General features: G+C 36.3%; 3 protein-coding genes and 1 pseudogene across 3 annotated transcripts; 3 read left to right on the top strand and 1 right to left on the bottom strand.

Moving 5' to 3' along the window:
• The first annotated feature begins 7,393 nt into the window (after nucleotides 1-7,393).
• Nucleotides 7,394-10,163, top strand: LOC115976537 (protein LOW PHOTOSYNTHETIC EFFICIENCY 1, chloroplastic-like). The gene has a single exon (XM_031097861.1). The coding sequence runs from the start codon at nucleotides 7,739-7,741 to the stop codon at nucleotides 9,896-9,898; it is 2,160 nt and encodes a 719-aa protein (XP_030953721.1). The 5' UTR covers nucleotides 7,394-7,738; the 3' UTR covers nucleotides 9,899-10,163.
• Nucleotides 10,164-29,829: 19,666 nt separating this feature from the next.
• Nucleotides 29,830-35,388, top strand: LOC115976536 (uncharacterized membrane protein At3g27390). The gene is made up of 11 exons (XM_031097860.1): nucleotides 29,830-30,167; nucleotides 30,305-30,478; nucleotides 31,192-31,300; nucleotides 31,408-31,603; nucleotides 31,699-31,835; nucleotides 32,814-33,102; nucleotides 33,665-33,771; nucleotides 33,858-33,990; nucleotides 34,167-34,353; nucleotides 34,480-34,723; nucleotides 34,848-35,388. The coding sequence occupies exons 2-11, from the start codon at nucleotides 30,385-30,387 to the stop codon at nucleotides 35,101-35,103; spliced, it is 1,752 nt and encodes a 583-aa protein (XP_030953720.1). The 5' UTR covers nucleotides 29,830-30,167; nucleotides 30,305-30,384; the 3' UTR covers nucleotides 35,104-35,388.
• Nucleotides 35,389-43,086: 7,698 nt separating this feature from the next.
• Nucleotides 43,087-44,340, bottom strand: LOC115978340 (mavicyanin). Its single transcript, XM_031100364.1, has 2 exons — nucleotides 44,038-44,340; nucleotides 43,087-43,554 (listed from the first exon to the last, which is right to left on the bottom strand). Exons 1-2 carry the CDS (start codon nucleotides 44,237-44,239, stop codon nucleotides 43,229-43,231), a joined length of 528 nt encoding a protein of 175 aa, XP_030956224.1. The 5' UTR covers nucleotides 44,240-44,340; the 3' UTR covers nucleotides 43,087-43,228.
• A 14,312-nt stretch (nucleotides 44,341-58,652) lies between these two features.
• On the top strand, nucleotides 58,653-64,730 carry LOC115976535 (annotated as a pseudogene).
• The last annotated feature ends 7,359 nt before the right edge of the window (nucleotides 64,731-72,089 follow it).

Raw genomic sequence — 72,089 nt, 5'->3', positions numbered from 1 at the left:
TTGGCTACAAGATATTATCCTTAGCTCGTGCCAATGGCGTAACTGCCTTGAAAAGAAAGTAAGATATGCATCTAACATGGTACTCAAGCACTCACAAAAAGGGAGATAGTGACCTCCTAAGGTCAGGTACTATAGAAACACCCCTCATTGGCTAAGTGCATGTTGGACCACTTCAGCACCTCTGATGTCCCTCTCATTGTTCAAGAGTTATTTCCCATACAGTGGCAAAGTCACCTACCCTCATGCCACAGTGCCGATACTGGCGCTCCATCTCCTCCAACCACCAAATAGTACCTTTGCTATAGTAAGGTTCAAAATAAGAAAATGATAACTTGACACCTATCTTTGTACTCAGTCATATTCCTCAGACTATAAGAGGAACATACAGCTGGACTATTAGGCCAAGAACCGAAGTAGATCTTTTGAGAAAAGAGTCGAAAGTTGATAAGGAAGTAAGGTCGAAAACAAGGTCTCTCTTTTGAGGAAGAACATCCTTATTGTACAAGAGATACCCCTTTTTCCATACAATATGAACGCTGAATAGAGAAGGTGTGATTTTCTCTTGCTCAAACCGTGGTTTTTCATCCTTTTCTTAGGGTTTTCCATGTATATCCTTTATCCACTTAACATTCTTGCAATCACTTTTTTTTTCTCTAGACATTATAATGTCAAAGCTAGCAGTTTTGTCACTCATGAGCTTTTTCATCGAGATGTACTGTTAGATAGTTTATCTACTCTCTCATATAAGTTCAAATCTAACTTACACGTACAAAGACCAATACAGATATTTTTGTTGTGTATAAGAAAATAACATAAATTAAATTATGTTGTAGGTTATTCTTTGGATTTTTAAATCTGTTTTTTCATATTTTTACTTCATCCCTATGGAAAAACTTCATGGCTCCAGCGATGATTAGAACAAACGATTTCTATGCTGTATGTAACTATGTAAGTGCCTAAGTCATTGAATGCACCAAGAAAATATATCAAAAATCTCAAATGCTGCTAATCTAAATGCCAAAGGAAAATTTTCACTCTTCCATCCTGGATTTTCAACCATGTAGAAGGAGATGGTCTAGGCCCTGCTTGCTTTGTGTAATTGTTTCTTCTTTTGTTTCAATATATTATCCGTAATTAATTATAAAATGAAATAAAATGCAATAGAAAAGAAATTAGAATTAGATTTTCTTATATCCATAAACCCATATTCTAATTCTTGACTTTCTTCTTCTGCTTAATCTTTTAATTCCCCAAGAGAGAAATGTTGGTTCAGAAAAATTACTTTGGATGTCCACCTCAAACTGATCATAGGGATGTTAGATGTTTCATCTAAAAAGAAGTTCTCATCTTGTAACTTGACTGGCATCTTTGATGTTTCCAATGAACACGTTCAAAGTTCAAATCTTTTCAGCCTCAATTATCGACACGATAGAGATGTCTCATATCATATCTTTCACCTTGGACTTAAAGAATACCCCCTGATCATAGGTAGCTAAAATATTATGCATATTTCACCTTTGAGTTAAAGAAACCCCTGATCATAGATAGCTAAAATATTATGCAGACTGGTCCTAAAACAACATTTTCTCCTGGATCCAGAAGGCCATAGCTCTTAAATGCCCCATGGAATATATGTTACATTAAACAAAGAACCAAAGCTATTTTGTCTTTTTTGTGTCTTGACTCTTAAACTTGTGATTTTGGTTTATAAATAATGTTAGGTAACTAGTTTGGCGGGACTTGAGATTTCTTTTTGGGTTTACCATTTGTAGGGTGGTTGGCTATTCTTTAGGGTATCAACCCATGTGAGAGAGACTTTTAGAAAATACACATACAGTCACTCTCAACCATGTCTTATCTCCCTCAACATTGAAAGGTTCTCCAATCAATTTTATACAATTTTTTTTTAAAGACAAATTATCATCCGAGATTTAGGGATAAGTAACCAATTTAACAATGAAAGATTCTCTAAACACACAACTAATTAACTAGCTCTCCTTGCCTAATTGCATGACAACTACTAATTAATTGACTACAAGAAATGTACAATACATACATATATAAGGTGAGTCAGGTGACCCATATAATAAAATTTGCAGGTTCCACCAATTAGAGACCTCATTAGCACTTGTAAAAGAAGAAAGATAAAGAGGAATTGAAGGAAAAGGCATGAAATTTATATAAGGTGTTAGGGCTGAGGACACCCCACATGTTCTGGTAATGGCTGCTAGTGCGAGAGATAATGCTCACAGTTTTTTCTGAAAACCAGCACCTTGGTAAGCAAAAAGTACGTGCCATGGGCCCTGTATGTTCAGGGGACACATTTCTCAGATTGTGGCATGTATCCTATTTTAGGCAAAGGCACTGTTATAATTGAAGAAGAATTATTAGCATATATATAACCTGCCTCAACTAATTTTTTTTTTTTTCTTAAATGATATTGAGCCGACATGGATGGCCACATGGAAATTCAATTCAAGTATTTCAGTTTGGACAAAGTTTGACTCCAAAGTCCAAACATGTTTGGAGTTAATGATTACAACATTCACTAATAAAATTAACATATGATTATATATTTTGAAAATCTAACCGTTGGATTGCATGTTCTTTATGTTCTTAATAGACATGTCAAATTTCATGTCAATCGGATATTATTTACTATTCGATTTATGCATAATCTTATATTACCAAAAAAAAAAAAAAACAAACTAGAAATTTAAACATTTGTTGATAATATATTTATCAATTTTTGATTTTCTAGAATTTTGTAAGTACGAAGGATATGAAAAATATATATATAATTTAATTGTGGATTTGTCAAAATTTACATCCAATAAAAAGATATTGAATGATGATGTACTTGTAGCCATTAGCTCTAAACATATTTGGAGCCAATTTTATTCTTTCGGTTTCTATTAGACAACCCACATTCTATGATCTCACATGATCATTGAGATTGAAACTTAAAACCATGTGTTTTGTATTTTACTTCGGGTGGCTAGTTAAAAAATATTTACAGTCCCAAAGAAAATGTATTTAATAAATTACCCTTTCTTGGAACACTTAGAGATATGATATCTAGGAAGGCATGCTCACACATATTACAAATTACAAAGGGAAAATGCAGTGGAAGATTGATTCCTTCACGCATCCCACAAGATTTGCTTCTTGTTGGCATGCTAATCAGTAGATATAGCCAGAGATTTTATGCGCATCAAGGCTATCTCAATTATAAAGTATCATGCATGGGTTCTACTAGAATATTGTGCAGAACCAGTATCACTACCTATACCTTATTATTCTTGTTCTTATGATAACAGTATAAGATGAGCCACAATTGGATTTTATGCCTGCTTATATTTATGATATCCGAAGCATATCAAAATCCAAATAATATCATATTCATAATCATCGTGCTCATTAATTTTTAATATTCTTCTTTTTCCATTGTGATTATTGGTGAATCTTCTAACCTTTAACTCCTTAGTCCTGTCATAATTACAAATAGCATCACATTCATAATTACAAAGCTTTGGACCTGTATACAATAAAAAGAAAGACACGAGGCTTGATTTCCTAGTCACAGAAAATTATAAAGGAAAAAGTTTGATCTATGTCCCATAGACTAGGATGAGGGGCTAACTTACTGAGTTGGAAGGTATTAAACTCCCATCCCGCACAACTTAAGTTGATCTCCTAGGATATACTGGCCAATCAATAAATAAATTCACATACTTTGAACCACACAAGGAAAAACAACCCATGAAAGCATCGAAAGGAAATATGAAAAAGACAAAATTTTGTTACAAAATTGGTTTTAGTTTTAAACTATAACCTTACTCAATATCTTTTTATTGGAAGTGAATTTTAACAAATTTACCATTAAATTACATCTTTTTCTTATATCCTCCATGCTTGCAAAATTTTGAGAAAATTAAAGATCAATAGCTATGTCATCAATAAATTGTTTAAATTGCAAATTTTTGTAGTTTAAAATTATGTATAAAATATTAGCTTATAAATCATATATTAAATAATATTTGATTGACACAAAATTTGACATTTATATTAAGAGAGTAAAGAACATGCAATTCAACGGTTAGATTTTCAAAATATATATTAATGTTTATTTTATTGAGTAAAGCTGTAGCCTAAAACTACAACTAATTTTATAGCTAAACTTTATCCATATAAAAAACTCCATAGTTTGCATAATACACAGTATAACAATTATGGAAAGTAGACAAGGTTAGCAATGGACATGTTATAGACACAAAAAATAATAATAATGCATGGAAAAAACCTAGATGCAATTCTATATGACATATGGAATATGCATGATTGTTGATGATCATCTTTGGAAGCTCAATAGAAAGAAGAAGCCCAGCAACATGGGCAAAAAAGAGTTAGTAAGTGGATAGAAAAACCATTAAACCCAAATGGCAAGAATAATGGATTGCAGGCCCATAAAATAAGCAAATAGGCCTTAAGGAAGTAGACAGGCCTAAAGGAGCCAGGAAAGAGAGAAGAAGCAAACTCATAGGCAATATATGATGTAGAAAAGTGAGAATAAGCCACAGTAGGCCCGAAGTAATGAAAGTAAAGAAAAGGATTGATGGAAAGTCCATGAACCCCAATGATGAAGGATAAGGCAATTGGGTCAGGGAAGCCCAAAGGAGTTAGTAAAGCCCATGGGAATGCAGAGCTAGGAAAAGGGCCAAAAGGGCCCAAGGAAAGTAAATGGGCCAAGGATGCCCAACGTAACCAAAAAGGCTCAAATGACTATACTGAGTCATTGAGGGAAGAATAAGCAACAAGCCCAAAGAGGCCTAGCAGGCTTGGGTCAAATAACACCACGGCAGGAATGTCAGAGTAGTATGGCAGGACACATAAAGACTGCAGAAAAGAACAAGGGAATGGACCGAAGGAGAAAAAACCCACGGCCAAGCAAAAGCCCAACCCCAAAAGGAGCAGGCTTTAAAGAATGAGAAGCCAGAAAATGGTTCATGCTATAAGAAGCCAAGGATGGGTGGCAGGATGTGCAGACAAGTCTCTAGACCACAGCGAACACATGAGCAGCACAAGGCCCAGATATCACCAACCTATACCCAGCCAATACAGGAGGTGGTGAGGTCATGGGTCAGAGGTAAGAGGGCATGGTCTGGTGGTGGGGAGAGGGGAAAACCTATTCTGGGGTTCCTGCTCTGGCTCTTTTGGGGGATACGTCCTGTTGGGATGACATATCACCTAAAGGAAGTAAGGATGAGCTGGGCCATTAGGTGCATGCCATGAGAGATAGGAAGAGAGAGAGAGAGCACTCACACTGTAGCACGGCAGGTAAACAAACAAAATAACCTTCTTTGTCTGGTGTCTCGGCCAGCGCAGGTAAGTGGTGGTGGCTGGCAAACCAGTAAGTGGTCAGTAAGGACACCCAGACCAAACAAAGGTTGTTCAAAGCTAAAATAGTAAAATCCGGTCACGGCAGGTACTATAAAAAGGGGTTTTGCCATGCACAATAAAAAGGGATCACAATCACAAAACATTGTAATAGCAACCTCTAGGAGAGTATCACAACAAAAATAAGAAAACACGAAGAGAAAAAAAACTAGAAAGGATAGAGAATAGAGAGCATAGAATGGCAGGTATGCACCAATAGGTTGATCTCCTCTCTCCCCCTAAAGCACTGCTCTCTATCAAAAAGACAGGGGATCCCCATTAAACAAAAACCATTCAGGCCCATTCTCTTAAAGCAATTAATTTCTTTCCCCTGGGAGATTAATCGTGTTGAGGAAGTGGTTTACCTTCTTGGTTTTAGCTCCGCAGCATTATTTGGCATGGTAGACCGAGTTTTCCCTCTTTAATTCAATAAATCCATTATTATTATTCCTCGTTTATTTCTCTACTTTCAGCCTACGGGTTGCCACTTGTTGCTCCCTTTTATTCATTTTGTCTATTATTTCTTGTATTGTCCTTATCATGTCTAACTGTCGTAACTTACCCGCAACAACTCTGCCTGCCATGAGCCTGTGATCAAAGCCTGACAAACGGGGTATAATTTGTGCACAAGCTGGACCAAAGTAAGTTGCAGTTAGACCAGTCTCGACTCCCTTACTCAGAACATTTGGGCCTAATACCGCAGGAGGCAGCCCAACCCAACATTGTAAAAAAGGCCCACTACAATGATGAACAAATCCAATTTAGATCTACATGGCAAGTGTATGATATATATATATTTTTTTTTTGAGAAACCAAGTGTATGTTTTAATTACTCGCATCATGTTTTGGCAATTAATGACATGGATTGTTCAGGGTAGTGGCTTTCTCTATCATAGTAGCTTGGCTTCAAATTTTTATTACATCATGTTTTGGCTATTATCTTGTAATGTTTGGGATAGGATCCTGAGATCTTTGCGAGGCTGTGTTTCTATATGGGAAATTTACAGACTACATTTCTCCCCTTAGTTGAGATATTGCATCACCATCCCAAGTTGCTATGTATGCAATCTCAACTGAACTCATTCTTGTCCGGATGATATGTCATAATTTCATCCATCAGGTTTTTGTCTAGAATTAAAGCTTGAAATTTATTCATATACAATTAAATTTATAACTCGCAATTTGGGTTGGCTTCGCGGTATTAGTACCAGGATGAAAGCTCTGTGGTTTCAATCTCTTTGATCACACATATAAACAGTAATAAAGTAACTTAGATTTCTCATGAAAACACTAGAATGGAGGCTAAATTTTCTTCACTGAATGGCTCCAACTATGTGCCTCTTTTACTCTAAAAAATGTGCTTAATTAAGAAGTGTTTAAATTGGTGTTTGATTAGGGCTGAAAACATAGTTCAAATCTAAACAAATAATCTGTTTCCCGCAATCTCACTTGAGCGGGAACTTGCTTGAATTGGGTTATTGAGTCTCTTGAGCAAGGCTGTTTATCCTTGCTTGAGTGAACACTTTTAGCAACAATTCTTCAGACTTTCTTTTTACACACTTTAACCCATTTTACATCAATATAAAATACATCAAGAATTCAGTTTGATTATAAGAAAATGTCATGAAAGAAGCCAACACTAAAAAAAAAAAACTAACACAAATAAGTGAAAATATCAACCAAATACTTCATTTTATCATCACACCTTTATCACCTTACCCAACACGTTCAAGGGCCCAATGATTAAAAAAGAAAAGCCCCCCCCCCTTCCTAATTTCTAGTTAAGTCTTTGGAGCCCATGATAGACTATGGGAATGCCAATTCGCAGTTTAGGCCCGATAAAAGTCAAAAGAGTTAACCTTAAGTCCAATTTGGAGCCCACTACGACGTCGTCTCATCTTTTGGCTTTACAACCTTAAAAAATGATCTCCTTGGCAGAATCAGTTTGACTGATTTTTTAGCTGACCGCTCATTCTTGTTGCAAATGAATGAATGGCTGTGAGAAAACCACAGCGCCAATAGAGAATACTCACTACCCACTTCAGAGATCCACTCAATTTTGACAAAGAAAATCCCAATTTTGCAACTGTCTTTCGTGCTCTTCAACCTTTAAGGTAAGAACCCATCAACCCCATCTCCATTAAAGTTTGTTATCTCTGAACCAAGCATGTTTCTACTTTTTGTAAGCTAGAAAGTTTACAAGAAACAAAGTTTTGTCATGAGAGGAAATGCTATGCCTTGTTAATTTTTAGTAGGATTTTCAGTTCTGGGTTTTAGTCTTGACTGATAACTTGTATAGAAAATGCAATTTTTAACTACTTTGCCATTGAAGGGTGACTTTTGGGTGGTATCTCAATTGGGTTTTGAACTTGGTTCTTGTAGAACTGAAACTAGAAGGAGAAGGAAAAAGTTAAGGGGTCTTGGTGTTCATGTTTGTCATAGTAGAAGTGCTGGTCTCTTATTACTTTCAAATAATTCAAGAGTTGTTCAGCGTGGAGGTCGCTGTGGGAGCTCCAAATTTGATTTGGGATTTGGGTACTCTAAGCTTAAAGTTGCTCTCTTTTGTATGCCAATGGCAAGTTCTTTTGGTGCCTTGGTTGCATTGGCATGTGCATTGGAGCAACAAGCAATAGGAAATGAATTTTTAATAGAAGGATTGGATTTAGCTAATGGGGTGTCGGGGGAAATTGAGAGAAAGGATGCTGATCATAATAAATTGGGTGAAGTAAATGATGGGGATAATAAAAGAGAAGATGATGATGCTGAAAGTGGGAAAGGAGATGGGGAAGAGAAGAGTACAAAAGTTGATGTTCGTTTACTAGCACAGAGCTTATGGTTTGCAAGAACTGTAGATGATGTGGAGGAGGTTCTTAAGGACATGGGTGACTTGCCCTCTCAAGTATACTCATCCATGATTAGAGGTTTTGGTAGAGACAAGAGAATGAGTTCTGCGATTGCTGTTGTTGAGTGGCTCAAGAAAAAGAAGCATGAAACTAATGGTTTGATTGGTCCAAATCTTTTCATATATAATAGTCTGTTGGGTGCAGTAAAACAATCTGAAGAATATGGAGAAATGGAGAAAGTCTTGGATGATATGACTCAGGAAGGGGTCTTACCCAATGTTGTAACCTACAACACTTTGATGGCAATTTACTTGGACCAAGGTCGAACTACTGAGGCTCTTAATATTCTTGAAGAGATACAGAAGAAGGGCTGGAGGCCTTCTCCAGTTTCCTATTCTACAGCATTGTTGACTTATCGAAGAATGGAAGATGGGAATGGAGCTTTAAGGTTCTTTATTGAGTTCAGGGAAAACTATCATCAAGGTGACATAAGGAAAGATGCTAATGAAGATTGGGAAAATGAATTTGTTAAGCTTGAGAATTTAACACTACGTGTTTGCTACCAAGTGATGCGGCGGTGGCTTGTGAATGGTAATAATTTGAGCACAAATGTGTTGAAACTTCTCAATGACATGGATAATGCTGGCCTTCCACTTGGTCGAGCAGAACAAGAGCGGCTTTTGTGGGCTTGTACCCGTGAAGAGCATTACATTGTGGCAAAGGAAATTTATACTAAAATTAGAGAAAGGCACTCTCAAATTAGCTTATCAGTCTGTAACCATGTGATTTGGCTGATGGGGAAGGCTAAGAAGTGGTGGGCAGCTTTGGAGATATATGAGGATTTATTGGACAAGGGGCCAAGACCAAATAACATGTCACAGGAGCTGATAATTTCTCATTTTAATGTTCTTCTCACTGCAGCTAAGAAAAGGGGAATTTGGAGATGGGGTGTTAGGTTGCTTAACAAGATGGAAGTAAAAGGCCTTAAACCTGGAAGTAGGGAATGGAATGCAGTTCTTATTGCCTGTTCCAAGGCTTCAGAAACTTCTGCTGCGGTGGAAATATTTAAGAGGATGGTTGAACAAGGTGAAAAACCTACAATAATCTCCTATGGAGCCTTGCTTAGTGCACTGGAGAAGAATAAATTATATGATGAGGCTCGCCGGGTTTGGGACCATATGATCAGGGTAGGTCTTGAACCAAACTTGTATGCCTACACAATTATGGCTTCAGTTCTCACTGGACAAGGAAAGTTAAACTCGGTTGATGCCATCATTAAGGAAATGGTTTCAACAGGTAATGAGCCAACAGTTGTGACATACAATGCAATAATTAGTGCTTGTGCACGCAACGGAATGAGTGGTGCAGCATATGAATGGTTTCATCGCATGAAATTTCAGAGCATCACCCCAAATGAGATTACTTATGAAATGCTGATTGAGGCTCTTGCAAAGGATGGTAAACCAAGGCTTGCGTACGAGTTATATCTGAGGGCTCAGAATGAAGGCCTTAACCTCTCTTCAAAGGCTTATGATGCAGTTCTGCAATCCTCTCAGGTTTATGAAGCAAATGTTGATACAAGAGTTTTAGGGCCTCGGCCTCCGGATAAAACCAAATGACCACAAATTACAAAAACTTTGACAGAAACTTGTAACTTGGCAGATGTTCCCAGCAGAAGTAAACCATTTGACACAAAGGAAATTTACATTTCACAAACAGAAGGAAACCCATAAGTGATTTGTTAATAAAAACTCCATATGATAAGCTTTCTTTTTTTATATTCCATATTGTTGTGCATATGGCCATGTAACCAACCTCTTTCAGGTGCAGCTCCTATATGTAACAAACGTAATCTTCTATCTTATGCAAAATTCGTTAACACGAGTACTTAGTACTAATTAAGCATACTCAGATATGGAAAGTAATAGCGTGTCAGACTATCAATAAATTATTCAATCTTTTTGTCTATGAGAGAACATTGGAATAAGATCCAATACCATGTTCAATTTCAAAACCAATGTCACAAACGACTGAACAAGAGGTCAACTAAGATTGGGGAAAAAAAAAACTCAATCAATGTTTGGGACACAATCTTTTTCCTAAGTGATTTGTCATTTGTTGAGGTGTCAAAATATGAGTGGTGCCACATCATTTTTATAAGACCCCATCATTAACATTAGTTATATTGTGTACCAAACATAACAACCATCTCAATCCTTATAAAAATAAATAAATAAATCTCAACGCTAGGCGTATGCATGTCTAATGTACTGATTAAATAAGTTATATAATTTTTTTAAAATATTCACTAATATTATTGAATTAAGTATTAAAATACACAATAGAAAATTTTACTTTAAGTTGCATGACAGAAGCATATTGTGTAAAACCAAGTTCTTATTATAAAAAAATGGTAAATGATTTTTTTTTTTTTTTTTGCTAAACTGGTAAATGATTAAAATAATCTTAAATAAATAATGAAATTTATAATTATCTTGATGTAAGTGTAGTACTTTATGTAAGGATACGATTCGTGGCGGACCATAACAGTGTTAGATTCGCACGTAAAAGGGCCCAAACAATATCATTTGTAGAGCGTGGGTTTGAAAGGCTAGGCCTTGGTCACCAGGTGGTGGGTTTTTCGTGATATGCATACATGGTTAGGTCGTCTTCGCCTTAGGAGTCTTTCTCCTGGAGGCGGGCTGAGAGACTCTGGTTTTTTGCCATTTTTCCCAGCCACGCTCTAGATTACTCCTTTTTCCTTTTATACTCGTCTGCGTTCACTGTCCTTCGTCCACGTATAGGGTCAAACTTTCCAAGATTGATACTTGTCCCATCAGCCCATACCCAAAGTCGTTGGGAGTGGTTGTAAAAGCTGAAGAATACGGCTCTGTCAGGTGCAGAGTATTGAATGGCAGTAAGGGCAGCTTTCCCTGGATATTTTAGATTTTCTCTCAAGTTTAGTTCTATACCGTTTTTGCCCCTCTCTCCGGTGGGACTTTGGGTCCGCCGAGGACTGAACTGTCCTCGACTGTAACCCGAGGCCATTTTGTGCGTTATATTATCAAACTTGGGCCATAGCCCTCCTCAGCTTGGGCTTTCGGACTCCCTACGCGTAAATGGGCCTGGCCCTTAAATTATTTGGGCCCCACAATAGCCCCTCAAAACCCTGCTGTCCAACCTCTTGGTTGGAAAGGGGGGTTTTGGTAATACCGAGCCCTTATTATGACCCATCTAATTCGACATTTCACTAATGCTGGCGGTTCTCCATCTACCCAGGAGATGTACCGGTCTACGAGACATTCTTTTGATCTTACTCCTGACGCGTTTTCGCCGTTTGGTTATCCAAGACGCGCTTTTAATGACTTCTTTTTACAAGACTATTTAAATTCGATGGTTTGTTTGATGAGGTGGGGAAGTGGAATGGATACATCTTTGTTTACAGGTTCTTCTGGAAACCTGGACGAATTTAATACCTTTCGTTTTTCCCTTCCTATAAGAAGGCAGGTAGGAGGCTATCGCTCTCGTACAGAGACCCTTTTTACCTTTCTGAGATCCGAAATCCTTAGCCTCCCTTAGCATTTACTTTACCCACTAGTTATACACTAAACCATAATACGTTCACCGTAACAACGAGTAATGAAGGAACCATACCCCCCCCCCCCCCGTGAACACCACATTCCAATAAAGCTCGTAATGGCTTGGTCAGGGCAGGGATGGCGAAGACTCAAAATCTATCTCACCATCCTTTCAGCCAAAATCCGAAGCAGGGACTCGTCGAGTCCAACTTTCGGCGTGTCTGAGTCGAGAACACTCATCATCAGTATCAACCGCTCTCTCACGAGCATACCTAACATAGCACCAGTGTGTTAGGAGTCAAGACTGAGGCAGGGGACAAGTGCCCCTGCTTCTTCCTCTCTTCGTTCACCGGTGCCTCCTTTTACCTCTCTTTCTTCTTCTTTCCACCACCAGGTCCATCCTGGTACTTTTTCTTCTCCCTCTTTTGCTCCTTTTTCTTTCTTTTCATCTCTTCTCTCTTCTTCTCCTCCTTCTTTTCATTCATCTCCTTCATCTTCTTCATTCATCTCCTCTATCTTCTTCCGAAGAAGGTCCTTTTCTCAATATGGGCGCTACCGAGAAGAAGGTCTTTCTCTCGATATGGGCGCTACCGGGGCAGAGTTCGGAAGGACTTCAGAGACGAGTTTAAAAAGAGATCTGACTGTTCACTTAATGTATTGCTCTTTTTTTTTTTATTATTGTTTTGGCAATCTACTTTTTGTATAGGCTTGTTTAAGCCCCTCTTTGTACGTTGTAATACATCTTTATATTAATAAAAATTGTTATCACTTTACTTCACATGTTCTTTCTCTATATTTTCAAGATGATAGCGCAATGCATAGACATACAACCTTGTGAATTCTTTTTATTCTTAAACCGTGGCCGGCGTCTAGGACCAAAGTCCTAGTTAATAAAAAGATCTTGCTCTGTGTTTATAAAAACAATCCGGCTTAATAATAATACTGAATCGAACAAACGATACTTAGGGCTGAAACTTCCTTTAGACAGGAAAACAAAGGACATTATGATGAGCTTATTGGGTCGGCCTAGCACAATACTGTCGGCCTTAGAGTACAATACTTGGGGGCCCTAATCCTTTATCAAAGAGAAGGGCACTATTATGAATTTGCAAGCATTGTTCGACACAATAATATAGCATTTGAATCAATGACACTTAGGGCCAAAATGCTTGCTAAAAAAGATATCACCATAACCTTAATAGAGTTGTTTGGCACAATAATGCCGACCTGTGAAAAACGATACTTACCCCAAAACTAGCCGAGATGATAGCTCAATGCCTGGTGCAGTGTAGGAAGTAACCATCCGAGGACATATCACCCGCAAAATGAACTGCCCCCCTATGCTACTGAATAGTGGGGTGTTTCTCCATCTTCTTAACACTCCTATTGGCATTAACCTTTTACAGTATTTGAGCCGAGGATTGAGTAACTTAGAATTGTTATTAAGTAGCCAACCTTACAAAGCTCAATCTTTTTCTCATCCAAGTAATTGGTTTCCCCATAGGCTTGAGTCCGAGGACCATGCAATGCCTTGGTTCTGTCCAAAACTCAGTTTTCTCATCTAAGTAGTTGGTCTCCCCATAGGCTTGAGTCCGAGGACCATGCAATGCCTTGGTTCTGTCCAAAACTCAGTTTTCTCATCCAAGTAGTTGGTTTCCCATAGGCTTGAGTCCAAGGACCATGCAATGCCTTGGTTCTGTCCAAAACTCAGTTTTCTCATCTAAGTAGTTGGTTTCCCCATAGGCTTGAGTCCGAGGACCATGCAATGCCTTGGTTCTATCCAAAACTCAGTTTTCTCATCTAAGTAGTTGGTTTCCCCATAGGCTTGAGTCCGAGGACCATGCAATGCCTTGGTTCTATCCAAAACTCAGTTTTCTCATCCAAGTAGTTGGTTTCCCCATAGGCTTGAGTCCGAGGACCATGCAATGCCTTGGTTCTATCCAAAACCTAGTTTTCTCATCCAAGTAGTTGGTTTCCCCATAGGCTTGAGTCCGAGGACCATGCAATGCCTTGGTTCTGTCCAAAACCCAGTTTTCTCTTTGCGTGGGACCTTGGCTTTATGGGAGTTAGCTCCTCGGCCAAGTCCCTAGAGTTATCCACGCGATTAACGCCACCTAGCGTAGCCCCTAGTCAAGAAGCGTAGCCCCTAGCGGAACTTTACACTAAAACTCTATAACCAGTCGTTAGAAATGACAAAGGAACTCTCTCGACCTACCGCCTATACCAACACACAAGCCTTCCCACAGACGGCGCCAATTGTAAGGACACGATTCGTGGCGGACCGTAACAGTGTTGGGTTCGCACGTAAAAGGGCCCAAACAATATCATTTGTAGAGCGTGGGTTTGAAAGGCTAGGCCTTGGTCACCAGGTGGTGGGTTTTTCGTGATATGCATACATGGTTAGGTCGTCTTCGCCTTAGGAGTCTTTCTCCTGGAGGCGGGCTGGGAGGCTCTGGTTTTTGGCCATTTTTCCCAGCCACGCTCTAGATTACTCCTTTTTCCTTTTATACTCGCCTGCGTTCACTGTCCTTCGTCCACGTATAGGGTCAAACTTTCCAAGATTGATACTTGTCCCATCAGCCCATACCCAAAGTCGTTGGGGGTGGTTGTAAAAGCTGAAGAATACGGCTCTGTCAGGTGCAGAGTATTAAATGGCAGTAAGGGCAGCTTTCCCTGGATATTTTAGATTTTCTCTCAAGTTTAATTCTATACCGTTTTTATCCCTCTCTCAGTTGAGACTTTGGGTCCACCGAGGACTGAACTGTTCTCGGCTGTAACCCGAGGCCATTTTGTGCGTTATATTATCAAATTTGGGCCATAGCCCTCCTCAGCTTGGGCTTTCGGACTCCCTACTGGTAAATGGGCCTGGCCCATAAATTATTTGGGCCCCACACTTTAGAATTAAACTTTTTTAAGAGTTTTACCTAAAGCAAATTATCTTGATAATTAGTGAATCAAACCATGTGACTCATTGTTCCATATGTAGCACTTACATTGAGTCACATGGTGTAAACACGACATGACTCAATGCCTAAGAAGCATCCTATATTGTCTAAATCCTTCGGGCATTGATTTCTCAGTAGGTAGGTGCTGCTAAGGTCACAACTATTGGTGATCTCCCCATTATTTTACTTTTTCTTTCTTCTTTTTTTCCTGAAAATCCCTACCATTTATTACTTAAAAGATATTTTTAAATAAATAATAAAACTATTTTTATTTTTTTTAAATTTTGATAACACAATTTGTAAGGGGAGTATTATTTTAAACTTTTTAGAATTTTAGAAATAGACTTTCATTCAAGAGTAAACCATCTTAATAATTTCAATTAATCTATGTATATCAAAAAGTTAAAGCGTAGTTGTAAGGACACGATTCGTGGCGGACCGTAACAGTGTTGGGTTCGCACGTAAAAGAGCCCAAACAATATCATTTGTAGAGCGTGGGTTTGAAAGGCTAGGCCTTGGTCGCCATACGGTGGGTCTTTCGTGGTGTTCACACATGGTTAAGTTTCCTTCACCCCTGGAGTCCTTCTCCTGGAGGTGGGCTGGGAGGCTCTGGTTTTTGGCCATTTTTCCCAGCCCCTCTTTCTAGATCACTTCTTTTTCCTTTTATACTCGCCCGCGTTCACTGTCCTTCGTCCACGTATAGGGCCAAAATTTCCAAGATTGATACTTGTCCCATCAGCCCATACCCAAAGTCGTTGGGGGTGGTTGTAAAAGCTGAAGAATACGACTCTGTCAGGTGCAGAGTTTTAAATGGCAATAAGGGCAGCTTTCCCTGGATATTTTAGATTTTCTTTCAAGTTTAGTTCTATACCGTTTTTGCCCCTCTCTCCGGTGGGACTTTAGGTCCGCCGAGGACTGAACTGTCCTCGGCTGTAACCCGAGGCCATTTTGTGCTTTATATTGTCAAACTTGGGCCATAGCCCTCCTCGGCTTGGGCCTTTGGACTCCCTACGGGTAGATGGGCCTGGCCCATAAATTATTTGGGCCCCACAATAGCCCCTCAAGACCCTGCTGTCCAACCTCTTGGTTGGAAAGGGGGGTTTTGGTAATACCGAGCCCCTATTATGGCCCATCTAATTCGACCTTTCACTAATGCTGGCGATTCTCCATCTACCCAGGAGATGTACCGGTCTACGAGACATTCTTTTGATCTTACTCCTGACGCGTTTTCGCCGTTTGGTTATCCAAAATGTGCTTTTAATGACTTCTATTTACGAGACTATTTAAATTCGATGGTTTGTTTGATGAGGTGGGGAAGTGGAATGGATACATCTTTGTTTACAGGTTCTTCTGGAAACCTGGACGAATTTAATACCTTCCGTTTTGCCCTTCCTATAAGAAGGCAAGTAGAAGGCTATCGCTCTCGTACAGAGACCCTTTTTACCTTTCTGAGATCTGAAGTCCTTAGCCTCCCTTAGCGTTTACTTTACCCACAAGTTATACGCTAAACCATAATACGTTCATCGTAACAACGAGTAATGAAGGAACCATACCCCCCCCCCCTTAAACACCACATTCCAATAAAGCTCGTAATGGCTCGGTCAGGGCAGGGATAGCGAAGACTCAAAATCTATCTCACCATCCTTTCAGCCAAAATCCGAAGCAGGGACTCGTCACGTCCAACTTTCGGCGTGACTGAGTCGAGAACACTCATCATCAGTACCAACCGCTCTCTCCCGAGCATAACTAACATGGCACCAGTGTGTTAGGAGTCAGGACCGAGGCAGGGGCCAAGTGCCCCTGCTTCTTCCTCTCTTTGTTCACTGGTGCCTCCTTTTGCCTCTCTTTCTTCTTCTTTCCACCACCGGGTCCATCCTGGTGCTTTTCCTTCTCCCTCTTTTGCTCATTTTTTTTCTTTTCATCTCTTCTCTCTTCTTCTCCTCCTTCTTTTCATTCATCTCCTCCATCTTCTTCCGAAAAAGGTCCTTCTCTCAATATGGGCGCTACCGAGAAGAAGGTCCTTCTCTCGATATGGGCGCTACCGAGGCAGAGTTTGGAAGGACTTCAGAGACGAGTTTAAAAAGAGATCTGACTGTTCACTTAATGTATTGCTCTTTTTTCTTTTTCTTTTTATTGTTTTGGCAATCTACTTTTTGTATAGGCTTGTTTAAACCCCTCTTTGTACGTTGTAATATATCTTTATATTAATAAAAATTGTTATCACTTTACTTCACATGTTCTTTCTCTATATTTTCGAGATAATAGCGCAATGCATAGACATACAACCTTGCGAATTCTTTTTATTCGTAAACCGTGGCCGACGTCTAGGACCAAAGTCCCAGTTAATAAAAAGATCTTGCTCTGTGTTTATAAAAACACTCCGGCTTAATAATAATACTGAATCGAACAAATGATACTTAGGGCTGAAACTCCCATTAGACAAGAAAGGAAAGGACATTATGATGAGCTTATTGGGTCGGCCTAGCACAATACCGCCGACCTTAGAGTACAATACTTGGGGGCCCTAACCCTTTATCAAAGAGAAGGGCACTATTATGAATTTGCAAGTGTTGTTTGGCACAATAATATAGCATTTGAATCAATGACACATAAGGCCAAAATGCTTGCTAAAAAAGATATCACCATAACCTTAATAGAGTTGTTTGGCACAACAATGCTGACCTGTGAAAAACGATACTTACCCCAAAACTAGCCGAGATGATAGCTCAATGCCCGGTGCAGTGTAGGAAGTAACCATCCGAGGACATATCACCCGCAAAATGAACTGTCCCCCTATGCTACTGAATAGTGGGGTGTTTCTCCATCTTCTTAACACTCCTATTGGCATTAACCTTTTACAGTATTTGAGCCGAGGATTGAGTAACTTAGAATTGTTATTAAGCAGCCAACCTTACAAAGCTCAATCATTTTCTCATCCAAGTAGTTGGTTTCCCCATAGGCTTGAGTCCGAGGACCATGCAATGCCTTGGTTCTGTCCAAAACCCAGTTTTCTCATCCAGGTAGTTGGTTTCCCCATAGGCTTGAGTCCGAGGACCATGCAATGCCTTGGTTCTGTCCAAAACCCAGTTTTCTTATCCAGGTAGTTGGTTTCCCCATAGGCTTGAGTCCGAGGACCATGCAATGCCTTGGTTCTGTCCAAAACCTAGTTTTCTCATCTTGGTAGTTGGTTTCCCCATAGGCTTGAGTCCGACGACCATGCAATGCCTTGATTCTGTCCAAAACCCAGTTTTCTCATCCAGGTAGTTGGTTTCCCCATAGGCTTGAGTCCGAGGACCATGCAATGCCTTGGTTCTGTCCAAAACCCAGTTTTCTCATCCAGGTAGTTGGTTTCCCCTGAGTCCAAAATGCAATAAGTTAGAGTTTTCTCATCCAGGTAGTTGGTTTCCCCTTGAGTCCGAGGACCATGCAATGCCTTGGTTCTGTCCAAAACCTAGTTTTCTCATCCAGGTAGTTGGTTTCCCCATAGGCTTGAGTCCGAGGACCATGCAATGCCTTGGTTCTGTCCAAAACCTAGTTTTCTCATCCAGGTAGTTGTTTCCCCATAGGCTTGAGTCCGAGGACCATGCAATGCCTTGGTTCTGTCCAAAACCCAGTTTTCTCATCCAGGTAGTTGTTTCCCCATAGGCTTGAGTCCGAGGACCATGCAATGCCTTGGTTCTGCCAAAACCCAGTTTTCTCATCCAGGTAGTTGGTTTCCCCATAGGCTTGAGTCCGAGGACCATGCAATGCCTTGGTTCTGTCCAAAAAGTTTTCTTATCCAGGTAGTTGGTTTCCCCATAGGCTTGAGTCCGAGGACCATGCAATGCCTTGGTTCTGTCCAAAACCTAGTTTTCTCATCCAGGTAGTTGGTTTCCCCATAGGCTTGAGTCCGAGGACATGCAATGCCTTGGTTCTGTCCAAAACCTAGTTTTCTCATCCAGGTAGTTGGTTTCCCCATAGGCTTGAGTCCGAGGACCATGCAATGCCTTGGTTCTGTCCAAAACCTAGTTTTCTCATCCAGGTAGTTGTTTCCCCATAGGCTTGAGTCCGAGGACCATGCAATGCCTTGGTTCTGTCCAAAACCCAGTTTTCTCATCCAGGTAGTTAGTTTCCCCATAGGCTTGAGTCCGAGGACCATGCAATGCCTTGGTTCTGTCCAAAACCTAGTTTTCTCATCCAGGTAGTTGTTTCCCCATAGGCTTGAGTCCGAGGACCATGCAATGCCTTGGTTCTGTCCAAAACCCAGTTTTCTCATCCAGGTAGTTGGTTTCCCCATAGGCTTGAGTCCGAGGACCATGCAATGCCTTGGTTCTGCCTAAAACCCAGTTTTCTCATCCAGGTAGTTGGTTTCCCCATAGGCTTAAGTCCGAGGACCATGCAATGCCTTGGTTCTGTCCAAAACTCAGTTTTCTTATCCAGGTAGTTGGTTTCCCCATAGGCTTGAGTCTGAGGACCATGCAATGCCTTGGTTCTGTCCAAAACCCAGTTTTCTCATCCAGGTAGTTGGTTTCCCCATAGGCTTGAGTCCGAGGACCATGCAATGCCTTGGTTCTGTCCAAAACCCAGTTTCCTCATCCAGGTAGTTAGTTTCCCCATAGGCTTGAGTCCGAGGACCATGCAATGCCTTGGTTCTGTCCAAAACCTAGTTTTCTCATCCAGGTAGTTGGTTTCCCCGTAGGCTTGAGTCTGAGGACCATGCAATGCCTTGGTTCTGTCCAAAACCCAGTTTTCTTATCTAGGTAGTTGGTTTCCCCATAGGCTTGAGTCCGAGGACCATGCAATGCCTTGGTTCTGTCCAAAACCTAGTTTTCTCTTTGCGTGGGACCTTGGCCTTAGGGGAGTTAGCTCCTCGGCCAAGCCCCTAGAGTTATCCACGCGATTAACGCCATCTAGCGTAGCCCCTAGTCAAAAAGCGTAGCCCCTAGCGGAACTTTACACTAAAACTCTATAACCAGTGGTTAAAAACGACAAAGGAACTCTCTCGACCTACCGCCTATACCAACACACAAGCCTCCCCACAAACGGCGCCAATTGTAAGGACACGATTCGTGGCGGACCGTAACAGTGTTGGGTTCGCACGTAAAAGGGCCCAAACAATATCATTTGTAGAGCGTGGGTTTGAAATGCTAGGCCTTGGTCGCCAGACGGTGGGTCTTTCGTGGTGTTCACACATGGTTAAGTTTCCTTTACCCCTGGAGTCCTTCTCCTGGAGGTGGGCTGGGAGGCTCTGGTTTTTGGCCATTTTTCCCAGCCCCATTTTCTAGATCACTTCTTTTTCCTTTTATACTCGCCCGCATTCACTTTCCTTCATCCACGTATAGGGCCAAACTTTCCAATATTGATACTTGTCCCATCAGCCCATACCCAAAGTCGTTGGGGGTGGTTGTAAAAGCTGAAGAATACGGCTCTGTCAGGTGCAGAGTATTGAATGGCAGTAAGGGCAGCTTTCCCTGGATATTTTAGATTTTCTTTCAAGTTTAGTTCTATACCGTTTTTGCCCCTCTCTCCGGTGGGACTTTGGGTCCGCCGAGGACTGAATTGTCCTCGGCTGTAACCCGAGGCCATTTTGTGCTTTATATTGTCAAACTTGGGTCATAACCCTCCTCGGCTTGGGCCTTTGGACTCCCTACGGGTAAATGGGCCTGGCCCATAAATTATTTGGGCCCCACAGTAGTATTTAAGGTTATTGCGTTCTAATTGAGCCACATCATCAACCTATTTTTAATATTTTCTCTCTCGTTTTTAATTATTTTTCTCCTTATTAATTTGCCACTTTACAATTACACCTTCTCCAATATTTACTTACTTTCACTTTTTTATCTCTCCATTACTCTACCTTAACCTTACAATTTCTCCATCCCTTCATCTTCCTTTTATTTTGACTTTTATTCTCCCCTTTTTTTTCTATAAAAAGTTGTTATTTTCTCTTCAATTCAATTCATATTTTGCTCACACAAAAAGGTGAATAATCCCTCTCTCTCTCTCTCTCTCTCTCTCTCTCTCTCTCTCTCTCTCTCTATATATATATATATATTCTTTTGTTTGGTGGATGTTTAATTATTTAGATTGATGAATTTTTATGTTTAAATCCACTTTTGGTTGATATGATTTGGTTATATTTTAATTTTTTATCTTTTTAATTTTATCTTCTTTGTTTGTTACATGTTATCCTATGAAATTATAGAATGATTTAATGTTATTCTATTACATAACATGACTTGGATAATTTGGTATTTACAACTATACATTTACTTTTGAATATTCTTCTACTCATTTTCTTTTGTATAATTTTGTTATTTGTCTCACATTCTGCTCCAAAAAGGTGATTGTTCTCTCTCTCTCTCTCTCTCATTAATTCTTTCTTGCAACACTATTTTAGATTAATGATTTTTTTTTCTCTACTTTTGGATTATATATTTTGGTGGTGTGTTTTTTGAGTTATTTATCATATGTACTCTCTATCCCTCTTATAGTTTTGGTTTGAGTTGATTTTAGATATTTTAGAAGTGAGATGATTATGTATTTAAATGTCTCTATAAATTATTTGAGTAATATCAATTGTAAATTTGTGATGAGGTTTGGTTATCATGATAATCTTCTTAAGAGAATGAGAAATTCAAATAATTAATTTTAGAACCTAAAAGTTTTAGTTGTAAGAAAAAAAAACCATAACACATTATACAAAAGTTTGAATAATATAGATCACTTGAAAAAAGAATAGTTTTTCTATCTTTTTTCTCCAAAAAAAAATAATAATGGAATAATATCAATCAAATGTACCTAAGTTTTTCAACAAAAAAAAAAACTCAAAATAATAGAATGAATTATTTTTAGAGATGGAAAGATGAAAAATAATTTTAGAAATGGTATCTTCAGTACGTTTTAGAGAATAAACCATACATTATACCACGTTACAAAATAGGTGTATATTTCCACGCATGGCATGAGTTTGCGACTAGTTTATTGTAATTCACATGACAAAAACATGCTATACAACAGTTTTAAATGGGTAAAAAGAAAAAACAATATTATCTTTAAGAGTAATGCTAAGGACAACTTCTTTTATAACATTTTCACAATTTGTTAAGTTAGTTAGTTATAATTAGAACAATATCTATTTTATATAAGTCAATCATTGATACTGCTTTACCATGCATCAATCACAACAAGTCACAATTGTTGTTTTAAAAGAAGTTAAAAATTTTGTGTCCCTATATTTTATTTTTGAGAATCATATCCCTATCTTTATTATATCTATAATGATTACACAATTTTATTTTATAATATATGATTTTTCTTTGTATACAAAAAGTAGTTGAAGGAAACATTAGTATTTTATCTGGTGGGTGTCTAACAAAAAGAATCTGGATTTATCAAACTATAATCATAAAACCAAAGTAAACCAACGCCTGAATATAGTAGTATGTTTGACTATTAACATAATTGAACATTTTGTACAAGATGCTTATTGTCCACAAGCCTATGATTTGCATTAAAATAAATGGCCTGACAGGGTTGTCAACATTATGTCTCCGGTTCTCAAAATGGAAGCTGATTCAAGAATCTGACAGCATGAACAAAATGACCTTTATCATTTATCAATAATGATTACAATGGGACAATGCCTCCTAATTATGCCGCCTTCTGGCTGCTTCCGACCATTGGAGCATGACTAAGAAATCATTATACAAAGACGGATAAATATAGTGGGAGAAGAGAGAGGTGAAGTGAGGTATATGATCCATTTGTTATAATGTAAAAATATTTTTAGGTGTCTGGTATGATAAGTAAATTATTTTAAGTAAATTATCAGAATTGGTGGCTCAGTCACTGGAGTTGCTAGTATCGGAGATCCAGTGACTGAACTACCAGAACTGGAAACCAAAATGGTGGCTCTAGTGACCGCCAAAAAAAAAAAAAAAAAAAATTGTCTCTAGAGACTGAACTGCCAACACTGGTGGCCAAAACAATGTTTTTCACCACAGAATTGCCAATATTGGTGGCTAGAATGACAAGTCAGTTATCAGACCTCCGGCATCAGTTGCCAAAACGATATCTCCAATGATTGGACATTTGGAACCAGTCACTGAAACAATGGCTCTAATGACTAAACCACCAGCATTGGCTGCCAAGCCCATCAAGCTAGTAACCTCGCCACCTGTTAGGGTGAGGGAAAACCACCGTGTGTTTTTGTAAAATATTTTACCAAAATATTAAAGGTAAAATGCTTTACAAGTTTTTATAAAGGATTTTATAGTTAATGAAAAATATTTTACAAGTTTGATCACATTTTACATGCAAACAAACACCAGAAAATAGAAAAAACATTTTTTTAAAAATATTTAATTTCAAAACAAACCCAACATTAAAGTTTAAACCACAAACATCAGCCACTACAAGATTTGTCAGAATCAGTGTATCACTAAGTTATTACTTGAGTTCCACCCAGTAACATTACTAAGAGCATTTGCAGCAGTGGAGGTAAAAAGCTATAATGCTATTTTAGCTCCACCAATATACCAAAAAAGCCTTGCAGCAGTGGAGGCAAAGTTATAATTTTTAGCTGATTTGCTACAGTGCACATCTATCTATAGATGTGCACTGTAGCAGACATCTAAAAAAAAAATTATTCAACCTCCGATTAAAATAATGCAACTTACTTTATTTTTTTTCATTTTTTTTATTCTATCTCACCGTGCTCTCTCTCATCATCACTCTCAAGCTCAATTCTCTCATCAAGCTCTCATCTCTCTCATCTGTCAAGCTCTCATCTCTCTCATCAAGCTCTCATCTCTCTCATCTCCCAACCCACGTCGTCGCCGTCGCCAAGCTCTCATCTCTCTCATCTCTCAAGCTCTCAGCGCCAACAGCCCAAGCCCTGCCCAGCGCCGACGACCCAAGCCCCTACCCAGTGCCAACCAAAGCCCTTGCCCAGCGCCGATTGATCTCTTCGTTCTCTGCCCCTATCTCTCTGCTATCTCTTTGATTGGGCTTTATGTTGATGGGTTCTATTTTTACTTTGATGAATGGGTTTTGATTTTGTTGATGGTTGATGAATGGGGTTTGTTGATGGTGGCTAGGTTTCTCTGGTTTCGTGGTGGCTTTTGGCTAATTTGATTGTTAATGATGGGTTCTATTTCTATTTTGATGAATGGGTTTTGATTTTGTTGATGGTTGATGAATGGTGGCTAGGTTTCTATGGTTGATGAATGGTGGCAGCGGTGGTGGTGGTGGAGTTGTGGTGGTGGTTGTGGGTGTGGTCGTGGCTGTGACTAATGGTAGAGGTGGTTGTGGTTGGTACTATGAATGTTTTTTGGGTAGTGGGTTATATTATTTTATTGTATGGGATATATTATTTTATTGTGATATTTATATTATTTTATTGTGTTAAAAACTAAAATAAATCCACTACTGCAGTATATGTGTATATAAAATAGATAAAGTAACTTTTGGTGGAGCTAAAAAACTAAATTTTTAGCTCCACTGCTGTGAATGCTCTAAGGTCACTTTTATTGTAATGCCAATGTAAATCCATATGAAAAATGACTTTATTCCAATAATAAAATAATTGTGTGTTCCTAGAATTGTTTTTCCTTATTCATATCTTTGGAGCAGTGCAATTTTTTTTAATTTATTTGTGAACAATCCTGTGATGTTTGCAGATTCTTCCAACCGCATTCTCCAAGCCAAAACAGAGAATCATTATTCTCAACTTAACTGGTAAAGTCTCTGATAATTAAATAAGAGATTTAAAGTTCAATCTTCGTCTACGTTAAAAACTGATTGATATCTTTTTTTTTTTTTTTGCTAGGTAATTATGGGGGATAGAACCCCCGAGCTCATAGATACACATGGTATTGGGTACCACCAGGCTATAAGGCCCGGTGGTAATCGATTGATATCTTAATTTGATGATAAAGAACTATAGTAAATGTTGAAACTCTCTTAAAAAAAAAAATTATTGAAAGCCTAGAGTTATTTAACCGACTTCTCCTGTTCATCCCTAAAGCACCATGGACTCGCTGTATCCATACGCACATTTGAATAAATATTCATCGCCATAATTAAGGTCTCAGTTGACAGAGAGTTATGTATGTGGTCCCGTCCATGACCGCTGGCTGAACCAATTTTTGGGGCTTTAAAAATACAAGTTAAAAGTTACAAGAAATTTACCAAAGGGAATTTCCACGAACTCACTGAGAAATTATGAACCGAACAACATATAGATACAACTTTTATATGCGACAAAATTGGAAGCCAGTCAATTCATTTTGCGACACAACGGTTACGTAAAAGCCTTTGCTTGAGAGAGTTTACTATTTCTATACATATCTTAAATCTCATCATTATTTTGCACTTGTAATAATAATAATAATAATAAGATAACGTCACGTCAAAGATTGAGAGACTAACACAAAATAAAGTACATCCCAAGCACGCTAAATGGATATTTGACCATGCTAATTAGTAATTATTAAGTAATTACGTCACACTTACTAGAGTTCAATAGATATGATGATCGAATCTAAGAATATTTATTTTTGATAGCCAAATATATATCGCATGATATAATATTTATTGGTCAGTATAATTTTTTATATTGAGGGATAATCATCCTTTTATGAAAAAGTTTTAAAAGTTGTAATAATTATTCTTTAAATGCACATAATAATTTTATTATAAACTAATCCTAAAAAAATACTTTGTGTGTGTGTAGGCAGCACACATGCACAAAATATTAGGGTATATTTGGTAACTGTTTTTCTCCTTATTATCTATTTCCAAAAACAATTTTCTATTTTTGAACTAAAAAACTTATTTGCAACCAGAAATGGACAGAAAACAAAAACCGTTTTCAAAACTCAATTTGTGAAGGAAATTGAAAATATGCAAAAGACTATTTTCAGTTTCTAATTTTCAAAAGTCAATGAAAATACGCATTTAATTTAATGAATTTGTCTCATTTAATGAGTTAGCATTAGAATTCAAACCTAGTAATAACATATTTTAGTATTTTCTATTTTTTTTCTTCAATTTTTTAAAAAAATTTCAACTAACCAAACGTGTTTTTTATTTCAAAAATACAAGAAAATTGTTTGTTCTTTATATTCCCAAAAACAAGTTTTTGAAAATAGAAAACAAAAACAAGTTTTTGAAAATAGAAAACAAAAACTGTTACCAAACATAACCTTAATCTCTCCCTTTTTTTTTTTTTTAATAGAGACTTTCAACCTATGGCGTCTGCTCCTGATAATAGCTCTTTATTATCAGACCAAATTACCATTCGGTTTTTAGTGTAGGCGGTGATTGAATTCCAGATCTCTTATTCAACCGTCAAAGACTTTACCAGTTAAGCTAACTGGAACCCACATCTCTCCCTCTCTATGATTCCTAAAAAGTAAAAACATAAACATTCCCATTTCAATTCAAAACCTATAATTCTACTTGCCAAATCAAACATATATACATACATGGATACATATATATATATATATATATGTGTGTGTGTGTGTGTGTGTGTGTATGTATGTAAAAGTGCTTTCTTAGTCTTTTATTTTCTTTTGATGTATTTGTTGATTTGCAAAAACAAGCAATGATATTAACTATAAAATCATTATTATTTTAGGACGATTGAGTTCCACAACAAGTGTAGATCTAATTGTATAAGTAAGAATGTAAGATGTTCCAAAGATACAAATTTGAGGTTTTATTTCAATTTCACAACTAAACAAACGAGTAAAATCTTCTAGAAACAATTAGTCAATTTAAACTTCTTCTATTTCTAGTAATATGAATTACCATTTATAACATAGTTTTTCATTCAATGTACCAAGCATACCCTAATTATTTTAAAACAAATCTCATAAGAGTTTGTTCATGAATACATTATTTTATTTGATATCAACTCATGTTAATTGTTGGGCCAAATGATACATTTTGAATCAATTTCGTTTGATTAGGCTTGGTAACTTAAATTCAGTAACTGCTTAAGCTCAATGATTCAACTTGGTCTTTTAGGAATTTAGAGTCTATTTGGATATCGCTTATTGTTGAAAACTAAAAACACTGTAGCAAAATAATTTTTAAATGCATAAATAGTGCCGTGGGACCTAGTTTTAAAGTTATTTTTACTAAAAAAATACTTACGGATCCCGTGAACAGTGCACAGAACCTACTAAAAAACGCACGGACGCAAACGTTGAGCTGAAAATGTTGTATCCAAACTTACACTTAAAGTCCATTTGGGAATAGCTTATTTAGCTGAAATTGAAAACTTTTTTGTTGAAAGTATTGTACATAAAGCTAAAAGGTAGCTGAAATAATAGAATGAGACTCATAAATAATATTAAAAAAAATGTAATGGGACCTATAAATTATAGCAAAAATAAGCTAAATAGTAAAAAAATTGGCTTTTTAAGCCAATGCCAAACACAACTTTAGTCGATTAGGATTTTATTTTCTCATTATTAATTTTTGCATTTCTCAACAAATCCTCTAAAGTGAGGTATTTTTTAGACCACGTACCGTAATCTATGAAGTTAGATTTTACTTCGAACAGGTCACAGCACCATAAATTTCACTTCTTTTTGTTTTTGTTTGTTTTTTTTTAAAAAAACACCATAAAAATTCAGTTCAAACAATTTAAAAACAATAATAAGAGACCAATGTTAGTTTTTTTTTTTAAGAAGAAGAGACCAATGTTGGTTAAAAATTAGTTTCTACTCAAACAGTAAAATTGAGTTTAAACATAAATTTGAGCTTAACTTAATAAAGAGTAATTGAACATAAAACAATTTTTTTTCTCAAATAGTTTACAAGCCTTTTGATTTGAGAGTTGAGACTTGAGACATAAAACTTTCCCCTATGTGGACACGGTGGTTTAGATAAACATTTAATTGTTAAAATCGCGATTTGAATCATAAGATCGCATGATTTTACGATCCCATCTCACCAAAAAGTTTAGAATCGTAAAAATGATAGGATTGTATGTAGGATCGTGTAGGATTGTATGAGATCCTATTGATCCTATCAAACACGTTTTTGGTTTGGGTTTTTTTTTTTTTTTTAGTGGAATTGATTTGGGGTAAGATAATCTAACTAAATTCACAAGCACAATGGGGTATCAGAAGCCCAATAACGAATTGAAGTCCCAAATTTACCCATATGTCAACATAAAATCTCAAAAAACCTACTATACTTAAGTTTAAAGTTTAAAAAAAAAAAAAAAAAAAAAAAACACCTAAAATATTTAGAAACATTCAGCCCTATAGCCATGCCTCCTCAGTCCTTTAAAAAACCCAGCACTTGTCAACCCTCTCAATGACGATGCCGTGAGCCATTGCCCCCTTTAAGCTTTATGCTATTGGGTAATTTGTTTTGATAGTTAATAGTTTATCATTTATTTGTACTTTGATAGCTTGATTCTACATTGTTGTGTTGTGCATATGATTTTGATGAAGCTTTTAAGGTTTTTATTTTTCCATTTTGTTAACTAAATTAAGCAAAATTTGAAAAACTATAAAACAACTAGTTTACCTTAGAATAAGAATTCCCTTTTGGATTACATATTGTTAATTTGTAATCAGCTAGTTTTTATTCGCTAACTAACCTAACTTATTTTGGATTTGGAACTTAGAATTTGGAAAACATTTTCCATGTGTAGATAATATTTTGGTACTTAGTTGTACTGAACTTTTCAGATATATTATGTCAAAAGTTAAATACATTTTGTTTTGTTTGTATGAGGTAACAATGAAGTGCATGCAAATTATATTTTATAATACAAATATTTTTTTTAATGGATGATTTTATATTTTAAGTCATTATTCAACATACAAAGTCATTATCAATTGTTTTTTTATTAAAATCTGAAAATAAGTAGGATCTTATGATCTATAATCCTATTCATCTCCCATAATCCTACGTAGGATCTCGATTTTGACAATCTTACATTTAACATACCGACATGTTTATTTTCTTTGGCTTTCAATTAATGCTTTTATTTATAATTTTTTTTAAAGATTTTTTTAGAGAAAAAAGAAAAAAAAAAAAAAGAGGAAGATATTTAACCAAAAAAAGAAAAAGGAAAAGAGGAAGATAATATTGAATACGACAATTCGGTTGCTAAAAGCTTTTTGATTTTCCAAGTGAGTCGGCTACTGAGTCTGAGCTACTTGTCCGAAAAAGATGTCTGAGCTAATCAGTCTCTTCTCTGCAGCATCTGCTGGAGCTCCCTAGCTTGAGTGCTTATAAATATCAGTACATTTCCAAATTAACATATTAAAAAATTTTAATTTCCAAACTAGCATAACAAAACGGGTAACACTTTCTATTAAAAAAAAAAATAAAACAAAAAGGCTAATTCTAGTTTGCAACTAATTTCGCTCTTACTTTTAACATCTATTTTATATGGCAAATTGTAATTGTTTATGTCTTAGTTTCACATGGATCTAACACTTTTTTTTTTTTCCACTTACAATCAATCACATAGTTGTAAATAATTAAAAATAAATGTGAAATTGGTTGTGGCCCTAAATTTTTTTCTATAAAGAAAATTTATAATAGAAATTGTAGTGAATGCATGTGAAATTTAGTATACTAATTTAAGAATGTTGTGAAATTATAGTGTTATTATTATTTTTTTATTAGCGTTACTCACTCTCTCTCAATTTTCTATGCGCGTTAAACATATTGCCAAAATTGTTTTGCTTCCTCCACGGAATGATTAGTTATGTCCAATAGTAATCTTTAACTTAGTGTGGAAGTAGTAAAAACAAAGTGCTTGTAAAACACTCCAACAAGTGGCTTTTACTTGTTTCTAATACAAATTTAGTAGATTTTGATACATGTGTTTAAAAATATGTATTTTTTATTTTGTTGTTTAAAAATATATGTAAAAATATATATAAGTAAAATGGTTTTACTAATACGTGTCCTTATATGTGTTTGGGTGAATGTACCAAAACACCTCAACCTTTTATACGTGTTTTTCATTTTTCTTATTTAAGCCACAGAGACAGACAGAACCCAAGTTGCTTTGGTTTGGTTTTTAGTAGAAACACAAATGAAAGAAAGATAAAAACTTTGCTTATTTTTTTATAGTAACCGCTCTATCCACGATACCTCCTAAGTTGAGGCCTTATAACAACGGTTATTCAAACGCCCTGTGTTCAATCCCAGAAAACCCATGTGATGTTTTTTCATATTTTAATTTCAAATTAAACCTTAACGTTTAAAAAAAAAAAAAAAAAAAAACATTAGCTTCCCAGAGAAAAAAGAAGACAAAGGCTTAAAGAATAACAATCTTTGTTATTCTTTTTTCATTGTCATTTGGTCCTGAAGAAGAGTAAAAGAACTGATCTTGAGTAAGTTTCTGATGTGGGTTTTCAGCAATTTTGCTTATTGGTGTGTTGGGTATTTGTTATTTTTTGGTTTCATGGTACTTGTTTAATTGTTTTTGTTGCTTGAGTTGTTGAAAATAGTATATATTTTGTGATTGCAGGTGGGAATTGGAGTTGACTCTGAGATGGGTATGTAGTTATTTGGGGGAGATCTGGTTTGGTAAAGAGTAAGGAGAGAGAGATGGAACCCCCAAGGGGGGTTTTGGCTTCAGTGTGGAACTTTATTTGCTTTCTACCTTTCTTCAATGGACTTCTTATTCTGGGAGTCATTAAAGGTATGTTGTCAATTTGTTCCTGGGTTTTGTTTTCTATTGTTGGCTTCATTCTTGTTATGGCCTTTTTTTTCCCCTCAAAACTAATCATGTAGTTATATATGTATTTGCTTCTTATGTTATTTAGGAAAAAGATAGTTTTGAATAAATGAATTAATTAATCTTTTCAGTACTACTACAATACACTGTCCATGTGTAATTCCTGTTTTAATTTATATCTGATGTTTTTTTTTTTTTTTAATTTAGTTTTGCTTCTGTTTGCTTTGTTAGAAGGTGTTCTGGAGTTTAACATTTGAAAATTGATAGACAGAAATGATTGCTTCAGGATTGTGCTTTCTTTCTCCCTCTTTTCATCTTGCGATTAAGCTGCTTCCTGGGTTTCTTAGTTTGATTTCATTGTTATTGCATCATTATTTGCTCCTCATGCTAGACCTGAGTCCTTGCCTGGTTTAGTTTCTCCCCCTTGGAATTTTCTTTAACAGGCCATTTTGATTCATGTCTATATCACCAAGTTTAGATGCTAGTTTTCATGCATCATGTGCAAAACAAATATCTATGCCTTGGGGGTGATGTTTGAATTGTGTATGCAGAGAAATTAGAATAGTCATTTTAGCTAGTCATGTATACAAAGCATTGACTAGTGAATCACAATATATTGCCAGAATGAAGAGTGTGACTTTTAATAAACACCAAATTTTAAATGAAACTTGTTTCAGGTATCATTCTCTGCCCTGTGGTATGCCTTATCATGACAGTTGGAATTTCTGCTATCACAATTGGTCTTTGGCCTGTACATATTGCCTGGACATATTATTGCGTTCTGAGGTGCTTTCATGGTCCCTCCACCTTCCCGTTGTGATTTCCTGATTTATTTATCTATTTTGGTTAATTTTTTTCTCATAGTATTGAATATTGATGTCTTTAATGAGCAGAGCCAAGCGATTAGGACCTGTTTTGAAGCTTGTTCTCTGTATTTCCGTTCTACCTGTGCCCTTGATTTTGTGGCCAGTAGTTGGTATTGTTGGAAGTATCATAGGTGGAGCAGCATATGGCTTTTTTTCACCAATATTTGCTACTTTTGATGCTGTTGGAGTGGGAAAGACTAGAAAATTATACCACTGTTTTTATGTATGTCTTCAATACATGATTTCTCTTCTTTATAAAATTCTCTATTCTCATGTTGCCTGTCACAAGAGACATTCTTTCTTTTACTGTATTTGCAGGATGGAACTAAGGACACTGTTAAAGGGTCCTTTACTATTGTCAGGGATTTTAGGGATGTTTGTTACCATTCCTACTTCTCAGTTATGGATGACCTACGTCTAAAAGGACCTCCAGATGTGAAATATTTTGAGATTAGGTTTTCTCTCTGTCTACCGTCTACATTTGCTTCTTATTTCATTTATATTACTGCTCATAAAACCATAAAATAGAGTAGAGACTATATTATTGAAAACAAATCCTTTATTACAATATGAAGGATTGTAATGATGAACATGGGCTCTTAAGTTCTTATAATTTGCATTTGCTAAACTATTTATAATTTCCATGTGTTAACTTTATTTTCGTGATGGATGGAGTAATCAGAGGTGAGAATATACTTTCCTGTATTTCTTTTTGTTTCAAACTCCATGTTTTCAATCTTGGAAAATGAATTGTATTTGTAGGTCTCTTGAAGTATTTTCTGCTTATTATCTTTGAAAGATTATTTGTGGAGAAAGGACATTTTTCAGCCTCTAGAATATGCTTGATGGTTAAAACTTATATTCTATCCTTTTGGCAATTCAGAGATGTTTGACTTGACGTCAACATCCACAATCAAGTTTGAGAAATTATATCTCATGCTGTAGGTGGAATTAATTGACATTAACACAAGGTGAATTGTCCAATGCATTGGTTAATTGATCCTAGTTAACACACACTACTAGCATGTGGAATTTACACAAAGGGAAGTACTAATTGACTGTACAAGATATGATTGGCAGAAGGGTTGTTAACAGATATATTTATGGTATGATTGTCCACAAGCGCATCATTTAATGGGACAGGCTTTAGTCAAGCTTTTTAAAAAAATAGTATAAATTATCTGATGGTCATGATTAGCCCAGTCATCTTGTTTTATTCACAAAAACCTAGTCTTTTCCTTCCCCATAATATAACAACATGACACTGATGATTGATATTTTTGTTCTTAATCTTGGTAGTTTATCTGGATATGTGAATTAGTGTGCCCATGTTTCCATTGTATACAGAAGTTAAGTTTTGTGGAGTTGTTTCATGCTGAACTTATTTTGTTTTATTAAGGTGTTTTTTTTCTTTGGTGTTAACTTCCTTGCAGATTGCTTTATCTTCCTGGGGCAGTAATTGCTGGAGTTCTTGGATTAGTTGTTGATTTTCCATTAGTCTCATTCATTGCTCTATGCAAAAGCATCTACATGCTCTTTAAGGGGTGGCACCGTTTGTTTCATGACCTTATAGGTCGTGAAGGCCCTTTCTTGGAGACAATATGCGTACCTTTTGCTGGTCTTGCTATCATACTCTGGCCATTGGCTGTTGTTGGGGCAGTGTTAGGCTCCATGGTTGCCAGTATTTTTCTTGGTGCTTATGCAGGGGTGGTTGCTTATCAGGTAAGACTGTATGCTAGATGAGGTAATGTTGTTTTTCAGTTGTATAGTTAATACAGCTTGTTATAAATTGCTGCTTTTTTTCTTTGCTGATGAGCAGATGGAGGTAGCATTCAAATTGAGTTAATTTGTTGTTCACATGTTTGTTTTGTACAAGAATCACACTTACTACTAGAGAATGACACTATCTGATTTTTCTAGTAACTATAATAAATATTCATGGTCAGATTCCATTGTAAACAGAACGAATATTTACTTTGCCTGTTTTCCATGAGGTTTTAACACCTCCAAAAGTGATTGGTGCTATAGTTGATTACCATTTTCTTCAACTGATCATTTTAGTAGATGTTTCAGCTTAAGATTGAAATATATTGCAAGTTATCTCAGATTTTAGCATTTAGTCTGTGTAATCATTTCAAGCAATTGCACCTATGCTATAATCACCAAATTATGATTCTCATGTCAGAGACTTTGAGATCATATGAGATAGCGAGACCTTTTGTCGGTGTCCCGGTTGCATAGATTGCAGGTGACATAAATTGATTGTTTGGTCTTTGGATTACAGGAGTCCTCGTTTTGGTTTGGTCTTTGCTATATTGTTGCAGCGTTGTCCATATATGATGAATATAGCAATGATGTTCTTGACATGCCAGAAGGATCCATCTTTCCTAGGTTTTGTTCAGCACTCTAATTCTCTTTGGTTGTGAAAAGTTTTCATGCACTGTGACTAGATTCTCATAAAATTCTGATATTAACAGGCCTAAGTATCGACATGCACAATTACAGCCCACCTCTCGTACACCTTCTATCTCAAGGCCCAATTCTTTCCGAAATCCTCCTTCCCGCACAACATCAATTAAGAACCCTATGACTGAGTTGAAGCCACTTGAGGTATCTTGTATATATTGCATTTAAAATTAAGGGAATGCTTCTCTCTGGAATGAAGTTCCCCCTATTTGCATGTGTTTGAAATGCGTGACTTAATTGCATAATTCTAATTTTGAAGACACCTAATTTTTTAGCTCATGGTTTAGGTGCTGAATGAAAGTTTTTTCATGTCTCTGTAGCTACTTGATAGCTTATTCAAGGAGTGTCAACGCCTTGCCGAAATAATGCTTTCTGAAGGACTAATAACACTTGAAGACATTGAAGGTGCCAAGTCTAGCAGAGTTATTAGCATTGGGTTACCAGCTTACTGCTTTCTTCAGATGCTCCTGCGCTCTGCAAAAGCCAATGCTGTGGGTTTATTGTTAGGTAGTGCTGCACTTTCCTACATATGTTCCTTTAAAATAAATTATTTTTGTATCATTCTTCTTTTTTATAATTTCCAGCAGTCTTGATGGCTAATAAAGAAATTCCTTTTATAATTGATTGATATAGCTGACGAGGTTACAGAGGTCACTAGCACAAACAGGCCGAAAGATGCCGTCTTTGATTGGTTTCTTAATCCACTTCTTATCCTTAAAGATCAGATTAAAGCTGAGAATCTTTCTGAGGCAGAAGAGGACTATTTCTCCAAGTTAGTTTTGTTGGGTGGAGATCCAGTGAGATTGAAAAACTCAAATATTGGCTCACCACCTGAATCTGAACGTAAACGAGCTGAACTCGATGCATTAGCTCGAAGGTAATAAAGTGAATAATATTTGCAGAACCTTCCTAGTTCCCAGAATTTTTTTTTTCTATTAATGCCCCTTTTAGTTGTGCTTCATTTATCCTTTTTTTTTTTTGGTAAAAAAATAATGATGAAGGCTTCAAGGAATCATCAAATCTATCTCAAGGTATCCGACTTTTAGGCGTCGTTTTGAGGCTCTTGTGAAGACCCTATCCGATAATCTTGTCAAAAAGAATGATCACAGTGGATCAAACAATGGGCCTCAAACAGTTCCAAGATCAAAGAGTGCCTTTGCACGAATGTTTAGCCAGCAATCTTTTAAGTACAAGACGAACAATCACAGTTCTGATCCAGAGTCACAAACAGCAGTGAGAAATGTTGAAATTTTATAATGAGAGATGCTAAATGTAATTTTGGTACCAATCTTAGTATTCTTTTTTCCTTGATTTCCTAATTGGTCATTTTAAGTTGTAACCTTTAGTTATTCTCATATTTGCCGTCTCCATCATGACAGATAAAGAAGCATGTATTTCTATGTTGTACAAAGAAAATGCAATGTAAGAGAAAAAATAGATATGGGTTTTGTTTTCGTTTTCCATTTTCTGAATATCAGTGTGGGTTCCCCCACCCCCCCCAAACAAAAGGCAAAAGTTTATGCATTCGCTCTCCTTTCTCCACTATTTGTACTAACCAACAGACTTATTCCCTTTTTCTACAATTTCCAGTGTATTCGGATTGAAAGCACCATTATGAAGTTCACTAAATTAGCAAATCACAGGATAAGACATAAGCTATTTGTGGCTTTGATAATCAAATTATTACTTGTTCCTAATTTGATCCGTGAACTCATTGTCACACAAGATGAGACACTCGGAAAAAGGGTTCTTTGATTGGTCCATGTCCTTTCAGGTATCTTAATGATCCAGGAAGAAGAACCAAGTTTCTTTAGACAAATTCCGTGACAATGAAATGGGACCTGTCTCTTGTCTGCTGGCTCTTGTTGCCTAATGTTGATGGATTGTGATTGTGAGTTCAATGTAAGCGCATCGAAGGGCAATCTTGTGCTATTTTTTGTTTGCTAGCTAATGACCTAGTTTAGGAAGCAAACTTGAGCCATTTTTTGTTTGCTAGCTGATGACCTAGTTTAGGAATCTAAAAGTAGTCACAAATTTGTGAGGATTTTTATAAGTTTACATTGTAGACGCACAATGTTGTACACATTTGCAAAATGATTGATTTAAAATGTATTGACAAATAATTATTTTGTATTTTCTTTTGTTTAAATATTATTAATATTGAATGGTTACTAGTTTATTTTTCATAGTAAATTCAGTCTTGAATCTTAGTATATTTTTTCTTATTTAAAAAACAAAAAGCAAAAACAAAAACAAAATGGTTCATACTTTAGCCCCCCAAAGCTAAAATCCCAGCTCCGACCTGGGTAAATTTACCATTAATTTTGAAGAATTCATGTTAACTCATACTGTACCATATAATGCCTAGCTATTTGTCAATTTCGTAATGGCTTTTTGTTGCTGATATGTCAGCTGTGTGCTGTTGCTTTCTCAAATTAGGAACTCAAAGTACGTCTGTTTATACTTAAGAAACCTTCTCAGACTTTCCTCAAGGCTACTATATATTACTTATATTATTTTAGAGCTATGGCGGTCACAGCAACAAATACTACTGCTAGAAGCAAGCAGCCTTTGCAATTGATTGGCTTACTTTTGCAGCACATGCATTGCAGTCACATAGTTACCTACTATGCCTTAGGTTTTAACTTCTTTTTTACATAGACCTGTGGCTCTCGGCCAAAAATAGTATCTCATACTTCTCTAAGTCCAAGAGAAGACACTTTAGCTTTAAGTGATGCTATTTGTGCTACAATTTTCATTGTGGTACAAGATTTATTAGTAACTATCTTTAGTTGATAATCAATCTCATTCAATATTAGTAAGAATGCTTTATCATCTATTTTGTTAGTGCTGAATGAAAACACAACTCAAATGAAAAGAGCCCCATTAGAAGGCTGAGTTGCATTTTCATCTCTTTGGTATTCCTCCAAGTCCACCAGGCACAAGGATATTAGACGGGTCTGACGGTTCCCAAAAAATCACATAACATTGCTCAAAATAATCTCCAACATCAGATCTTCCCAGAAAAAGAGAAAAAGAAAACAAGTAAAAAAAAAATGAATAGAAGACTATGGAAGAAAGGTTACAAATCTGCTTCTAGCTTCTGCATCTGCATCTGCTTCTGCTGCTTCTTTATTTGTTGAAAAATTGTGGAAGGAGACTGCTGTTTGTTTGAAAACTGTGGAAGAAATAACAGAGGGAGATAGAGGCGGAGGCTGTACGGGAAAGCTAAAAGAATAGAAGACAAAAAGTCCATAGGATTTGAAGTTTGATTTGAGGAAACGTGTGAACTTTGATCATGATGCTTGGGGAAATGTGTGAGTGGGGGGTTGATTTTCTCGTGAGATCTCATGAGTCATAAGTTTTTTTTCTTCTCTTTTTTATCCAGCACAGCCAGCTCATAAGTTATATTTTATAAAACTTTTTTTGTTATATTTATTTATTATTTTTTGTATATAATGTTTTAAAATCTTTTAAATAACAAGAGAAAATCTAACAAATATCATATTTATGGTAAATTAAGATATATTTGAATCTCTATAAGTACTAATTTAGTTAATATTAAATAATTTTAAGCATTTATTTTAATTATTTTGTATTAAATATTATTAATTTAATACAATTTAATTAAGAGAAAATAGTATTTACAAATGACCCAACTTTTTCCTATAAATTTTTATGTAATTTTTCAATTTTTACTAATTTAATATATTTATTTATATTTTAAATAATTATTAAATTAATTATGATGTCATCACAGTTTGACCTCGGTCTAATTTTAAAAATTTTGAACTTCTCTCTTTTACTGTTCATTGAATTGTTCGGATTTCAAAACTATGAAAATTACAAAGATGAAAATCTTAATAAAGAAATGGGCCAAGCAATGGGTGGAGGCCAACTAACTCCTAAATGGTTCGAATTTTTTTTTTTTTTTTCCAATTTTATATGCACCTTTCATTAACTAAAAACCTTTATTCCCTTGAGAAATTGATTATTTTAGCTTTTTCTAACCGCATTGCAGCTTTGTTTGAATGGGTTTATGTTGGAATATTTATGTGTGAGTAATAATGTAATTAGTTGAGTAGTGAATTTTCACATTGGATATTAATGTGAAAAATGAGTAGTTAATATAATTTAATTAGACTCAAACTTATCAAATTAAGCTTTGAGGTCAAATGGTGTCCTTATCTATCTTATCTATATATTACTAAAAGCTAAAGCGTAGAGTTTAATACTTCTACTCTAACGTTGCGCCACATCAGTTACCACGTCATTCTTTTTTCTTTTTTTTTAAATATGATTTGTCCTACAATTTTAAAATGGTTTTTACAATTTTCAGTCCTATAAATGCAGCCCACTACTTATTTATTTACTTCCACTATCTCCCTATAATAAAATTGTATAATTAATCCAACCCATCTCTTATTTATTTAGTTCCACTATCAAGCCCAACCTAAAGATTTTTTAGTTCATCTTAAGGGAAATAAAAATAAATTAAAAATGTTGAAGCCTTTAGGGTTTTGTGTGAGCCTTTTCAGCTTAAAGGGGAAAAAAAACAAAAAAAACAAAAAAACATTGAAGCCTTCAGGTATTGCATGAGAATAAACAGAGAGTTTGAAATCTACCCACCTTCCTGCTCTACCGTTTCGCAGTAACAACTACCTATCTGATTTCCTTCCTTCCTGTCTTCCTTTCCACATGGTGTATAAATTCTAATAGAACTTGCCTGCTTCGGTTGAGGTATCTGTGATGCTTTGATTGTGGGACTTTGTTCTTCAGGTTTTTGTTTTGCTTTTGCTTTTGCTTTTGCTTTTGATGTTTGATTAAAATTTTAGTTTGTTAATGCAACTGTGGAGGGGTTTTGGGATTGTTGAAGTTGTTTTGGTTTTTTCATTTTTTGAAGGAATGATAGCTTTATCATGCACCAAGATTTTTGTGATGCTTTGGCAGAAATGAGCGCTAGAGCTCAAACTCAACCAGTAATGAATCCAAATTCAAAATCAGACACCAAAATTCAAGCAGTTGATGATCAAGGATGGAGCTACAGCCCCTCATGGCCTTTCGAAAATCTACTTAACAATAAGCCAGGGCCCCCTGCACATATCTGATTCTCTCTCCTTCATCTATTGCCCATCTTGTATTATTTTTTATTTAGCAACCATAATTAATTTGAGTGACAACAAATGTATTACAATATATTAAGAAATAATCATTTCTCATTTGTTCTTAGTTTTTAAATATTGAACCAATGTTATTTTGGATTTTCATGAATTTGTTTTCTATACTTCAACCCCCCTCAATCCAAATCCTGGCTCAGTCTCTACAATTGATTCATCTCCACCAGCACCTGCACCTGCTCAAGCTCAAGCTCAAGCTCAAGCTCGACTAGCTCCTCCACAGTCAATTGGTGTAATATCCTTGGTTTTGCCAATCAAGAGTCCAGGCAAGTAGAACAAGAATTTAGAAAATTTTCAATCTTTTCTGTGTTGAGTTCTGTTAGATGTTTGTTTTGTTTGTTTAAACCAATAACAAATCTATGTTGTCTCTTTCTCTGTTTTGATCTATTTATCACACAGTACAGGTAGGAGAAATGGGTTTTGAGAAAGGAAACCATTATTGATTCTCCTCTCTCCAAAAGTTGTTTTTTTTTTTTTTTATAATTTAAAAAATATAAAAAATTAAAAAGAAGAAAAGCCTAAGTTTCCATATCATATAAGAGTTTTAATGAGCTCCTTTTGTTTTCTGTCATAAAAAAAATAAAAGAATTTATTATTATTATTATTATTTTGCAGAAGAAACAAGTGAAAATGAAATAGTGAAATAGCGTCAGAGCATCATGGTATGGAGATTGATATCGAAGAAATTAAGATGACTGATTCAAGTGAACAAAAGAAATTTGAAATTGAAGAAATTGGTAATGAAGCTTCACAAACAAGACAACCAAATGTTATATAGGTTGAGAATATGCAACTGAAAGCGTCAAGTACTCTAAAACCTCAAAGAGTGTTGTTTGATGTCAATGCAGTTAATCTATATATTTATATATATCTAAAAGTTGAAGCGCAACATTTATGGTTGCTACGCTCCAGTTGAGCCACATCAGTATCTCCGTCATTATTTTTTTTTCTTTCCAATTTTCCTATAATTGTTTTTAACATTTATCTTTTTAATATTTACACTTCTCCAACCTCTCTCTCCCTTAGAGCATTCTCATCAGCTCTCTCATAAAAAATGCCATTTTAACACACCAAAAACTTACTTTATCATTTTAGCACATCATTTTACAATATACCATTTATCAGATGTTCTATTCTTCTATTCTATACATTAAAATAATATTTACATCATATTAAAATAATATATTAACTTCTCTCATCAACAACAGCAACAACGGCACAGCCACCACTGCCGCAACAACGGCCACCAACAATAACCACGGCCACACCAACAACACCGACAGCCACCACAACCACCAAATTACAATATCACTGCCACAACTAACCCACAACCCAGCACATTCACAAACCTCAAAACTCATCCCAAATCAAACAAACCCAACCTCCAATCCCTCTAGATAAGCCTGAACCTCACAACCTACCGGCAACAACAAAAAAAGCCACCACCACAACCCATGAAAATCAACCAATAGCCACAACAATAAAACCCACGGCAACCAAAAAAAAAAAACCACCATCAGAAAACAAAAGATAAGAAATGTCTCACACTGTGAGAGATCGGCGGCGTGGGGGTGGATGGCACGACAAGCTCGGCAGTGTGGCATGGCATGGCGGATGGTACGGCAAGCTCGACGGCGCAGCGTGGCGTGACGTGGTGGATGGCACGAAGCTCGGCGGCGCGGCGTGACGTGGTGGATGGCACGAAGCTCGGCGGCGCGGCGTGGTGGTCACTGTGGTGAGATCGGCGTGGCTGTGAAAGAGCAACAGAGAGGGCTAGACAGAGATGAGAGTTTGGGTCAGAGTTAGAGAGATCAAAGGTTGAGAGAGATGGGGAATTAGGAAAATCAATTTTAGAAAATTGATCGGTAGTTTTGTTTTTGAGTGATCTTTAGAGAGTTTTTGTGTTTTGTTTGTAAGGGAGACCTTGAGTTTGCATTTGCATTTGAGAATGACTGAGGAAAGAGAGATACGACAGAGATGAGAGTTGAGAAAGAGAACCAGATGGAGAGAGAGAACCAGGCGGAGAGAGAGATATGTCTGGGGAGGAGAGAGAAAAAGTATATAAAATAATAATAAAAATTTTGGCACATTTGTCCGTACTGTCTCAAATATGAGACGGTACTGTAGCCGTGTGTTAAAAATTTTGAGATTTGAGATACCTGATAATGGTTGGTTTTTAGTGTTTGGTGTGTCAAATGCCAAATATTTGGCATTTGACACACCTGATGATAGTGCTCTTACCATTTCATCTCTCCACTACTTCTTCAATCTTTCTTCCTCCTTTACCTTTTTATTTCCCCACTACCCTCTACATTAATATCATTCTTCGTCTTTCCCTTCATTTTCCTTTATTTTTGTCTCTTTTTATTCACACCCTCTTATTATAAATTTGTCACTATCTCTTCTATTTTATGCATAGTTTTCCCTCACACAAAAAAAAAAAAAAAAAAAGGTTCTCTCTCCCTCCCTCTCTCTCTCTCTTTCTCTCTCTCTAAATTTTTGGTGGATTTTTTTTTCTTGCATCTCTACTTTAGGTTGATAATTTTTTATATTCTTTAAAACTCTATTTTGAGTTAATGTGATTTAGTTTTGTTATTTAAATTGTTGTTGTTGTTGCTGTTTTTTTTTTTTTTTTTTTTTTTTTTTTTTTTTTTTTTTTAAATGTTATCCTATTGTGTTCTAAATAATTAAATATAGCATCTAAAAATATAATATTATTCTATTACATAGCATGATTTAGATAATTTAGTATTTATTCTGTTATATAGTATGATTTTTTATAGTGCTCAATTTAGATGTTAAACTATGAGACTTTATTAATTTTTGTTTATTTTTTAATCCTTTGTGGTGGGCAAAGTATTCTTAATAGTTGTATTAGAAGTACTCAATAATGCCATTCATTTAAAGAAAAGTAAAGGTTAGCCAAACGAAAATAATCGGATGAGTGACAAATTTTAACTTTTACAATTTTATTTTAATTATTATTATTTTATAACAATGCATGTATTGAAATTTAATTCGTAGATTTTGATAATAATTATTTATTTGATAATATGCTTTGAGTGGCCGAAATTATAATTTCTACAAAGAAAATAACTTTAATAGATTATCAAAAACAAAATTTTATCCTAATATTGGTTCAATTAGTCATTGTTAAGTTTTATTAATTTTTTTTAGTTTACGTTTTTTTTTTATATTTTGGATTGTTCCTATAATAAATAAAAATATAATTACGAAATACATTACTCATTACTAAATTAGTTTAAATTGTAAAAAAAATTTAATAAAACCACCATAACGTGCAACGCGCGGGATCGTGACTAGTATATTTAAAAACTAAAACGTAGCATTTATTATTGTTATTCTCTTTTTAAGCACATCAATGTAGTATTTTGGTCCATTCAGTCCAATTTGATCCACTTCGGTCGGTCCTTAATTTCGTTTTGCTTCGGTCATATTCAGTCCATTCGGTCATATCATTACACTTCGGTCTAATCCAATTCACTTTAGTCTATTCGGTCCATGTCAATTTAAATCAGTCCACCTTGGACTATTTGGGCCTTAAATTGATTCTTTTTGTAGATTAATATAACATGTTACTTATATTCCATGGAATAAGGGTGGGTGTGTGTGTATATATATATTAATATTCTTAGATATGTTCAAATTAGTTAACTAATTATGATATATTTAAGAATAATTCATTTTTAATAACATTTTCTCCATTTATATAAAAAAATAATATAATTATATAATTTAAATCTTTTTAATAAATTAAAATTTTCATTGTATTTTTGTTGATTTTTATTAAATGCAAAATACATTATACGTTCCATTACATAAAATTTATAAAAATATAAAATATTATTAAATAATACATGCACTATTTTAATCACAAATTTTACATTATATTCTTATAAAACAATCATATTATATTTGTATTGGTAACTTCCTGAAGTCTCCTTAACTTGTTATCCTTTTATATATCACATTTTTCAAGATATAATTATAAAGCAAAGCACATGAAAAATTAAAGAAAAGACAGATTCCATCATCAGAGGTCTAAACAAATCCCACGTTAGATTTACAATAACATCTCTGAACAAAAAAATAACTTAGTCTTATGAAACCCTAAAAATTCAAAAACTGGACAATAGAACTAAATAACTTCCCACCTAGCATAACACTAGGGTGACTATATAACATTAGAAGCAACAAATGACAACACAAACTGAAGAAATTAAGACTAATGCAGAGACTCCAAGTGAAGAAACTGCAACATGGGAACCAGATGATGATTTTCCGCCACCACCAGATGGAGACTCTTCCTCATGTGACATCACTTTTACGATCATCCTCTGACCCTTCTCGCAGTGCCCGGATACTCCACTTATGAAGTAGAAAGGACCCGGCTGATTCAACCTGAAAACTGAATTCCCATTGTTGGAGAAGTAGTTGGGGTGAGAGGAATTGCACCTCTTATACTCTGTCTCATTCACCTCCATAACTGAGTCCTTCCTGTATCTAAAACCTGTGTACAAAAAAGAAAACACAAGCACCAAAATATATAAGAAACACATTGTAGACACAAATATATTTCACAACTTTTTTGCAACCAAAAGAAGTGATGAATTGTTATTGATTTTTACATGGATTATCATTGATAACATTTTACTGTCTACACCACAGTGATTATGAACAAAGTTGTGTATATGGACTTACTGAAAATATAAACATCAAACTAGTTAACACGTGTATAATATATGAATGCATGTTTGAAGTGCAATAGACCCAATACTTTTTCACAACTTTTTCATACCTTAGCAAATTGTTGTTGATTTCACATGAGATCATCATTGATACCACTTTTTGTTTACCGTTCTTTTTTTTCTTTTTCTTTTTTTGGAAAAAAGTTGTGTTTATATAGACCTACTGAAAACATAAACATCAAACTAGTTAAGTGTAAGTGATTGTGAGTGCATGTGATTGTGAATGCATGTTTGTGTATACTTACGGACAGTGTCACCAACTTGGAAGCGGTTTTCTGAGGCCCAGTCATTGTAGATTTTGCTGTCATTGGCTGGTGGGACTACCCAACCATGGGTGCCTCCAACTTCGAACTCAAAGGAAGAGACTGAGAAATTGTGAAGAGAGCAGAATACGGTAAACAAGAACACAATTAGAACTGTGGTGGAACTCTTGGAGAAAGAAGCCATTGGAAGCTTTTGCAAAGGCTCTCAGAAGAGACTAGGATATATGCTAAAGGAAGAGATCAGTTGAGTGGAAACACGGAGTTTTGAGGGTGTGATATGCGAGTAATAATAGTGGGAGTTTGTGATATTATTGGCTTATAATAAGGGGAATCCGCCAGAGAGCGTGGGTGTGAAGTAGTGCTTGAGATGAGTCAGTTACAGGGGAGAGTGGATGGACATGAAGGTAGTGGGAGAGGTTTTGGCTATTTCTTTGACTTGGTCAGTCAGTTCGTCTAATCGATATTCAAAAACTAGTAATTCTGAAGCGGAAATGTTTTCCCACGTTGCCAACAATCACGGATAATGGGTCAGTTGGTCTAATCATTTGGATGAAACCCTTATTTTTTTTCTTTTTCTTTTTCAATGGTAATTTGATAGTTATAATATGAGGAAAAAAGGATTTAAAAATTAATTTTTAGAGGATTTAAAAAGCTACTTATAATTTCAATAAAATGTAAAAAATATCCCTAATTTAATTAGATAATTCTTATTCTTAAAAAATAAAAAAAAATAAAGTTAAAATTGTAATTCAACAAAATTAAAAAACTATTAGATAATTTTTTTTTCTAAATATTAGCACACTCTCTATTTTAATATATCTTTCAAGCATGTTTAATACATTTTAAAAAAAAAAAAAAATTAGCATACGTTAAATCTAGCCGTTTACTTATTTTCAAATCTTAAATTTTAGTTTCTTAAAAATTCATTCATGTGTAATCTCACTAAAAATAGATAAATTTAAATTGAAAAACTACATTAAACTCAAAATAATAATAAAAAAGAGTCTCATCGCATATTCGGAGCGCATATAATGAAACTAGTTTTCATTAAAAATACCAAAAGGTTATTGCACTACAAAAATCTTGGCACTTGAAGAATGAACTTTTTTTTTTATAGGACTTTTATTTTTAGAAAATTGTCAATGAAATTTTATTCAGATAGCAAATAAATCGGTGTTAACAAAATTGATAATATTTTGTAAGAACGGATTTCATCCAAACTAAAAATAGGAAAGATAATCTAGCTCTCCTAGTTAAGGCATCTCTTCCTACTTATCTTACTTAAAGGTATGAGAGAAGAGTTTACATAAGACAAAGTGTCTTTAAGTAAATGACTAATTAAAAACAAAAGTAAACATATCACCATTAATTCTTTATAGCATTGATGATTATTTCAGAATCTCCTTCTAGAGTAGGATTGTCCAACCCAACTTCACTGAGAGAACTTGAATGAAACTTGAACTTGTTTAGTTTGGCAAATCGAATTCAACAAGTCACATGAGAATCAACTAAATTGATGAGGATCAACTAAATTTTATAGAGTATACTAAAAAAGGTCAGTCACAACTCATAAGGATCATGACTGACCTTCTTTTTTTCTTTTTCTTTTTTCCTAGTAAATCAGGGCTAGGGAATTATTCAATATTAGCCACTAGAGTTTAAATCATTTTATAGAGCAAGGAGGCTGCGTTAAATATTTTGATGTCAATCTTCTAATTCCAAACATTGCAATCACCAACGGTTGCGTTTTTTTTTTTTTTTTTTTTTTGGGGGGGGGGGGGGGGGGAGTGCATTAGATCTTTTACAATATTGATTGCCATGAATATATATACTGTGAATATATATACCCTAAGAAAAACCGAACAATACTAATTAAAGAAAAACATATTCTGTTAACCAACAACTTCATCAACTCTTTGCTCAAGATGACTAAGAGGGATAAATCCCAAAGCAGACGGGTCCAATTAACAGAGGGAGTCATAAGTGATGGAGTCACCAAAAGAGATGGCCTAGTTATTCTACCAACCAAAAAACTAGTAGACGGACTCATAACCTGGACGGAGAGGCAAGGTGACAGATGGACTCCTTAAGGTAGACGGATCGAAGGGAGACGGTTTGTTGAAGCCACGGGGCACCTACGTGGCATGAGTGGTCTCCAAGAATCCTAGTATGGAAATATCTTGCATTCTATGCTCAACCATAATCAAAGAAATCCCTACAAAGAAAAGATTCCATAAAATACGAGTATTAATGAGAATTTTCTCTATAAGGAAATACCTTCTCCATCAAGAAATAGAGGTCAGCTCTACACTACTATAAAAACCCCAAAACCCTCATAAATCAAGGTACGCATAATTCCCCAACTCTGATACTCTAGAGTTGTAGAAATTCTCTTTCTAATTTAATCTTTAGAAGGTATTTGGCCGGTACATCGGTACTCTCTGTAAGATCTTCTCTGTGTTTTTGTTTCGGCACGTGAGGACCATTCGACCCACTGAAGATTTTTTGCATCATCAATGACAATATTTGATAAACCTTAGATTTTATTTTCACCTCACCTCTTCATAAATACCTTTTTTTTTTTTTTTTTTTAATATTTCAATATCAAGAGGATGATTTGAACCCTAAACCTATTTGTTGAAAATACAAAAAAAAAAAAATATATATATATATATATCAATTGAACAACAAGATTCTTGGCAAACCCAACATTATTATCACTTGACAAACATCACGGCTATTATTACTTAACAATACCTGTGGGGCCTGAAATTTGGAATCCTGGCCCACTTCACGTTAAGGGCCCAAAGCCTAGGCCGAGGAGCCCTACTGTCAGGGACACATCATAAAAGCTCCTTGAAGGCCCAAGGATGTGGCCGAGGACGACTTTATGACCGACATCTCACAAAAGCACTCGAAGAAAAGGACAGATTCAGTACAGGAGCAGCATAAGGGAGAAGGCTGCCAGCACCTTAATGTGGAGCCCATCGCCTGACAAACCCATACCCATACCATGCTATCCAGCTTTTTCCAACCACTCTGACGTGAGTTTTTTCCAACCACTCTGACGTGAGGATTGATAAGACGAGTAACCACCTCAAAGAAGGAGAAGCTGACACGTAGATGAAGAAAGGAAAATGAATACTAGTATAAAAGGGAAAAGAGAGCTAAAAAGGAGTGGATCTTCCCAGGAACTGGAGGGAGGAAGGGGGAACTCATAAAAAAAAGAATGGTGAGGATGAAACGCTCCTCGGACTAAGTCCGAGGAGATAGATCCTCACACCACATCCGTGTAAGACTCAGCCCTACAGGTCAAATCCATCTTCGTATGGGCTTCTATGAAAATCCTGACCAAACCATTGCCCAACGACCAAGGTCCAGCCTTTCCAAACCCACTCTCTACAAATCATATTGTTTGGGCCCATTTACATACGAGCCCAGGGTCATTCCCGGGCCGTTAAAAATCGTGTCCCTACAATTGGCACCGTCTGTGGGAAAGGCTTGCTCGTTGGCGCAGGTGGCGGTGGATTCAACTCTCCAGCAATCAGAGGTTCGCGGAGTTTCCTCCATCTCCGGCGACATGCAGTTGTTGCACCGACATAAACTTCTGCTAGGGGTTACGCTTTGCAGTGCCAATGGCACAGGTAGCTATGGGGACTTCTAGCCTCAAGCCAACTCTCCCCGCCCTGATCTAGGGGCTTACGTTCGAAAAATAAATAAGTACAAAAAAGAGAAAAATTACAAGTTTTGGACAAAACCAAGGCCTTGTATGGTCCTCGGACTCAAGCCTATGGGGAAACCAAGTACAAAAAAGAAAAATTACAAGTTTTGGACAGAACCAAGGCCTTGCACGGTCCTCGGACTCAAGCCTATGGGGAACCAAGTACAAAAAAGAAAAATTACAAGTTTTGGACAGAACCAAGGCCTTGCATGGTCCTCGGACTCAAGCCTATGGGGAAACCAAGTACAAAAAAGAGAAAAATTACAAGTTTTTGGACAGAACCAAGACTTTGTATGGTCCTCGGACTCAAGCCTATGGGGAAACCAAGTACAAAAAAGAAAAATTACAAGTTTTGGACAGAACCAAGGCCTTGCATGGTCCTCAGACTCAAGCCTATGGGGAAACCAAGTACAAAAAAGAGAAAAATTACAAGTTTTGGACAGAATCAAGGCCTTGCATGGTCCTTGGATTCAAGCCTATGGGAAAACCAAGTACAAAAAAAAGAAAAATTACAAGTTTTGGACAGAAACAAGGCCTTGTATGGTCCTCGGACTCAAGCCTATGGGGAAACCAAGTACAAAACAAAGAAAAATTACAAGTTTTGGACAGAACCAAGGCCTTGTATGGTCCTCGGACTTAAGCCTATGGGGAAACCAAGTACAAAAAAGAAAAATTACAAGTTTTGGACAGAACCAAGGCCTTGCATGGTCCTCGGACTCAAGCCTATGGGGAAACCAAGTACAAAAAGAGAAAATTACAAGTTTTGGACAGAACCAAGGCCTTGCATGGTCCTCGGACTCAAGCCTATGGGAAACCAAGTGAAAACAAGTTTTGGACAGAACCAACAAGACTCAAGCCTATGGGGAAACCAAGTACAAAAAAGAAAACACAAGTTTTGGACAGAACCAAGGCCTTGCATGGTCCTCGGACTCAAGCCTATGGGGAAACCAAGTACAAAAAAGAAAATTACAAGTTTTGGACAGAACCAAGGCCTTGCATGGTCCTCGGACTCAAGCCTATGGGGAAACCAAGTACAAAAAAGAAAAATTACAAGTTTTGGACAGAACCAAGGCCTTACATGGTCCTCGGACTTAAGCCTATGGGGAAACCAAGTACAAAAAAGAGAAAAATTACAAGTTTTGGACAGAACCAAGACCTTGTATGGTCCTCAGACTCAAGCCTATGGGGAAACCAAGTGCAAAAAAGAAAAATTACAAGTTTTGGACAGAACCAAAGCCTTGCATGGTCCTCAGACTCAAGCCTATGGGGAAACCAAGTACAAAAGAAAAATTACAAGTTTTGGACAGAACCAAGGCCTTGTATGGTCCTCGGACTCAAGCCTATGGGGAAACCAAGTACAAAAAAGAAAAATTACAAGTTTTGGACAGAACCAAGGCCTTGTATGGTCCTCGGACTCAAGCCTATGGGGAAACCAAGTACAAAAAAAAGAAAAATTACAAGTTTTGGACAGAACCAAGGCCTTGCATGGTCCTCGGACTCAAGCCTATGGGGAAACCAAGTACAAAAAAGAAAAATTACAAGTTTTGGACAGAACCAAGGCCTTGCATGGTCCTCGGACTCAAGCCTATGGGGAACCAAGTGCTTAAAAGAAAAACTACGTTACACGGACCTTAGAATCTATCCTAGGAGAACTCCCCATTAACAGTTGGGTTAATCCCTAAACTGCATGGATTCCCCAATCTACTCTCAGATCCTCAGTACCAAAGGGATTGATGCAATATGGAGCAATATGGAGCAATATGTTACCAAAAACACAAGCAAAGTCCCTCACTACTCGGTTACCCTCTCGGATGAATTATTTAGAGTTTATCGTTCTCGGACATTTGTCTTGCATGCATCGCACAGCGCTCAGCCGTTATCTCGGTTAGTTCCAAGAGTTTAATTTATTGAAAATTACCATTGTTATACTTGATAATGTCAGTAAGTTCAAACTAGTAGAAATTTGTTTTAAGGTTTTTTCCTGCTCTACTCATCACTAAAGGAGAATACATACACAACACACACGTTCACAAAGTAATTGCTGCCGAAAGGAAAAGTATTTATAAAGAAATAAACTCATCTTTTATTAAGATAAAGAAATAGTACAGTGTACAATGAAAAGCTGAAATAAGCTTACACTAAAGCTAACTACGTAAGTAAAAAGAAAAAATACAAGAGAATGAAGATAAAGCCGAAGGAGAAGTACAGAGGAGAGGTTGGCTGTTGTACCAAGATGCTGATTAAGGAAACCATTCCTCAATACTTTTACATGTCCATAACTCAGGCAGCCAAAGAACCCAACGTAGGGCCTGCACCGTTGAAGAAAAGGTGCAGAGAGCACCTGGCTTCGGGCTAGCGTCGTTGAAGAAAAGGTACAGAGAACCCAACTTGAGGCCTGCACTGTTGAAGAAAAGGTGCAGGGAGCCGGAAGTTGAGTAGCCCCCGCAAAAATTTGTCTGCGACAAGGCAGACGGCGCTGATGGCGGAAATTCCTTCTTCTGACATACCAAAAATCTGGCATGATCAGAACCTGCTTCGGATTTTGACTGAAAGAGGGAGAAGTACCATCTTCCCCCTATCAAAACGGGGGACTGGCTTGAATCTGTGCCATCCTTGTCCGTGCCATATCACCTTGAGGATTCGGTGCCTCTGAAGCGTGCGAAGATCTTTCATCCCCATCCACGCCTCAAACATCTTACTTTGAGGTAGAAGGGCACTAGAAATGGAGATCATGGATATGGAAGAAGAAGTATGATTCTGAAGGGAACAGGAGAGTTCATGTGTAAGGGGAGTGACCCCCTACCCTATTTATACACGAAGCAGACCGGTGGCATTTAATTTGTGCAAATTTCCAAGGAACGCTACGGGCAAGGCAGACTTGGCTCAATTTCCAACCTCATCCTCAGCCGTAGGATCTGAAGATCCTCGTGAAGGCGCGCCTCGAGTACCGAAATATCAAAAGACTCCTCGTGAATGAAAAATAAAAGAGCGTCCCTTGTTTTGACACGACTCCCATATAAATGGAAAAGCATAAATAATAATAGAATACAGGATTTGAGCAAGTCACGAGGTGGGCTCAGCATCACCAAAACCCTCATTCCCGATTAAAAAGCCGAGAAGCAGGATTTTGAGGGGCTATTGTGGGGCCTGAAATTTGGAATCCCGACCCACTTCACGTTAAAGGCCCAAAGCCCAGGCCGAGGAGCCCTACTGTCAGGGTCACATCATAAAAGCTCCTTGAAGGCCCAAGGATGTGGCCGATGACGACTTTATGACCGACATCTCACAAAAGCACCCGAAGAAAAGGACAGATTCAGTACAGGAGCAGCACAAGGGAGAAGGCTGCCAGCACCTTAATGTGGAGCCCATCGCCTGACAAACCCATACCCATACCATGCTATCCAACTTTTTCCAACCACTCTGACGTGAGGATTGATAAGACGAGTAACCACCCCAAAGAAGGAGAAACTGACACGTAGATGAAGAAAGGAAAATGAATACTAGTATAAAAGGGAAAAGAGAGCTAAAAAGGAGTGGATCTTCCCAGGAACTGGAGGGAGGAAGGGGGAACTCATAAAAAAAAGAATGGTGAGGATGAAACGCTCCTCGGACTTAGTTCGAGGAGATAGATCCTCACACCACATCCGTGTAAGACTCAGCCCTACAGGTCAAATCCATCTTCGTATGGGCTTCCATGAAAATCCTGACCAAACCATTGCCCAACGACCAAGGTCCAGCCTTTCCAAACCCACTCTCTACAAATCATATTGTTTGGGCCCCTTTACATACGAGCCCAGGGTCATTCCCAGGCCGTTAAAAATCGTGTCCCTACAATACCATTTTAAAAATTATTTTGTTAATTAAGACAAGATTTTCAAAATAAGTTATTTCCCATGACAACTTTCAAACATTTCTATTTTGCCAAAAAAAAAAATTTACAAGCATCATAAGGGTAACAAATATTCCCGATCCTATATGACCCGCTCTACTTAAGCAAATTTTCCCTATCTTGAAGAGCTAATGAGGCAAATATATATATATATATATATATATATATATACTTTAATGAACAAATTTTAGTTATAAAATTAGTTTTAACCTAAGGTTACAACCTTACTTAATATCATAAACATTACTATATATTTTAAATATCTATACGTTGGATTATATGTTCTTTACGCTCTTAATACACATGTTAAATTTTGTGTCAATAAAATATTATTTACTATATAATCTATAAAATTATATTTTATGCATAATTTTAAACTACAAAAATTTACAATTTAAACAATTTATTAATGGCATAATTATTGATCTTTAATTTTTCTAGAAATTTTACAAGCATGGAGGATATAAGTAGAAAATGTAATACAATGGTAGATTTGTCAAAATTCACCTCCAATAAAAAAAATTTATATATATATATATATATATATATTGTAAGGACTCAATTTGTAATGACTCCAAAAATGGTATTGGGTTCACACGTTAAGGGCCTAAATAATATAATTTGTAGAACGTGGGCTTGAAAGGCTAGGCATTGGTCACCGGACGGTGGTTAGTCATGGTACTCATACAGAAATGAACCATGTTCGCTCGAGAAGTCTTTCTCCTCGGCACGGCATAGGAGGCTCTGGTTCTTGGCCTTTTTTCCCAGCCTCCCCCTTTTGGATTGCTTACCTCTTTTTTTATATTAGCATTTACTCTTCCTCCATCATCCACGTGTAGGTTCAGCTTTCCAGGGCTGATACTTGTCCCATCAGCCCATACCCAAAGTGGTTGGGGGTGGTTGTAAAAACTGAAAAACATTGCTCTGTCTGGCGCAGAGTATTTAATTGCAGTAATAGCAGCCTTTCCTTTGTCCTTTGTCGCTATATTGTCCAGGGGTCCGTTCTCCATCAACGTGGATGTGTTCGGTTTTTCCCAAAACTGTTCCTATACCGTTCTTGCCCTTTCTTTTAGGAGTTCCTTGGGGATACCGAGGATAAAATCATCATCGGATATGTCTTAAGGCTATTTGGACTTTCATTGTATGTCCTCGGCTATATCTCTCCTCGGCTCCGGCCTTGGGCCCTAATGTAAAATGGGTCAGGGTCACAAATTCTCTGGCTCCACATATATATATATATATATATATATTGAGTAAGGTTGTTCCTTTAGGGTACAACTAATTTTGTAGCTAAATTTTGTCCTAATTTAATCCATTTTTTTTTACATATTCTGTTAATTATATATATATATATATATATTTTTTTTTTTTTACATTTTCTCTTATCATCCCCAAAATAATTGTTTTCTCTCTTGTATTGTTATAATTTTATTTCATTTCTCTTTCATCTCCACCTTGTTAATATTGAAGTCCACTCTAACTTTTCTTGCCCCCATCAACTCCACTTGTTCCTCATGTGGGTTTCACCCAACTCGAAGAAGGGATTAGTCAAGTACAAGGTACTCCTGATCCGATCCTAAACCATCCTATTACCATCTTTTAGTCCAAACATCACTAAAAGCTTAATTGTTTGGGTACGTATAATAGATATTTGTATTGTAAGGATCTCGAAAATTTATTTGTATTGTAAGGATCTCGAAAATTAGTTGATGAAAGGATGTTACATAAGTTGATTACTCTAATTTGTCATCTTTTAAGCGCAAAATATAATATTTTGGGAACTAGTTATTTAGTTAAGGACAAAAGCACAATCACATTCCTTGGATTTCAAATAACAAAGCAATACCCTAATTTAAATCACATCTTCACGAGACGGTAAATAAAAAATAAAAAAATAAAAAAGATAATGAAGGAGATTCAGAAAGAATACATGAACTTTAGAAAAGTGCACTTGTATTTGTCGTCTTTCTTTTCCTCCTATATCACATACACAAAGATTGGCAATATGAAAGGGGTTTAACACAAATATCATGTAAAAGCTGAAATTGAGGGGAAATGGAAAGTAGCCGCCATATGTTCCCCACTGGCAATCTGAAATGCACGCATGAATTTATCCTATACCAGGGTACCACCACCATGCATGGTCACGTTATGTCATCTCACAGCTATGAAGCTAGTCAAATTCAGAAACAGCACAACCATTTTTTCTGCATCCAAAACACATAGAATAATAAGAAATGTCAAGATTCTGTTACCATTTTTTCACCCCCTCTGCTTCGTCTGAGATCCTTGGTTCTTGGTCTTTCTTATCAGGCGTTGGTCATGGGACCCCCATCTATCCTTATCACTACCTGGGTCCAAGGATTTGATCTGGACAGGACCTCTTTTGTTTCCTTTCTTTTGACTTTTGACTTTGAGGTGCGTGTCTTCCCCCATGTCATCTCCTGAACCATCTGCGTCCTATTTAGCACATCGCAGCCTTTTTCTAGGATCTTTTCTTTGAGGCCAGAGAGCCCATCCACGTCCTGGGCCTGAATCTTCTCTATCTCCACAGACTCCTTTGCTTTTTTGTTCTCTTTTTCCTTACTGGACCTCCTTGGGCCTTCAAATCTCCTTTTCCATCTTATTGGGCCGAATTTCCCTTCCTTTTAAGGCCCAAATCCTCAATTACATTTCGGCCCTCAACACCCTATCTTTCACTTAATCACTACTCCTTGTTTAAAAGAAAAAAAAAAAAAAAAAATTTGGCTTCAAGTATAGTCTAATAATAATTGCATTTTTGTAGTGCCTATGTTGTGAACTTGTGATTAGAATTATATCGCACTTTTCCACAGTTCCACTATAAAAAATGATGTCTCTTTTTCCTTAAATGTCAAATAATATATACTTTTATAGCAAGAAATTAATTCTTTCGATTCATCATGCATTTTTAAATATTTAAGACTCTTAAGAAATAGCTGAAGTTGGTTTTATTTAGTTCATTAGTAAAGTATCTTGTTATTAAAAAAAAGAAGAAGCTTGTGTTTGAATTTGTCATCATAAAGAAATTCATTGATATCATGTGACAATAAAGGATAATTGCCATAAAATGGATGCAATTAATTCCAATTTTATTGAATTTAAAAGAAATATAAATTAAAATTTGAAAATAAAATTAATATATACATACATACATACATATACATATATATATATATATATATTGGTAGAACTTTGTAAACTCTAGCTTAGTAATGTTGCTTGTTCTCTTTTGAAGAGAGTTCAACTTTCTTCTTTATTATTATAACTATTGAATTATTTTAAAAAAAATTCACACCAACTGAATTGATTAGGATTTGGAACCGAAATAAAAATGGGAGAAAAACTCTCAAACTCTCAAAACATGGTCAGATGGTCTTATAAGTTTTAACCATCAAATGGGCTTACAAATACAAACAGGACAAAGTTTAGCTACAAAATTAGTTGTAACTTTAGGCTACAAAATTAGTTATAGCTTTAGGCTACAAACTTACTTAATATCTTTTTATTGGATTTGAATTTTGACAAATCCACCATTAGATTACATCTTCTTTTTATATCCTTCATGCTTGCAAAATTTCAAGAAAATTAAAGATCAATAGCTATGTCATCAATAAATTTTTTAAATTGCAAGTTTTTGTTATTTAAAATTATGAACAAAATATAAACTTATAGATCATGTAGTAAATGATATCCAATTGACACAAAATTTAACATGTGTATTAAGGGTGTAAAGAACATGCAATTCAACGGTTAGATTTTCAAAATATGTTGTAATAGTTATTTTATCAAGTGAGTTTATAGCCTTAAATTACAACCAATTTTGTAGTTAAATTTTGTCTATACAAACAAATTGAGATCGTATTTATTGCACTCCCTTTTCTCACTCTTTAAAGTACTGGTGGACATAAATGTATGAACAATGAAGTGGCTTTCTTTAAACAAAGTCATTTATTTTTAATTTTTTATGTACAATTTCTGAGAGAAAATTAAGAATTTAGGTGTAAAAAAAAAAAAAAGCAAAATAAAATCGTGGGGCTATGACTTATGGTCCCTCTGAATGCAATTGACCTGTCTCCTGACCTCTAATAACCATTTTCTTTCAGCAATTTATTTTCAAAAAAATATTTTTTTTTCTTATAAAAAAATACTATATTTTATAAAAATTTTATTATTATTTTGACAGTTTTTATTCCTTTGTGCAATGTTAAAATATTTGAGTTCTCATTGCTTTATTTCCCACCCAAAAAAAGAAAAGAAACAATCCATTATACTAGTTCTATCAAGTAAGTCTTCCTTAAATTTTGTTTCTTTGTTTTTGTTTGTTTTAAAGTTCAAATCTTTATGCTGTGTCAACAAAAAAAAAAAGTCAAATTTTTAATACATACAAACTTTGATTTCTTTGTATAAACATTTCTTTAACTATTTCATACGCCTAGCTATCACCATTCTCTGTTTCTCAGGTATGTCTCAGATCTGAGCCACATTGCTCAAATCCACTTTCATTTCTCTCTCTCTCTCTCTACTCTAAATGTTGGGTCTTTTTTTTTTTTTTGGTTGTTGTTATTTTGTTTGGTATATTATATATTTTTGTTTATCTGAGTGTTCATGTATGTGGGTATGTTTTATCTTAGAGTTATATTAGACACATTAGCTCAATATAATAGGCCTAAGCCCACTCCTACTTGTACTAGTAGTCTAGGATTTAGTCACCTATATATACTCATGTTAGGGTTTATTGTAACATAGGTTATTGCACTACATTCTCACATAATAAAGATGTAGCCCTTAAGGGATTTCCTCTAGGCCGACAAGATTGAACCATGTAACCCTCGTGTTATCGGTGTTCTTATTCTATATTTCCCCTTCTACATTCACTCTAGCATATACAACATAGTATAACACATTGCGTTGCTAATATATTTAACATGATATTAGAGCCAAACTTCATTTTTGGCATCAAACAAACATCTCTACATAGTAAAGAAGATTCTCACCCGCACACCACCATCTGAAGTCACGCATGCTTGTCTGCTAGATCTAGACTCCAAGGCATCTCGCAGCCATCATGGCTCACTGCCGTGTCAAGATCCTCAAGCACAAGCAAACCATGACTTACCTTCTCAGTTCTGTGCACATTAAGCCTTCGCTTGATGAAACTAACACCACAAACATACTCCATGGCCTCTCATGACCAAAACCCAGGAAGCTGGTCTCCACCAAAAGCTTCACGCACCGCCACACTCCATAAGAGATTCCAGCACAATCCCACGCACCGTCGAATGCTCTCGACTCCCAGATCAGACTTTGGCCACATGCGTCGCCATGATGGCCTTGTAGCTGCCCGATCTGTCAAACTATGAAATTCGGCCTTTATCTGACCAAGGACATGCTGCCACGCGCGCATCGTTAGATCCACGTGCTACCTGGGAATGCACGTGCCACCACGCTCCGAAAGACTTCTGTTGATGTCAGTGTGATATCATTAGATGGCATCATCTAGTTACACCAGCGCCATGTAAGCACTAGCCACGTCAGCCCTCGTCCACATTATTAGGATGACATCAGCGGCTCTACCACTTGATCCGTGACCCAACTTGAAAACCCAGAATCGACCTGGACAGTGTAGCCCATTGACTATGCTTGACTGTTGACTTTTCCATCAGTTGACTTTGACTTTTTACATTGAATCATTGACCAAAAGTCAAAATTTTCGAAAGGGCCTATCTTGCTCAGTTTTTCATGTACATTTTGATTTTGGATTCTGTTTCTTCATTTGAAACTCCAAAATTGGTCAATTGGTACATTATTCATTGTGGTTTCTTCAAGGTATCTCCAAGTAATCTTCTCATGCTTATCCAACCTCAAACCTTCATCGAGTTTCCGCCTTGAGTTTAAGGAAGGGTGTTAGAGATATATTAGACATATTAGCTCAATGTAATAAGCTCAAACCCACTCTTACTTATACTAGTAATCTAGAGTTTAGTCGCCTATATATACTCATGTTAGGGTTTATTGTAATATAGATTATTGTACTACACTCTTACATAATAAAGATGTACCCCTTAAGGGATTCCTCCTAGACCAACAAGGCTAAACCACGAAACTCTCGTGTTCTCGGTGTTTCTATTCTATACTTCTCCTTCCGCATCTACTCTAGCATATACAACATGGTATAATACATTGCGTTGCTAATATATTTAACATTTTACTTTGTGCAGATCTTCTACTGTTTCAGTGTTTGTGTGTTTATTCTACTGTAAAAGTGCCCGTTTGTTTGCACTTTTAGATGGCAAAAAGCTCTTTTTGTTTCAAAGTTCAAAATGCTAGGTGTTTGGTGGGTATTAAAAAACTGCTTTAACAAGAAAGTTGTTTTTTCAAAAAGTGCAAGACCCCCAAAAATTCAAAGGACCTTCGGCTAGCTTTTGCAAAAAAGCCACTTCAACATTTAGGAATTGTTGGTTCAATTACCAAATTGCTCATTTTTTTTATTAAAAACCCAATTTTACCATTTGAAACCCCTTCAGACCATCATGCCAGAACAGATAACACCATATTCAATAAGACAAAAACATTATTAAAATAGTGATATTGATATTATTAAAAATAGATAACATTATTAAAGTAAGATAGATAACATACTTGGTTCAAAATTTTTCGAATAACAAATAATTAATGCTAAAAAAACTAACATTATTAAAATAATACCAATAATAGTAATAGTAATAACAAATAATTATGACAATAATATATTTATTATTATTATTATTATTAAGTAGCTTTTTTTTTTTTTGAGTAAGTATTATGAAGTAGTCGATTTAAAAATGAAATAAACTCTCTTATATATACATTGATCTTTTTGATAATTTATCACTCAAACTATAACTTTTATAAGTATTAGTCAAACTACAGGTTAAAAAAAAAAAAAAAAAAAAAAAACTTTTTAACAACTTTGATCAAATGCTGAACTTTTTCAAAGTATCGAGTATCATACCGCACTTTTTGAAAAACCAAAGTTTAAAAAAGCTGAACGAAACTCACCTGTATCAGTTTCATTTGAGAGCTTGGTTTTTGGGCTGTTTGTGGATTTTCGTATTGTTTCTGTATTTGTTTTAGGAAGTGTGTTTCCTTGAGCTTATTGTAATGGGTCTGTCGTGTTTATGAGGCTGTGTCTGATTTAGTATATTGGGTTTTGTGCAAAATGGTGAATTGGGGTGCATCGAGAATGAATGAAGGAACCAAGTTTTTTGCATTTATGCTTTATTGTAATTTGTCTTCAAGTGTTTTAGTTTACTGGAATGTTTACTTTTTTGGGTGGAAATACAAGTAATATGATATGGACAACAACCAAGTGAATGAATTCTTTTGGGGGTATTTGGAGAGTGGGAGGGGGAGGGATGGGAAGGGTTTCAGTTGCAATGTATAGAAATCTTGGTAATTTTTGCTTGGCATTACAGAGAGAATCTTTTAGTTTGGATGGTCTAAGTGCTCTTAGGGCGCAACAGAGAAATTGCTGTTTATTTCTGTTTGAATGATATTTTGTATAAAATGGACATAGACTGAGGTTACGTGGGCTCAAAAAATTGGTTCAGATTGAGATTGAGAATCCTGACTTAATCTTTGGTGTTCTTTTATTTTTTTTTGGATCAGCATAAAACTTATATCATGTTATTTTTTAGCTTGTATATTGTCTTTTGAGCTTTAACTTGTTAAACCATGCAGGGCTAGGAAAATAGGTCCAATTTATTTGGTATAAGCCTTCTTGCAATGGGAAAGTCTCCAGGAAAGTGGTATAGACCATACTTTTTGGGAAGAAACCATCCAAATCTAGCTTTCTAAAGGTACTTAGTTACTGCCTTTCAGTTTTCCATTACTGCTCACGGTTATGATTTGGCTCTTTCTCTTTCTACATCTATGCATGTGTACATGTTTTGATGTATGATGTTGGTTTACTGGAATGAAGGGCGCATGTGGAACACCATAATTATTTGAATGACCGATTATTACATATTGCTTCTACTTGTACTATTCTCTTTTCTTGAGATATTGATATCATCTTCTCATGCCAGAATACCATACTATCTAAATATCTCATGCCTATAATGATTTATGCTCCAATAAGTTATGTAAAAGGCATAATTATTGAATGTGCTTATAGCCCATCTGGAGGTTCAATTGGCTGATTATCAATGTTTTGCAACTATAGCCTGTCCCTGATTGTTGGATCAAAGTGTAGAAGTTTATGTGAGGTCAGCGTTATGTCTAGGTATTATGTGTCATATATCTAATTTGTGTTATACTTGAAATTTCACTACATAATATGTTTTCACATATCTTTTGTCAATTGATAATTAGAAGATATAGTTTTACCATTTTGCCTGTTGCCTATTGCTTGTTACTTGCTTACTGCTTATATATAGTGGAAATTATGCACATGCTTTCAATTTGGTTTTTGATATACTCTGAGCAATGTTTGACTTGGGCCTGCACTGATTTGTGAATCTCATCTCATGTGAAGAAATCTACAACTGATAAAGAGGCAACCATTGCCTGTAAGGCAGTGTCTGGTGATTTGTCAGTGAATCCTTCTGTAGTTTCAGATGTGGCACTCCATACCTTGAACAGAATTGAAGAAAAATCAGAAATTGGAGTAACTGCCAACCTACCACATGATGCTCTCAATGCCTGCAAAGCAAGGTGCACATACAGAAGGAACCATGGGTTTGGATTCATCTGACAGTGCTGAGATTACTAGGCAAAAACAAGCTGCTACAAAGGCACAGGAAACTTTTAAAGGCTATTTGGTAACTTTTCTTGCATGAAATAAAAAGATATGTCATAATGGTTAATTGCATGAATCAGAAATTTGAAGCTAATTCTGCGATCCTTTCTAGCATGTCTTTCTGGTTCTCTAATGCGTTGTATGCCACATCTTCTAGATAAATGCATACCCTTGTGACAATATGTTGGGGTTTTGACTACAGTCTCTCATAGTACTGTCTTATAATTGAAAGCATTTGTGGTTTTAAAGAACTCATGAAAGCCATTATGAGGTAATATCTTGGTGAAACCATCTAAAAATTGATGCTATGGAGTACCAGTTCATATTGCGAATGATTGTTTAAGCAATTAGCATTATTAATGATAATCATAAAATGAAAATTGAGATAGAAATACATACATGTAAAAATTTTATGGTTCATTGTTTAAGAGAAAAAAAAGCACTATATGCATGTGTGCACATTGATTTTTAATTTTCTAGTTAATCTTTTAGGGTTTTGGCTTGGGGGGTGGGGAAGTATAGATATTGTAGAGGTGTCTATATTTCTATTGTATGAGAGTCTTATTTCAGTTATTGACAGGTATTCAGGTTGGATTACAAATTTTCTGCTTATTGTAAAGAAAAAGTATGTGTATGGATTCCAAAACACTATATTTAGTGCTTTTTTTTATATATAAAATTAATTAGTTATGTGATTTGCTGTTAGGATATTTTGTACTTAAATAATTTTTGAATGAAACCTAAGTTTTCATTGGCTATCTGCGAAACAAAGATCCATACGTTTTTCTTTCATTAAGTTAAATCTACAAGGTTATCTCAATGTAATACGGATCTAATTTAAGTATAATATCTGTGAAGGCTTGCCGGGTATTTCGTGCTCTTAAGGGCATCATAAGGCTGCAAGCACTTATTCGCGGACACTTGGTTAGGAGACAGGCCGTTGCTACTTTGTGCTGCATGCAGGGAATTGTTAAGTTACAGGCACACATTCGTGGTCAAAAAGTCAGACTTTCTGTTTGTGGGCTTGAAGTGCAGAAAGAATGCAGTGTGGTAAGTTTTCAAGTAACACCTAAATTGGTTTTAATTAATCTGTAACTGGTCTTTCTGAATATCTATATGATGTGGTTAAAGAATCTCGTAATTTTTCTATTATACCCAATATTGGGAGTTCTTTATGCACTGTGTTTATACAACTCAGTTCAACTTAATTAAGCCTTAATCCCAAGTAAGTGGGGTTGGCTATATGGATCATTTTTTGCCATTTAGCCCTATCTAAAACGTTGTGAGTTATGTTCATCATATAGAAGAAATTCTAAAATTACGTTTCTCGGTGCCTCTGGTATATTTATGGAGTACCCCATTGCATCCATATCCTGTTCATCTTTGAGGTATTCCCACTTCTTATGTAATTGCAGGAGTGTAAACCAGCTCTGCTCAAAATTTTAAACAATATTAATCGTGTTTGGCTGCCCAAAAGGTTGTCATCACTTGTTAACCATTTGCTATTGTATCTTATATCACAGCATCAACCATTTGCCATTCTCATTGCCCTTAACAGCACTTTCAAAATTGAACCACAATGATTTCTAGCTGGTTTGGTCTAATTGCAGATGAGTGAAATGACCTTGCTCACTTTTTGTCTTGTTGTCCTGATTTATATACCTGCCCCAAAAAGTCCTTGATTGATGCTACTTTGAATTTTCAGATTTGAATGAATTTCATGTGTGTCACTCATCTATTCATCATCCAAATTTAATACATGCTTCCTTATAGACTTTATATTCCTTGACTGCCAGCATTTATCTCAAGAATGTGATGTCATAATGCTTTTCAGTTCCTTTAACTTTTTGTTCTTTTTTCCTTTTCACTGTTGATGTATTGATTTTCTTGAATAAGCTCATTTCTTGTTGAGCTTATTGCATTTTCTAGGCAGCTCTAAACCTGGTAATATCTTGTGCATCTTATTCTGTCTTTGTAATATCTCTTTCCCTTTACCAGGTTGTTACACAAGTTGGGCCAGTTGGGTTACATACAACCACTAGGCCAGAAAAGCTGTCAACAAATTCTTTAGTTTGTAAGGTATATAAGCATCTGGTTTTTTTAAATACTTCAGAACTTTCATGGTTTGTACAATTAGTATATCATTTGCAATCGAGAAAAAAATATGTTCTGAATTTTAGAATCATCTTCTGTACAGGATTAATCCACTGTCTAGTCAGCCTTTTCACTACAATTATGTATGCAAAAGGTAGTATAGACTATTGTATGGATGCACTAATTGGGGAAACTAAGTGGCCATAGCATTATTGTCATTAATCTTCTCAATATAGAGTGACCCATGTAACACTGTGGTTTGCTTACCAGAAAAGGCTCAAGCTGTAGAACTTGAGTGGCCTCTATAATCTACATTTTAAATGATTCATATAAGAAAAAGAAAAGCATATGAAATTGAAGCAAAGTGACGAAGCAAGTAAGATTTTAGGATATTATATATTTAGTCTTTTATTTTTATTACAGCATGTAATATAGGAGTTGATGGCATTCAATGTTGCTCGTTATATAGCTTCTTGCTTCATTGCCAACTGCTATGTCCTTGAGCCTCCACTATGACCCAGTTGAACCAAATTCAGCTTGGGATTGGCTAGAATGCTGGTCATCATCCAATTTTGGGGACCACTTTCACAGCCAAAATGTGTTCCCGACACTAAATCTCATAGACAGCAAGATGGCATTCAAACAGGGGAAACTCAACCAAGCAGGGCAAAACGAGGTGTGCGCAAGGTCCCAACTGTAAATGTTGAAAATAATTCACTGCATCCCACATCTGAGTGTGAAAAGCCCAGACGCTACCTCAGGAAAGCCATGATCAACAGACTCCTGATGAAATTGTGAGGGTAAAACGAAATTTGAGGAAAGTTGCTGTATCCAACTCAGTGGCTCCTGATTGGTCAGGCTATGACTGAGAAGCCAAAGTTAAATATGCGAAAGGTGTCAAGCTCCACAGTATCTGATGCTCCTCAGAAGGGTAGCAATAATTCCTCTGAAAAAGTAAATGACCCAATAGTGGTAGTTTCCAATGACTCTAAACTGTCTGAGGTAGAAATACCTCCAAAACCATTGGCATTGGAGGAGACAGTTGATATGATGCATGATGATCACCCTGCTGGTGAGCGAATTCCTCTGGAAACAGTTGAAAAAGTTGATAACATTCCAGTGGTGAATGAGGAGCTAAATACAAAGGAGGATTACACTAGCAAGGGGAACCAGAAATGCTGGAGAAGATCTTTCCCAGCAAAGCAGGAATACCCAGAGAATGTTTCACAGAATACTCCAACCCTGCCAAAGTATATGCAAGCAACTGAATCTGCCAAGGCAAAACTTAGAGCACAAGGATCCCCGGGGTTTGGTCAATATGAAATGGAAAATGGTTTCATCAGGCGGCATTCTTTGCCAGCTTCCACTAATGGTAAATTGAGTACAATGTCACCATGGGTGCAAAGGCTAGCTCCATCAAATGGCAAAGGAGAGGGCAAAAGTTACAGATCACCATCATCCTCTAAAGATGATGAGGGTAAGAACCTTGAACAGATATGCAGTTTTTTTGTACTTTTGTTATCAGCTGGTTGTAATGCACTTGGTTTTTTAAAATACATTTTTGTTCTACACCTGTTGTATCCATCTGATATTAAGCATGTTGCTTATATGTCATCATCTTGTTTCTAGCATTGTTCCAAGGGCTGAGAGATATTATGTTATCTTTTCTCTTGAACTTCCAAATATTCCTTAAGTTGGTCATGGAAGATGTAAGCTTAGCCAACACAATAGCTTTCTATCAAATGCATAAAAAATGATTTCCATTCTTATGTGTACCTTCTTCTTCTTGCATGTTGGCATAAAAGTCAGGCCATTTTTTCTATTTCTGGGTCACTCAATTCATAGTTTATATATATATATATATATATATATATATTAGTTTCCAAAAAATCTTCAGTTGCGTACTGTTGATGCTGTTTCTGGAATTTTGTTCCGAATGATTTTAACCATTTGGTGGATTTGAATTTCAGATAAGGTGGCCCGGCCAGGGTGGAGAAGGTGAGTTTGGTGCTATGTGCTTTGAGAATTGAGATATTAGAAAGGTATGTGGAAAAACAGGGGTGTGGTGTACCTGGAGTCTTAACCATATTTCTTTGTGTTTTGCGTGTTTAATTCAATGTATAGTCATGGACTTGCACTTCAGCATAATTATTGGTTGAAATTAGCATCAATGTATGCTTTATACTTTATTTCTCTGCTCCACCATAGAATTCTCAGATGTAAGAAATCTTAACTATGCTTTTAATCCAGAATCTATAAAAATTTAATATTTAGCTTGGTTACTTTATTGATTTATCTTTTGTTGGTTATTTGATTGACAAAAGTGCAGTACCTCTTGATATACTGCATTGGATATCAAGGAATGGATGCCACGAAATATCCTTAGTCTAAATGTTTCTCCCCGAACTCCATTTTTACTGCATGCCTTGTAAAATTCTCTCTTTTTTCTTGACTGTAGAATTTATTTTCCACAAAATTCATCGTTATATATTTTAAAGGCCAAAAAGCAAAAACACCCTGGGAGTTTGGGTCAATTGCAAAAACACTTCTTGAAGTTTCAATCATTCCTTATAACTCTTTGAGGTTTCCATATCCCCCAAATTGACCTTGGACTAACTCCCATTAGCTCTTATATTTGGAAAAATAGCGTGATAATCGCTTGTCCACATTAAGAAGACTTACCAATTGATTCACATCTATAAGGTTTACCAAAAATTAATCACAGAGGTCAATTTGATGGACATGGAAACCCCATATTGTTTTGCAACTAATCCAAACCCGAGGGGTGTTTTTGCATTTAGGCCTATTTTAAACCACAAAGTTTCTCAATATAGTAAATTTGTTACCATGAAGCTTGACAAGCAAAATGGGCTCAAATTAAAATCTATAAAAATATGAGGTTGGTGCTGAGCCAATCTGATGCTTAAAGTCAGGTCCTTTCTCTGACCTAGCCTGATTTCACCCTTGTCTGAGTATTTCAAAATTGATCTAGGACAGCCTAGGAAAGGTCAGGATTATGAGAAAGTTAATGGAGAAAGCTGATAATAAAAACTGGGAGGTTTGGGCCACTGTCCATCATAAGTCTAAGAAAACATTGAGAAATTTATATTTTTTTGAACTTTGTTATTATCCATAGACATCAATGGTGCAACAGATATTAATTCATAAGTGCAATTTCTCCCCATGGTTGTGGGGAAGAAAGCAGCATTTGTTACAAAAGAGTGAGGTTCCAGAGTATGGTTTTGATTAACATATCAAAAAGTTACCTTGTAACCATTTACAAGATAAATGCATCCATTGCTTACAAATACTCCACAACAAATGGTGGCACCCATGTCATTTGACCACGTAATTTTCCCCAGTATAATGTAGGACAGAATGTGGGGATTTTATGTTTTACTATCTCAGGATGCAGAACAAATTTCAAAACCATATCAAGTTTTTTTAAGTATTCGAAATATCGTTTTATTTGGAGCAGAAGATTTCAAATTTCAGACAAAAATTCAAGATCGAGTTTCATTCATGGGGTTTGATGTGGCTTTCTATTTGAAGCAGAAGATTTCAATTTTCAAACAAAAATTTGAGATCAAGTTTCATTCGTGGGGTTTCATGTGAAACATAATGTAGGCATCGATTTTTATCACTTATTAATTTTTGATATTTTATGTAATTTTAGGATTAAGTGATTTATGATTTTATTTCCTTGATTTTAGGTGTTTTAAAGGGGTTTCTAGACAAATTAGACTGAGTTTGGATAGTGTTTTAGGCTGGCGTCCAACGTCTGCATTTCATTTCTGTGAGTCCTATGCACTATTCACAGGATTTGTAAGTACGGATTTCAACAAATTTTTCTTTAAAACTAGGTTTTATAGCACCATTCATACATTTAAAAATTATTTTGCTACAGTATTTTCAGTTTTCAGCAAAAAGCAGTATCTAAACAGACCCTTAGTCTTATTATGATACTGTATCCATTAGAATTTGTTTATGATTTTTTTAATTAGAAGATAAGATTTCTTGGAGCCTTTAAATAGGTTGATATCTTTAAAATGAAAATGGATAGTCTGCTTTCAATAAAATTAACTTTTCTTTAGGATGTCATATTAGTGAAAATTAGTTTTGATATACCTTAAGATCTAGAGCACTCTACAAGAGATGCAATGCATACATCTTACATATTTGTTCAAAGTGTTACTGTGCTGATATGCACTTGTGTAACTCAAGAAGCTTTCTGGCAAGTGATGTTTTCCTTAGGTAGGCATCTAACTAATAAATTGATGTGGCCTAGAATAGAGTGCAGAAAAAAAAAAAAAAAAAAATCATTTTGCCTTTCCCTTGTGTTCATGAAAATGAACTATTCTTTGACTAAGTTAAGGTGTTGATGAAGATTAGGTTACTTGTTAAGAAAGTCAAACAGCAGATCATGTTGTAGCCACATGCAAATCAGTTAGAATATGCATAAAATTCTTTTCTTTAACAGTATATGCATAGCTGAATTGCTTCAAAACTGTTTACAAGACCTGGTTTAAGCATAAACCTTAACTTGAGTTGTCTAGGGCACATTCCAGGCTCCAAAACCTCCTCATATACTAATGAGAAATTTATGTTGAACTGATCAGATTGGAGAATGAACACTTAAACAATGTTGGGAAGTATCGGGCATTCAAGTCAGTACAACTACCTTTTAACTATGATGACGATGAAGACAAGGACATATAGACAAGTACAGAACAGAAGAAAGATGATCTGAATGCAAAACTAGCAGAGAATTTTTTTTGTTATGGTTCCTCATTGATGTGCTTGACTGCCTGTTCTTTACAAAAATCGTGATCAACGAGGAACCACAACTGAGACCAAAAAAAAAAAAAGTCGTCTTTTGAAATTATATATTTTTATTTCCAATTATAAATAAAAAATCAATTCCTATTTTGAACTTCCCTCTTATTTCCTTTTTCAACTTAAAACCTGACCTAATTTCCTAAGTTAAAATTTCAAGGCTCTATCATCTTTTATATTTTCCATATTTTATTTTCAATTCAAATTTTAAATAAACCTTAAAAAGAAATCTCTGGACATTAATGATCACCCAATTTATTTGAGAAAAGATTTAATCACTTATAAAAAAAAAACTTTCCCAATAGAAACGCCAACTTAAATTTGAATTTAAAAGCTTAATTCTAATGGAAACTTCACACATATATATAAGTGTTTGTGGGGTATGGGAGGTAAGGTTCAGAGTTCAAGTCTCCAGAAAAGAACTTCACACACATATACACTTAGATTAGGCTATAGTAGAATTTCTATATTGTATTAAAAAAAAAAAAAAAACTTAATTCTAATGGAAAGATTTTATCTATAGTCACCTCATTAAAACCTATGCAATTTCCAAATTGAATTTTAAGAATTCAACATTGACTAACCCAATTATATTTGAAAATACAATATGAACAGAACTGAGACCTGACCCAAACTGAATGTTCAGGTTTCGAATCAACTATGCATGTATGCTATTAGCCCATGACCCGACCTAGAAGCCCCCCATCGGGCTAATAGGCAGCCCAGCCCGTTGTTATTGAAGCCCATGGGTAGCCCACTAGCTCAGTGGGTTAGGCCATGGGCTAGTTTTATGCCCATGGGCACCCGTGGGCTAGCCTAGGAGCCCAGCTCGTGACCCAGCCCAACAACTTAGAATTCATAACAAAAAAATATATGAAGTGTATAAAGGATTGATCTTGAGATAGTATAAAGAATCTTGAGATATTATAGAAGAATTTTTTAAAAGAACTTCCCTAACCACTAAGATATTTAAAATGATTATACTAAACTTAGTTTACCAAATATATATTTTTCTAGTAGTCTAGCAACTTTGAATTAACCATTTGACATTTTTTTTAATTAATGATAAAAAAAAAATAAAAAAACCATTTAAAGCCTTAATAAAAAAAATAAAAAAGGTTTCCATCAACAAAACAAAAAATTAAATAGATTTGACTGTAAAAAAAAATTTTGTAATTAAGTATTAAATTAATTGATTCTTTCATTTTCAAAAAATAGATTGATTATTCTCTTATAAAAAATTAATTACTTTCTTATAAAAATAATAAAATAATATGCTAACACAAGCTCATGGGTAGCCCATTAGGCCTAACCCAGTAGTCCAATCCGTTAAAAAAAATGGGCATTGTCCCATGAGTAAGGTCATGAGCTGGGGTTTTCTCTTTCGGCCCAGCCCAAGCTACCCATTAACTAGTTAATAACCCATTGTGCCCATAGGCCAAGTAAAAATAAGCCGGACCAGTTTGACCTGGCCCATTGACAACCCTTAACGCTACGACTAGCACTAATATTCCAGCTTCTTTCTTTTTCTTTTTTTTTTCTTTTTTTTTTTTTCACTCTCTTACATGCACACTCAAGACTCTCTCTGTCTCTCTCAAATCTTTTTTTTTTCTTCTGCACTTTCTCAATTTCTCTCACACACAAACACAGACTCTCTCTTCAAGTTAGTTCGCATTTTGCATCTCCCCAATTCTTCTAATCGAAGTATTGACTCTCTTACTCAAACTCTTTCAAGGTGAGTTGTTTTCCATCTTTGCAATTCTTTAGAGTTTAATTTTATATATTGATTTATTGATTTATTAATTTAGGGTTAGTTTCATATATTGATATTAATTTAGGGTTTAATTTAGGATTTACTTTCATATATCAACTCTGTCTAATCGAAGTATTGACTCTCTCATTCAGACTCTTTTAAGATTAGTTGTTTTCCATCTTTGCAACTCTTTAGGGTTTAATTTCATATTACTACACCAAAATAAGTCTATTACATAAAGTGTTAATACAACAAAATTAGTATAGTGGTATTAGACATAATATCACTTCTAAAAATTAAAAGTCGTTGCAACAGTAACTTAAAAATAGTAAATTATTACATTAATAATAATTTGTTGTTGTAAGAACCAAGTATAAGACCTATGGGCCTTGGATTACTTTGGGCTCACAATCTATTTGTAGTGGGTTTGAAGATTTCCTACTATGGGTCGTTCTCGGCAGAGAGACTCAAAGCAACACCCAGTTGATATTCACTCCTTCACTCTTTTCCCTCAAATTCTCTGAACCCCATCTTCTCCCAACTTTCTTCTATTTATAGCCAAGGTTAGTGGGGAGGTTATGATTACAGCCACCGTTAGTGCTACTGAAGGTCCAATGTTTTCTGATTAAAGTGGATGTTCAGGTGGGAGGGCGGTGCGGCATTTATGATCTTGGAACTTGGTTCCATCTTGCCCGATTATGTTCGGCAATTCAGTTTCCTGTGCAAATCGTACCTTCCCAGGAAAGGTTTATATACATAACCGGAAACTTTTAACCGACCACTACTTGGACCCCAATATCTTACACTTGTTTGTTCATCAAGGAAGCTTTAAGAAGGGAGTAGGAGATCTGGACCTTTTTGATGGGCCTGTGCCTAAGGCCGGCATAGGACTGGGCCCAGGGCCTGTATGGGCCTGTGCTCAAGGAAGGCATGAGGCCGGGCTCGGGGTCTGTGTAGGCCTGGGATCTAGGTACCGTACAATAGCCCCCCCTTGATTCATACTCGGTCGCCGAGAAGAATCAAGGAGCTACCTGGGCCTTTTGACCTCGGGGATATTCTAGCCTGGGACTTCTGACTGTCTCTTCTCATTAATATTCACCTCAAAAGACGCGTCATTTCGCGGCGCCAGGCGCATTCGTCATCATTGCCTGACGGTTCGTGAACCGAAGCGGCGTGCGAATCAGTTACGCTTGGCATTCGCTGGGTTGCTCGTACACTGTGCCCATTTATTGCTCGATTAGGCGTTTCTTCTTCCCCCATCTCTTTCTGGTTCTATAAATAGTCTCCCTCTGAACACTATTTTATTTTTCCTTTGCCTCTGATCTTTAGTGCTTACTCTCTGCCGACCACATTTCTGTGCGCTTGCCTGCTCAAAGTTCTTTTCCTCCTTAGAACCCAAAGTAAGTTTTTCTTCCCTTTCCTGTTCCTTTAGCTTTATTTCTTTGAGTTCACTTTCGTAATTTTTAGGCGTTAGATATGGGTTACTCTTACCTCCTAGAATCCCCTGCTGCCTTGGCCACCTTTAGGAGTAAATTTAACATTCCCAACGACGTGGATGTGGCCTACTGCCATGAGAGTGATATTGAACTCCACCGAGGACGGGGTACAGCCTTCTTTCCTTTGATGTCCATTTTAGAAGGTGGGGTCAGGTTCCCCGTAGATCCCCTCCTGATAAACGCACTCACTTACTATGGGCTGTGCCCCAACCAGCTTCCCCCCAATTTTTATCGGGTAGTTAGTTGTGTCAGTAAGCTGAACCATACCTTTAACTTACAGTTAGACCACCACAATATTAACCAAATGTATAGGCTCTGTGGGAGCAAGGCCACCAATTATTACCTAAAAACAAGAGATGCTCGGGTACGGCTGATATCATGCCTACCTGATTCGAATAGGAACTCCGCCGGGGAGTTCGTTAGGGTGCGCGGCAATTGGTTTGCCGGGGATATCCCTTGCCCCCTTACAAAGCGTGAAGTGGGTTCGTACCATCCCCTTCGTACAATTGCTTTCTTCCCCCGTACAATCTTCATTATAAGAGACTAATATGTCACCTGTTCTTTTGCAGACGGCAAAGTGTTTGTGCAGGATCTCAGACCCGTCCACGCCAAGGATTTAAACTTAGTCCTCCGTTCCGAGATATACATGCATTGGGACGGGCAACTACGGGCTTCTCACCTGATCCTCGGAGTAGAACCTGTCTATTCCACCTGGCAGCCTTTCAAGCAGGCACTGTTAGTTGACAGCCCCCTGCTATCGTATATAGACGTCCGGTACGTGAACTTTTTGCCGCCGAAGCTTACAACCGGGGAAGCGAGAGAATTTGGTCCGCGGTTTACTTGCGCGGACGAGCTAGCCCCTTTGCGAGACGAATCCGCAGAGCGAGCATCCCGGCGCCTCAGGGAGTTAGCCCACGAACGCATACAGCAGGAAGAACAAGCGCAAGAGCAGCCCATTCCCGAGAACCTAGACGCTGTGCCTCAACAACAAACGATAGAAGCGACTGCCCTGCTAGCTGAAGCTATCCGGTCTAGCGGAGATATGGTATCAAGGAAGGTGATGTCAATAGAACGGTTCATGCCCGGCGCTCGGCAACCCAATCAGCCCCCGCCTTCTCAGGGCCGGGGACAAGCGCCTCAGCCCCCACCCTCCACGCAGGCCGGTCGTGCCCGAAAGAAGCAAAAAGTCACTGATCAACCTGCCATTGTCTCAGGAGATGCCGCCGTCCAGACCCCTCCCCGACCAACTGGTGGAATCGTTATACGCGAGCCGCCAACCGAAGCCGGTACGGGAGGTGCGTCCTCCTCCCAAGTGGCTCCAGCATGGGAGCCAAAGCTCCTTCTGGACGGCAAGCCATTGCCCTCAACCGCCTGTATTCGGATGTGGGATAAGGGTGAGGGCGGCCGTATTGCCCAGACTTTGGCTGAAGCTCTCCAACTTCCCG

The sequence above is a fragment of the Quercus lobata genome, chromosome 2 (genome assembly GCF_001633185.2).
Source record: "Quercus lobata isolate SW786 chromosome 2, ValleyOak3.0 Primary Assembly, whole genome shotgun sequence".
NCBI lineage: Eukaryota > Viridiplantae > Streptophyta > Magnoliopsida > Fagales > Fagaceae > Quercus > Quercus lobata.
The sequence above is the reverse complement of the archived record's forward strand: the minus strand, read 5'-3'. Positions and strand labels throughout refer to the sequence as shown.

Coding starts and splice junctions, on each gene's coding strand:
- LOC115976537 (XM_031097861.1), top strand. CDS start 7,739: ATGCAATTTTTAACTACTTTGCCATTGAAGGGTGACTTTTGGGTGGTA.
- LOC115976536 (XM_031097860.1), top strand. CDS start 30,385: ATGGAACCCCCAAGGGGGGTTTTGGCTTCAGTGTGGAACTTTATTTGC. Junction 31,301..31,407: donor ACATATTATTGCGTTCTGAG/GTGCTTTCATGG, acceptor TTTAATGAGCAG/AGCCAAGCGATTAGGACCTG. Junction 33,772..33,857: donor GAAGGATCCATCTTTCCTAG/GTTTTGTTCAGC, acceptor TGATATTAACAG/GCCTAAGTATCGACATGCAC.
- LOC115978340 (XM_031100364.1), bottom strand. CDS start 44,239: ATGGCTTCTTTCTCCAAGAGTTCCACCACAGTTCTAATTGTGTTCTTG. Junction 43,555..44,037: donor CCAAGTTGGTGACACTGTCC/GTAAGTATACAC, acceptor TTTTGTACACAG/GTTTTAGATACAGGAAGGAC.